At 37.5% G+C, this 70911-nt stretch overlaps 6 protein-coding genes, 1 long non-coding RNA gene and 4 pseudogenes across 20 annotated transcripts; 7 read left to right on the top strand and 4 right to left on the bottom strand.

Moving 5' to 3' along the window:
* The first annotated feature begins 2396 nt into the window (after nt 1–2396).
* Nucleotides 2397–6827, top strand: LOC143861004 (zerumbone synthase-like). The gene is made up of 3 exons (XM_077371888.1): nt 2397–2607; nt 2702–2791; nt 5864–6827. Exons 1-3 carry the CDS (start codon nt 2588–2590, stop codon nt 6666–6668), a joined length of 915 nt encoding a protein of 304 aa, XP_077228003.1. The 5' UTR covers nt 2397–2587; the 3' UTR covers nt 6669–6827.
* Nucleotides 6828–18655: 11828 nt separating this feature from the next.
* On the bottom strand, nt 18656–27050 carry LOC143862534 (protein FAR1-RELATED SEQUENCE 5-like). Of its 10 annotated transcripts, XR_013240346.1 has the most exons (8): nt 26675–27050; nt 25284–25420; nt 24859–25006; nt 24208–24403; nt 22601–22824; nt 19152–21515; nt 18931–19043; nt 18656–18827 (listed from the first exon to the last, which is right to left on the bottom strand). XR_013240346.1 is itself a non-coding variant. In XM_077373608.1 (7 exons), the coding sequence occupies exons 5-6, from the start codon at nt 20142–20144 to the stop codon at nt 18954–18956; spliced, it is 1083 nt and encodes a 360-aa protein (XP_077229723.1). In that variant the 5' UTR covers nt 20145–21515; nt 22601–22824; nt 24208–24403; nt 24859–25006; nt 26675–27050; the 3' UTR covers nt 18656–18827; nt 18931–18953. The 10 variants fall into 8 exon arrangements, 2 of the variants coding, with proteins under 2 accessions (XP_077229723.1, XP_077229724.1); XR_013240344.1 differs by lacking the exon at nt 25284–25420; XR_013240345.1 differs by lacking the exon at nt 25284–25420 and having other exon boundaries at nt 18656–18824.
* A 1574-nt stretch (nt 27051–28624) lies between these two features.
* LOC143861597 (uncharacterized) lies at nt 28625–29320 on the bottom strand. The gene has a single exon (XM_077372495.1). It carries the CDS (start codon nt 29318–29320, stop codon nt 28625–28627), a length of 696 nt encoding a protein of 231 aa, XP_077228610.1.
* Nucleotides 29321–32978: 3658 nt separating this feature from the next.
* On the top strand, nt 32979–33401 carry LOC143861596 (aspartokinase 2, chloroplastic pseudogene; annotated as a pseudogene).
* A 3729-nt stretch (nt 33402–37130) lies between these two features.
* Nucleotides 37131–40104, top strand: LOC143861989 (aspartokinase 2, chloroplastic-like). 3 transcript variants are annotated; one of them, XR_013240111.1, is made up of 5 exons: nt 37131–37211; nt 37408–38008; nt 38107–38185; nt 38272–38312; nt 39876–40104. XR_013240111.1 is itself a non-coding variant. In XM_077372975.1 (3 exons), exons 2-3 carry the CDS (start codon nt 37607–37609, stop codon nt 38158–38160), a joined length of 456 nt encoding a protein of 151 aa, XP_077229090.1. In that variant the 5' UTR covers nt 37131–37211; nt 37408–37606; the 3' UTR covers nt 38161–38243. The 3 variants fall into 3 exon arrangements, 1 of the variants encoding a protein (XP_077229090.1); XR_013240112.1 differs by having other exon boundaries at nt 37352–38008; XM_077372975.1 differs by lacking the exons at nt 38272–38312; nt 39876–40104 and having other exon boundaries at nt 38107–38243.
* A 1288-nt stretch (nt 40105–41392) lies between these two features.
* LOC143861594 (zerumbone synthase pseudogene) lies at nt 41393–44852 on the top strand (annotated as a pseudogene).
* Nucleotides 44853–49137: 4285 nt separating this feature from the next.
* Nucleotides 49138–55126, bottom strand: LOC143861977 (uncharacterized). 2 transcript variants are annotated; one of them, XR_013240107.1, is made up of 5 exons: nt 54751–55126; nt 52935–53082; nt 52284–52479; nt 50679–50902; nt 49138–49593 (listed from the first exon to the last, which is right to left on the bottom strand). It is a non-coding gene; the product is annotated as an uncharacterized LOC143861977 (long non-coding RNA). The 2 variants fall into 2 exon arrangements; XR_013240108.1 differs by lacking the exon at nt 49138–49593 and adding an exon at nt 49602–49652.
* A 1574-nt stretch (nt 55127–56700) lies between these two features.
* Nucleotides 56701–57396, bottom strand: LOC143861593 (uncharacterized). The gene has a single exon (XM_077372494.1). It carries the CDS (start codon nt 57394–57396, stop codon nt 56701–56703), a length of 696 nt encoding a protein of 231 aa, XP_077228609.1.
* Nucleotides 57397–61007: 3611 nt separating this feature from the next.
* On the top strand, nt 61008–61430 carry LOC143861592 (aspartokinase 2, chloroplastic pseudogene; annotated as a pseudogene).
* Nucleotides 61431–65155: 3725 nt separating this feature from the next.
* Nucleotides 65156–68001, top strand: LOC143862092 (aspartokinase 2, chloroplastic-like). Of its 2 annotated transcripts, none has more exons than XM_077373092.1 (5): nt 65156–65236; nt 65433–66033; nt 66132–66210; nt 66297–66337; nt 67891–68001. In XM_077373092.1, exons 2-3 carry the CDS (start codon nt 65632–65634, stop codon nt 66183–66185), a joined length of 456 nt encoding a protein of 151 aa, XP_077229207.1. In that variant the 5' UTR covers nt 65156–65236; nt 65433–65631; the 3' UTR covers nt 66186–66210; nt 66297–66337; nt 67891–68001. The 2 variants fall into 2 exon arrangements, with proteins under 2 accessions (XP_077229207.1, XP_077229208.1); XM_077373093.1 differs by having other exon boundaries at nt 65377–66033.
* A 1428-nt stretch (nt 68002–69429) lies between these two features.
* Nucleotides 69430–70911, top strand: part of LOC143861591 (zerumbone synthase pseudogene) — a 3423-nt pseudogene continuing 1941 nt past the window's right edge.

Below are 70911 nucleotides of genomic sequence, written 5' to 3'. Positions count from 1 at the left end.
TATACCATCACAATTCGTCTATAGGTCTATCTCACATGGAGAAAACCCTAAAACCTTCTTTCTTCAGATTGCGTAGGGGTGACACCTATTGACACCCAAAGTTCAATACCAGGAGTCAATTAACATGTCAATTGGGATTGGATTTCAGATGATTGAGAAGACGAGATGGGAACCGACTGCTTAGGCTCTTGATGCATTTTAGAAGAGAAAAATGAAGTTACCGAAACGCAAAGAACGATGGATGCAAGAAAATTATTTGGATAATGAGAATAAGGATGAAGAACTACCAATATATGGACATTAGCTTAAAGATTAGTTCTTAAATTCTAAAATTTGTGAAAAATTAGTTCTTAAATTCTACACTTGCAGTTACCAACTTTTATTATTTGTTAACTAGTCTAAGAATAAATCCAACCATTCTTGTTTCTAGATATATGCAACATCCTCTAGGTCCTTACTAGAAATCATAGACTAGAATACTGTTTTTGGCATAAGGCTTGCCGATAGTGTAAGGTTAGGGTTCTTCGAAGATGACTCGAATAGGAGAATTGACATGTACAACTCCCTTGTATTGACAAATGAGACACCCTTCTTTAGTTAGGCACTGGCCAACCACTCATTATTGACATATAACTACCTATCAATGTCTTGTCAATCAAAAAAAAAGAAAAAAAAAGAGTGTCATTATCAAAACAAAAGAGTGCAGATAATATTTTCCTAAAAATACTAATTAGCATCGAGGGTTGGGAACTTGGGATACCCCAATTCAATATAAAATGAGTCTTGTCGGGGTTCCCTCTAGTAAGTGGCCAACAATATCAAACGGTCCATATTATCGTTTCTCGTGTTAGTTTAAGTTTAAAATACACTAGAGAGGTGCATTTATCATAATAAGGGGCATACAAATTATGTGGGGCCCACCGATATCCAAGAGGAAAATACACAGCTTTCTACATCCGGACAGCTGCTCGTCAACTTTGTTATTCTTTCGATCTGGAAACCCGGGGTCAGCGACACGTGGCACCCGTTGTTTGATTTAACACACGTAGGCTTTTGTAGGTTTTACTTTTCCAACTTTTTTTTGGGAGATGATAAATTCGCACCCTCTCTAGGATAATCCGCATCACTCTATTATGCGAATAAGAGATGCGGATTATCCTAGAGAGGGTGCGAATTTACCATCTCCCTTTTTCTCTAACATTAAATAGACGGCAGACAGCTGTTCGACGTGCATGAGAAGAAATTCGAAAGTCTTTCACGAAATATAATTATATCCCCTTGTTTTTGCCTAGTACACCCATCTCTATTAAAAATTCCACTCTGACTTTAGCGGAAAAGTTAAAATAACAATTTTAATTTTAAAAAAATCCTAATTAAAATTCCATGATGACACGGAAAAATTAAAATAAGAATTTTAATTTAAAAAATTCTAATTAAAATTCCAATCTTAACCATTCATTTGAGAGAACATTTAACAGATAAGACAATCGCCTCTAGCCCATAAAATGGACGGTCAAAAATTAAATTAAATAAAAAGGAGAAATGAAATATTCACCCCTTTTTACCAGTGGGAGCCCCCTCTAGTGTAAAAGAGTGGTCATAAATACACTATAAGGAGCTGTCTCATGTAAGAAAAAGGGCAAATGTATCACTTCCCATAAAAAAAAATTTCCATTACATATAAAATTGGGTCTAACTTTTATACAGATTTGAATCACTTGTTAACCCTATGAACAGTTTGGATTGTTCTGAACGATTAGGATCGCCTACCTAGTAGGAATTTGCACTCTGCCGTACTTATGTTAAAAAAATAACAGAAATGCTAAACTCAAAGGCGACCTTACAAAAATGGACTGAAAGGGCGCCCCCATTGGCTGCACGTCACCACGGTGCATTTATATGGAAGCAAGCATATATGGTTTCAAGTTTCGGTTTCAGAATGCATTTTGGTCCTCACCGAAACCGAAATTTCGGCCGAATTTCGATACACCAATTAAAAATAATATTATATTTAATACTAAAAATTGAGGGAAAATATTATATAATTAAAAAAACAGGATTTTTGGGTTAAAATTTCGGAATTTCAGAAAAAAAGAAATTTCGGCCGAAATAAAGTACCGTTTCGGGTATTCCCGATTTCTATTTCTGTTTCTGTGCTGACCGAAATCCGAAAGTTTGAACCATGGCTGCAAGTCAAAGAGTTTTAAATGCACTTTGTTGACTTGTAGCGGATGGGTGCGCCCAATGGGGGCGACCTTGACTTTAGCATACCACAAGAAATTAACATGGTGTGGTTTCTTGAAAAGGAGAGGGTGAAACGAGGAAAACAAGAGGGTGGCAAAATTTATATAATTTTTAGTAAACAATAATCTCCTTGGCGCCGACATCTGATCCTCTGCATGGGAAAGAGTGAGAAAAGAAACGGTTAATAACACGCCAACACCCAAAGAAACTATAAAGAACACTTCTTCTCCTTTCTAACGCATTTTCACAACACTCGCCGGAATCCGGAATCCAACCCTTCTCCGGGCCGGTTATTACCGGAATCCAACTCTCCGGCCGGGATCTTTCCAGAGAAAATAGAGAGATGTTGAGATTGGCACTCAGGTAATAATATATTCCAAGAAACTAATATATTTCCTAGTTTTTGTTTTAGTCTTTTCTGTTTTACAATCTGTATAATGTTTGATTGAAACAACAGGCAAGGGTTCTTGAGAGATTTGAGTGGCAGAGCCGGTAATTTCTTGGAAAATCATGTCAGGTTTTATTCAGGAGGACTAGCCGGAGGAAGGTATGTTTTGGCCACACGATCTTATTTTGATAATCGCACTGTCTCCTAATTTTTTGTAGTTTGTAAGCTTCTGTTGCTCTATAGCTTTCACAAGTTGTTTACAGTTGTAGGAGTGCAACGTGGGTCTCGCTCAACCCGGGTTGGGTTGGGTTGGGTTGACATTTCCTTGCCACATTTAATTTCGGATTAGTTTGGTTAAGGCCTTAGGCAACCCCACATAACCCGAACCCGACCCTCCATCCTCTAATTTTATCTCATGATTTTTAAAAACTTTTTCTTGCCTTTTGGATACAAAGATTTTACAAGCTAAAACCTAAATTTTATAAGGTAAAACCTAGATTGTACATCAGATTTTAGCTTATAAAATCCAGGTTCTAGTTTGTAAAATCCTGGATTATAAAATCTTTGTATCCAAACGGCCCTTTTAGGTTTATTTTTATTTATTTTTGTATTTTTTTCTGTTTTTGCTCTAGACTAACCAGAACCCAACCCGACTAGATTTGAAAACCATGAATTTAGGTTGAAAGTTGAGACATTGGGCCATGTTTGAAAACCATGAATTTAGGTTGAAAGTTGAGACAGTAGGCCATGTTTGAAAACCATGAATTTTTTTTTCAATGAAAACATATTAGTTTGTCAAGAGAGGACTTGGGAGGGATGGAAGATGAAGAGATTTGAGATTGTATGAGTGAGGAAAATGGAAGAAGTGCTTAAAAAGTAGGGAAAAAACAAATTGTATTCTGATTATTGGAGTTTATATTTTCCTTATTTTTCAGACTTCCTTTGCCCTCTCTTCACTCCTCCCACCTCCCTAGCCCTCTCTCAAGACTTGATAAATTAAAATTTCTTGGAAAATTTATTCATAGCGGCAGACATGGCCTTAGAGACGGGCAGGTTGGGTTAGGGTTGACCATCCTCTACCTTGAAGCTAGGGAGGGTAGTCGGGTTAGGGTTGAGGGAATGCTATCTGGGTTAAGCTAGCACTATGAGGGCGTGTCCTACAGAAGCATTCTCTAGAATGAAGAGGGTAGGATGCGAACATCATCTTTGCATCCTCTTCGAGGAGCCCTATTTTGATTAGATAGATTTTCAGGAAAAGTTTAAAAAGGAAAAACTTTTCCAAAATTTCATGCTTTTCCATTGTTTGATTACATATGAAGGAAAATAATTAGAACCAGCGCGATTAACCGCCACTTTCTATTTTGTATGGGAGACCGATAGAGGGTGGTATTGTGATTTTGAAAAGCATTTCTATCTAGTGAAATGATATTTACACATCTTTTCAGCATTTCATTCCTTTTGTTTTCCTTGTTTGTCTTTTCCATAAAAAAAAAAATGAAGTGCAAATTTGTTCATTTTTAGGAAAAGACAAACACGGTAGATGAGATAATGTTTCTAAAATTTGAATCGAATCACAAATTGTAATAGGGATCAAATAGTATAAGGATTGTAAATAGTAAGACTGATTCAAGTTTATGTATTGGAAGTATAAAAAAAATTAGAGAATAATAAAATATATAATTTCATTTAAATTCAATAATTTAAATAAAAAATACGATGATTGGTTATTCAATATAATAATAAGAAATGTTTGCAAACAAATTTGTCACACTAGACATCTTTTTCTCCTCTAAATCCATGCATTCTGGATAAAATCCCCCGCTTTAATGTTATTCGTTAAGTTTTAAAGGTAAAGGAAAACGTTAAAGAGGGTGAATTTATCCTCAAGCAGATTTTATCCGTTTCTGGGGGAAAATATCATTTCCCAAATAATAATGACATAAGATTATATTAATTCTTAATGTCCCAAACATCAAATGACAAACATCAATTATAAAAAAGCTAGTAACTCATCAATTTAACTTCGTTATACCTCTCTCTCTCTCTCTCTCTCTCTCTCTCTCTCTCTCTCTCTCACGTCCTTAAGCACATGCTGATGTAGTAGGACGCTTTCTAATTTTCTGTAAATTTCTTTTCAAGTTAGAATTTCTAATTCTAAATAAGTTAGAATCCTTGATGGATTAAGATTATTAAGTATTTTAGTTGAGAGAAATTAGGAAACAAGATGTTCTATAAAGATGGACGTATCTGTATGTAGAAATGAGGTCTTGGATGGATAAAATTTTAGTTTTTTTAATCTTTTCGACTTTTCCTTGTGGGTTTACTCTAGATGGTGAAGATGTTATTGATTGTGAGCCTATATTGGATTATTTACATAGAGGGATGGAAAAAATTGCGGAAAACCGAATAATTACACAATATCTGCCGTATGTAACACGTTGGGAGTAGGAATTGAACCTACAAATTTGCCAATTATGAGTTAGGCGCTTTAACCATTCAGCCATGGACATGAGATTATATATCGAGATAGTAGTATGAAACAAAGATTATTTCCTATTTGATCTTATGTATCGGGGTCCATTTCAGCATCACAAACTTTTTTTTTTGTTAAAAAAGATGGTGTTCTTCAACGGCTTGAGGATGGTGATCTTCGCCTTTTTCCGCACGCTTCCGCCGTGCCATGTGCACTTTGATTGACTAGTTCAAATTGATTCAATTCATTTGAGTTTCTCTTGCACTTTTGTTTTCTTCTCATGAGAGGGCTTTTGAAGGCATCTTCTAATGCAGAAGGGAAATGGAGTCAATTATAAAAACTAAATTAGGATAAATTGTATAAATCGTTCGATTTACTCTCGAATTGTTTGATTCAATTGAAAATCGCAAACTTCGTACACTTTAAAATTCAACCATGAGATTCAAATCGCAAACCATTATATTTGGTTTGAATCATAAGCCGTAAGATTTTTAAAATAATATATTGATGAAAATGCTAGAAAATAGTGTGGAAATATCATTTCCCATATGCAAATGGAGTTGTTGAAAGTGAGTCCTTTTAATCATATATGTTGTCCCAATGCACCTCTGCATGCAATTTTGTTTTCTCAAGACAAAATCTGCTGAAAAGTGAGCCTGTGTGGCTTCTCTCACATGCAACGGCCCATCTGCCAAATGCCTTCTCAGGTGGTCCCTAGCAATCTTGAACATTTTACAAACTTACAATCCTTTGTGCAGGCTTGAAGGCAAGATCGCCCTGATAACAGGCGGAGCGAGTGGACTCGGCAAGGCCACGGCCCGCGAGTTTATCCAACAAGGTGCCAAAGTCATCCTAGCTGACATCGACACCCAGCTAGGCCCAGAAGCCGCATCTGAACTGGGCCCACAGGCCCACTTCGTCCCATGTGATGTATCCATCGAGCGCCAAGTGGCGGATGTTGTGGACCAGACCGTGGCCCGCCATGGCAAACTGGACATCATGTACAACAATGCCGGCATCGCCGGCCCCTCTGTCCCACCAAGCATTGTGGATCTCGATCTCGACGACTTTGATCGAGTAATGAGCATCAACGTCCGTGGGGCAGTTGTGGGGATCAAGCACGCGGGTCGGGTCATGATACCCGCGGGCTCCGGATCCATCTTGTGTACCGCCAGTATTAGCGGGCTATTGGGCGGGCTTGGGCCGCACCCTTATACCATATCCAAGTTTACTATACCAGGGATTGTAAAATCTGCCGCGAGTGAGATGTGTAGGCATGGTGTGAGGGTCAATTGTATCTCGCCCTTTGCGGTCCCCACACGATTTGTCATTGACCAGCTGGAGGGATTCTATCCGAAAGCTGGGCGGGACCGGATAGCGGAGATAGTGGGTGGATTGGGGGAGCTGAGTGGGGCCCAGTGCGAGGAGGGTGATGTGGCGTGGGCTGCTGTCTACCTGGCATCTGACGAGGCAAAATATGTGACAGGTCACAACTTGGTTGTGGATGGGGGGTTCACCTGCTTTAAGCACCTTGGACTCCCAGCACCAGATCAAATAGATTAGTAGACACTCGTAGATTTCGTGTACTACATGTTTTTACTGAATTGAATTCAAACGTGGTAAATGTAACGGTAAGAAAGGTAATGAAAATGGCATTTTGAAAGGAATTGAAGGGTATTTTATCTCTTTCGCTCCCTTCAACATGTAACTCTCTTTCTCTAACATCCCACCTAGCTTTTAATTCATCTCTTTGCAGAAATCATCCGCTTCCACGTGGATTCGGGAGTAGAATCTGAAAATGTCCCTACTGCAATAGCTGTATTCCGTTCACTTGGATCACATGGCACCAATGATTTTTCCGTTCCTTTCTTTTTTTATTGTATAAGAACGTGTGGCTTAGGGAGCTGCCTCACATGTCTAATAGGATTATTTAGAATGTTCAATTATAGTTGTTTTCCAGTTATTTCTTCAGGGTCATGATCTGGACCCTTAATTTGGTGGGGCCCATCATGAAGATGGCACACATTGAAAATTAATCTCCTCCCAGGGCTGGGATCAACCCGATTTCAACTTAGACTGGGTTGGCATTTTCTCGAGTTTGGTTGGGTTAGGGTTAGGAAAAGCCAATCCGATTAAATTTTAGGAACTTGACTCAAACTTGATCCCATCCCCTTACTCTTGTTGTGATTTCAAAATCTTAAGGTTATGCTTTTTTTTTTTGGTACTTTTTAGTTTTTGCCCCAGGCCAACCCAATTCGGGTTGGGTTGGTTTGAAGCCAACCCTAGCCTGTGAAATAATCAACCCTATTGTTTTAGACTGTGACAACCGATTATGAAACCCATAACTATTATTGGGCTCAAAATTAAACGTAAATTTGAGTCCAATAAACAGTTTGTGTCTCACAATCAGCTTTGAAAATCTAAAACAATACTTCACATGTAGCCCAGGTTGGGCTGGATACACGTGGCACATGTTGCTCCTCTCATGTGCATTTGTAATATCAAGGAGTTTGTGGGGTTTTGAAACCGAGACCTGCCAGGAGTCAATTGCTCGATACCATGTGAAACAACCAATTACTCCAAAAGCTTGTGCTGTTAGAGTTTGTGTTATTTAATCATTTTCAACATAGCCCAACACTACCAGAGTTGCATCCCATACCCAAATGGAGGGCCTACATCATCATACTGACTGAAATTTAATTGGGTCCTTTTAAAAGCTTCTGGTAGCCTCATCCTTTGCCAAGATAGTGCTCTCAGAAAGAACAGTCTTCTTTCTCATCTCTCCTTTGATTGTTTTATTCGTTTTTAGTTTGGGTGAATTAGAATTGTCACGAGAAACATCAAATTTATTCTACTCTTGCCGCCTTTCAATCTCTCAATTGTCATCCACTCATCCATCCGTTTCTTTAAAGCTCTTCATCTTTCTCTATATAACAGCACTTTCACCCAAATATGAGGTATACATGGCATGTGCAGATTGACCTAGTATATAGTGGGCCCATTAGGATAGGTCACGATTTAGTATAGATTATCAACCAAATCATTCTATTGGATGGGCCCACAATGCAACTACTTTCTATCAACATGCACGTCCATGTTTAAGGTGGACCAAGAAACCTTGTTACTATTTAGTATTTAACCTCTCTGTATGTCATACATCCTTTCTTCTCACCACTTAGTTTTTAGTCCCTTCTTCGTTACACGAGAATCTTGCAACGATTGCTTTGAAAGAAAATACCCCCAAGTAAAACGACTTAAATGCTTTTGGTTCTTTTACAATGGTACCTTGGAATGATGGCTTTGAAAAACTACCCCCCCACCCCTTAGTTTTTAGCCCCTCTCCTTCGTTGTTTTTTCGTTATAGTATTTTTCTTTTCTTTTGACAATGTCTCTTTTGACTTAAATTGTGCATGAAACAAAATTGAGGAATGATAGAGGCAAGGGAGCCCTTGCATAAACAGATAAAAAAAAGGGCCCTTGATTGGTTCCACGCCATTGAGTGTAACTGTTTAAAATCAATTAAAAACGTAAATTCGGTTACACTCAATGACATGGAACCATTCACGGGCCTTTTTACGGCTCTTTATGCAAGGACTCCCTTGCATCTATCATTGCTCAACAAAATTTATGCCTATTTTTAAGTGAAAAAAATGGACGTATAAAATTGTTTGCAATGATTAACGCGGCTTTGTTGTCACCAAACATGATCATAGGTCAATAATGTGTGATGCCATGATCATTAAGCAAATATTTCAGCCATCTGAGCTCGCAAGTCGAGAGAATTGCTAGGCAAATATGCCAAGATCATTAAGCAAATATACCACGATCATTAAACAAAGATTTCAGCTATGCCTAATTATAATTCTATAATTAGGCACTGAGTGAATTTGGTTAAATTCTAGAATCACTCTCAATAGTGGGCGCCACCTTCTTTGACCTTTTTATTAGGGCACTGGCAAATTCGCCCCGTACTAGTTTCCATTCACCCCTTTTTGACCCTTTTACTGGTAGTGAATTGACTATTGATAGATTTGGGAGTCCCACACATATCGTTGGGAAGCCTCGTAATCCAGGACCTTAATCGATACTCATCCCTCCATAAGCAGATTACCAGCACAATCTATGGACTATTTTCATACGTTTGTAAGATGCGTATTCCATGTGAAACCAGATTCATTACAAACAGAATTCTTGTGATTCAAGCTGAGATCCTAGGTTAAATTTATTTGATCGATCTAGTCCTAAACATGGCGCGGCTGGGATTTCTTGTAGTGGGAAAGAGTGGAATTAAGAGGCAAGAGGAGGTGAGGATGGAGAGAAGTCCCGTGGGTCCATCTGTTGGGTCTTACCATTGTGGGGGGGGAGGAGAGATCAAAATGGGGCGAATGCAGAGCAAATTTATCGGCACCCTCTTTTTATTACAAAACCGACAGAAATAAATCTTCTTGCCATTGAAATGATGGAAACATTATAGTAGGATTTTTGCTCAAAAGTGCACACGACCCAACTCACTGAGATCATAACTTACCCAATGAGAGCATATTTTCTTAGAAAAATGGCAAAGAGGTCACCAATCCATGCAGCTTTTCGATCAGAAAATATAGTACTTTCCATCAACCTTTCCCCTTTTCTATAGATTACAAAAATCTAGGAAAAATAAATGCCCCGCCAGGGGGGAGGGTTGGGAAGGATTCAAAGAGAAATCATATCCAGCACAACTATGTTTTGATAATTGCACAAACCCCGCTTGTCTTTTCTTATTTACTTGGCTCGTGAGATCGTTTTGGATTGTTCATTGTCAATAGCCTTTGACAGCTCTTTATATACTAAAAGACAAGATGAGTTGGTGAAAATATCAAAATATGACTGTGTTTAGGGGTGCAACTTGCGTCGGGTTTGGGTTCGGGTTGGCCTCAACCCCCACCCTACCCAACCCGAGGAGCCATTTCCTCAACCCGAACCCAACCCGACCCGACCCCAACCCGACCCGACCTGAGGAACCATTTCCTCAACCCGAACCCGACCCGGATTTCAAATCGGGCCGGGTTGACCGAAAAATTAAACACAGTGAACCACCTTTAACGTTTCTAACTTTCTATTTACCTTGAAAACTTAACGAGAGAGGGGGGATTTTATGCATCGGAGGGGAACAATATCATTCCTTTTTAGTTTTTTGACTTTTAGCATTGTAGGATTTTAGCATTTTTAGTTCCCAAGATCAGCAAGGTAAGAATTTCTACAGTCTGGTATTTTCTTTGTAATGAATTGGAGCAATTTAAAACTCTTTATCTCTAAGGTGTACTTAATTTTTATTTTTTTTAAAATATTTTTATGCATGTTTTTGGTGTCTAGACTTGGTTATTGTAAATGAGTTTTTGATGCTTCAGCTGAGTTCTTGGAAATTTGAATTCTCTTAACTTTCCAATTTAGAGTATGAAAATACTATAAATAATCACTAGCCTTATTTAGGTGCCTATTGAAATGAGGTTTCTATATTTTTACCTTCTGCCTTCTGTTGATGTTTCGCCGAAGTCTAAAGAGATTGGAGACTTGTAGTCTCCATTTGCTTTTTCCTTTACCCAGAAGTTCTCAACCCTGTTAGGTGAAAAGGATGCTATAACTGAGACAATGTTCAAAATTTTGCTTTCAACTCAGAACTGAGTCAAGTTGACTCGGTTGATCAATCATATTCTAAAATATCTAGCGGTTAATCCGAAAGAATGTGGCCAATTCCGTTGAATTTCGGCGAGTTTCCATTGGCTAGGCATAGCCGAACTCGAAATAAAAAGGCCAATTATCTGGGTTAGTACTTGTTTGGCATGTTTGGGAAGATCATTAGGGTTTTAGAAGTACCTGATACCAAGTGTTTAATGGTCACAATTGGATGGAATTGTTTGCAATGTTTCTTTGTATAAAATTCATGCCTGTCTATATGACATTTATTTGTATGTAGCTGGAAATGAGCACATGTGAAATTGTATGTAAATAACTATATATGTACCTTCAAGCGGTAAGGGATTACTCTGTTCTCTTTAAGCATTATGAGATTTGATGGGGAGTATTTAATTGCAGACTCTATGATGGTACTTTGAAGGTTAAAGTTATAGTCATTTTTTCATTTCTAGTGCAAATAAAATATAGGCTTAATATATAGTTGGAGAAGTTTTCAGTAATAGTGCCACTTCTTTTTTGGAATCTCACAATTCTAAAATTTCTGATTATATGTTTTCTATAGTTTATTTCTTTTCCTGCAACATTCTGTTTTGAAAACTAGGTTTAATAATCTTACATGGTTATCACAGATGGATAGAGCTTCAATCCTTGGTGATGCGATTGATTATTTGAAGGAGCTTTTGCAAAGGATAAGCAACACAATGAACTTGAATTGATTCCTTTAGGTTCTTCACTGCCTGCCACGACAAGCTTTCTCCCTTTGACACCGACGCCTCCTACCCTGCCTTGTCGTGTCACGGAGGAACAATGCCCGAGCTCATTACTGAGCCCGAATGGCCTACAAGCAAGGGTAGATTTCTATCCCCTCTGATCCAACCTAGAAAAATATTGTTATCACTTTTAGCTTTTATGTAATGAAACTCAGGATTGTTAACGAAGAGGTTTCCTAATTTGCACTTCTTTGGTTTTCCTATTAGTTTCAGTCCCAATGTCTTCTTATTCTCGTGTTAGTGTGTTACTAGTTGATGCATGTTGTTATGAAACCAACAAGGTGCGTGCATATTTTCATTGCTTCACACCTTTCTGACTCAAGTTTGCATGATAGGGATTAGAGCTATTTTCTTAAATCCACCATCATTTACTTGGATGATTTGAGTTACTTGGTTCACTTTTTGTTAAAGCTTCTGTTTTTTAGCATTTCAGTTATGAATGCCTATCTCATATTTCATATCTAATTAAAGCCTGAACTAATCAATCAGTAAAACCAATCTTGTGTTTGATTTGTGTAGGTAGAAGTGAGGGTGAGAGAAGGGAGAGCAGTTAACATCCATATGTTTTGCACCCGTAGACCAGGTCTCGTGCTCTCTACAAAGAGGGTACTCGATGGCCTTGGGCTCGATATTCAGCGGGCAGTCATCGGCTGTTTCAATGGATTTTCCCTAGATGTTTTCCGTGCTGAAGTAAGTTAACCCTTTGCATTATTTTATTTTTTGGAAAAGGATTAACCCTTTTCATTATTGTGAGGATAGAGCATATTTTTGTCTCTTGACTAAAGGCCTCAGGCCTCTCTGGATACCTCTAGGAATTATTTGCCTTTAATCTTTCATGCACATGATTTTGTAGTTAAATATGACAATTTGCAAATTATTATTATAATGGTTTTGTACACGATATAGTTAATGGCTTCTTAATGGGGTTTAATTCTCCATTTGCAAATAAAACTCTTTTCTTGTTTGCAAATGGGGGCCAATTTTAGTGATGTCCCAAATAGGCTCAAAATTTACCAACCAACTGGCTGAACTGTCTGTTTGTTTCCATTTCTTCAGCAATGCAAGGATGGCCCTGATGTTCATCCAGAGGAGATCAGAGCAGTACTCTTGCATTCTGCCGGCTTCCATGGGACAATGTAGCTCAACAATCGAAGAGAATTCGCAATGGCACTAACTGTAGATTTTTGCCATGGAGTTTGTAGATCCATTTGCCTCCCAAGTAATGTTACCTAGCCATTTCGGAGAATCAGCACTGCCTATCAAGTTTGTAGGTGAAATTTTGTCTGTGGGCCATTCCCTTGGGCAGGCTTGGAAGCACAAAAACCCCCCAGCATCTGCAATTTTAGGAATAAAATTAGATCTGTCAAATTTGTGATGTTCTCTCACATGGGTTTGATCTTAGCATGCATTTGATTTTGTACATGTGAATTCATGCTTTGATACATCCATCTTATAAGTGTCCAAAACTGGGTCTAGTGCCCAGATGAACTTGTCGACTCAACTCGATCAAAACTTTGGCCAAGTTAAGAGGGTGACTTCACCCAAAAAAACTCAAGAGAGTACTTGTAAAACTCAAAAAAACCTACACAAACGACTCAATCGAAGAGGACTCGAGTCTTGAATTTTTAACCTTTAGTTTGGGTGTGATTTAAGCACAGAGGTCTTCTCGAAATCACAACTCTAATTCCCATATGTTGCATAAGAGCATGATTTTTGTTTTAGCGTGGAGCTGACTCTACTGATTTTTTTTTTTCATACATAAATGTCAAAACCTGTACCCATTTCTAGTATATGTGAGGTTGATTTCACATTAATTTGATTCAAGGTTAGTTAGTGACCTTGATTTTGACCAATTTATTACATGTCTTCTTATTAGGTATTTAATGGATTTGGGCATTCGGTGAACAGTCAACAAGGTAGTTGTTGGGTGTTGCCCGTTTTCCCGCCACTAGTTACCCAAAATAACTAGTTTCGTAATTGTTCTGGGAAAAACCAAGGAGGAAACAACTCTTTTTTAGGTTTATAAAAGACAGCCATTTTTCTCTTGTAGGTAGGGTGAGATGCTCTTTGTGTGTCGGCTGCAAAGAAGAGATGCGAGAGGGAGGGTGAAAGGGAGAGAGTGAGTTTCCCTTCAATTTTCTCGGGTTTTTTTCGAGTTTTTCATGGGATTCTCTTGTGTATGATCTTGGTTGAGAGGGCAAGGAAATGGTTGCGGGTTTATGAGTTTAGGGTTAGTAATTGTAATCTTTGTATATTGTTTTTCTTATAGTGGAATATCATGTTCTCGCCTGTGGATGTAGGCATCTTGGTCGAACCATGTAAAATCTCGATGTTCATCTTGTGGCTTTCGTTTATCGGATCTCGATATTCATTAAATTCATCTGAGGTGGCTGTTGTCACATGCAACAGCCAGCAGTGAAATGCTTTTCTGTGATGGTCCCTAGCAAATCCCTTTAAAGTTTTGACATGTCTCATCTAACTTGAAGTTATAATTTGGACTTTTGTCATTATACTTTAGCATAGCTTATTTATATAAATATATAGGGATTTGCTAGGGACCTTCGCAGAAGGCATTTCGCAGATGGGCAGTTGCATGTGGGAGCAGGTACCTCAGATGAATTAAATGAATTAAGACAAAATCTAAGCATGTGTAGCCGCTCTCACATGAAACGACCAGCCACAAAATGCCTTCTGTGATGGTCCCTTACAAATCCCATATTTTTAGTATTAGGGATTTGCCAGGGACCATCGTAGAAAGGCATGGCTATTGCATGTGCGAGCAGCCACCTAAGATGAATTAAATGAATACGACAATCTGTGAAAAGTGAACATATATATATATATATATATATATATATATATATATATATATATATATATATATATATATATATATATATGAGAGAACATTTCCTACACACTTGTGTAGGTAAGTTACCTACACACTACCTTAAAATACAGTGGGGGGGGGGGGGGGCACATTGTTTGGGTGATCCAAACAATTCATTTGAATGGTCCTCACATAGATAGGGTGTCCACAAAAAATCAGATCCATAGGATCATCCCAACCCTACGATTTGTGGAGGTAAAATGGACGTGTATAAACCTTCACAAATTAGTCTATTTTTTGCCTCCATAGTTTGAATGGTTAGGATGATCCTATGGATCTGATTTTTTGTGGACACCCTATCTATGTGAAGATCATTCAAATGAATGGTTTGGATCACCCAAACAATGTGAGCCCCCACTGTATTTTAAGGTAGTGTGTAGGTAACTTACCTACACAAGTGTGTAGGAAATGTTCTCTCATATATATATATATATATATATATATATATATATATATATATATATATAGAGAGAGAGAGAGGAAACTGTTGGTGAGCTTAAGCTCACCAAACTTATGGTGAGCTAGCTTGCCCAATCACATGGGGGCCCACTTTGTTAGGATGATCCAAACCATTCATTTGAAAGTCCCTTACATAGATGGGGGGTGTACCAAAAATCAGTTCCATAGGATCATCCTAACCCCTCCCTTTGTGGAGGACAAAAATGGACAGACACAAATCTGCCCCATTTTTGTCCTCCACAAATGGAGGGGTTAGGATGATCCTATGGAGCTGATTTTTGGTACACCCCCTATCTATGATAAGGCCTTGCAAATGAATGGTTTGGATCACTCCCCAAAATGTGGGACACATGTGATTGGGCAAGCTAGCTCACCATAAGTTTGGTGAGTTTCCTCATATATATATATATATATAGAGAGAGAGGGAGAGAGAGAGAGAGAGAGAGAAAGTGACACTGTGCGGCCGTGTAGATAGCTTATCTACTCCTCCCTCTTTTATTAACGCAGGGAAGTCACCCACCGTCGGATGGAGCTGTTTTCAGCCGTGTGATGATCAAAACTCATATGAGAAAAGTGTTCTCTATATATAAACCCATCAATATGATGAAATTATGGATTCGAACCAGCAGAAACAACGTTTGAACAATCAAAGAAGAAATTGCTTTGTCTTTTCCTTTGCATCTGATATGTGGGTTTGAAAACCCTAATCGAACCCTAATAATATGATTTTTTCTCTTTTTTCTGGGTGAAAACCGAGCCATCTTATTTCTCTTTCTCTTTTTTTTTTTTGTGTGAAAAGCAATTTATTAGGGGTTCGAAAAATCTGGAAGTTTAGTAGAGTTGAAAAATCTAATAAACCCATTAGGTATGATTCTTCCCCTCATTGCATTCTTTTTCTCTTTTTCTTTTTTTTTGAAAAGCAATTTATTAGGGGTTCGAAAAATCTGGACAAAAACCCTAACCCAGATTTTTCCAACCCTAATTATTTGATTTTACGATTTTTTTGGGGTTGTGAAAAGAAAATTCTGGAAGTAATGGACCGTGTAGATGATTAAAGTCACTAGTGTGAAAAATCTGGAAGTTTATTAGAGTTGAAAAATCTAATAAACCCATTAGGTATGATTCTTCCCCTCATTACATTCTTTTTCTCTCTTTCTTTTTTTTTTGAAAAGCAATTTATTAGGGGTTCGAATGGTTTGGAAGTTTATTAGAGTTGAAAAATCTGCAATGATATCGAATCCATCTATCTTTTTTTATTAAACATAGTTACGAAAAAGAACCCTTTTCAACAGATCAAATTTTTTTTTTTTTTAATTCTTCCTCTTGTAAAAAAACCTTCTTTTCAGTTTTTCCGATTTTACTCAGTTAGGAAAAAAATGCTAATTGTTTAAATTATTTTATCCGATTCCTTTTGTTTCGTTTTTCATTGAGAGGAGATTAAGGCATGGCTTCCTCATCCAACAGTAATAGTAGTACACGTGGGGTTAGAGTCATCCGCAGGAACTGTGAATGTCAGAAGAAAGCTACACTGAAGATAAGCGAGACGGACAATAACAAAAATCGCGTATTTTATACATGTGCTGGATACAATGTAAGTAAACATTCAATAAATTGCCTTTTAGATGTCGGTCGCATACTTTCTCTTTTCTTTTGCAAAATTCTAACGTTTAGCAGAATTTGCAGGATGGCAGCAGGAGGAAATGCAAATATTTTCGTTGGGCCTACTAGTTAGAAGGCACTGAATTTGGTTCTGAGATTGAGCCTGTGGAAGGTGATGAGGTTAGAGTCATACGCAGGAACTGCGAATGTCAAAAGAAAGCTGCACTGAAGATAAGCGAGACGGACAATAACAAATATCGCGTATTTTATACATGTGCTGGATACAGTGTAAGTAAACACTCAGTAAATTTCCTTTTGGATGTTGGTTGCATATTTTTTCTTTTCATTTGCAAAATTCTAACCTTTAATAGAATTTGCAGGGTGGCAGTAGGAGGAAGTGCAAATATTTTCGTTAGGCATACTAGTTAGAAGGCACTGATGGGGAGGCTCTCAGTGAAAATACCCGTCTCCAAAGTTTGGAGAATGAGATAGAGCAAATGAAGGTGGTCTTGGAGAATGAGATAGAGCAAATGAAGGAGGTGTTGCAAGATGTAAGGAGAGGTTTTGAGAGTGTGGGGTGTTTTCTTAAAGTAGTAGTGGTTGTAGGACTTCTGTTATCTTTTTTGAAAAAGTAACTAGTAGTGAGTGACTGAGAATCCGCTCTTGACTATGTACATAATTTTATTTTAGTAGTGACTTTAATCATTTTAGTAGTGACAAAAAATTCACACTAGTTACTGTTATAGTACAAAAGCTTAAGCTGTTAGAGTTGGTCTTATTTAATCATTTATACTTCAACACTGAAAAAAAATTCACAATGAAGAAAGAGAAAAAAAAAAAGTTAAATCAAAGGAGATATTTGAGAGGTATTACAAGAACAGAAGTTACAATAGCAGTTGAAGTTGTTGAATGTTGGAACTTAAAGCGGGATTCACTTATGCCCCTGTTTGGATTGCAGGAATTTTGTGGAAAAAGTTTGGAAGAGAATTTTTTTTTTGAGAATTTCCTACATATCCACTGTTGATTACACATGAGAAAAAGCAACTCTAACCCCTGCAGTTCAAGTTTTATTTAGAGGGACCTTCAAGTTTTATTTAGAGGGACCTTCAATTTATAATGATATCCCTCTAAATAAGTCATAACTATGCAAGAAATGAAATGTTTTTCTTGCAATCTAATGAGGGCCTTGTCTTCCTAGGTGCACCCATGGTTGGCTTTTTTTTTTGAGCAAAATGGATTTTTATTTTGCTAGCAACTCTATGCTTTTATTTCTGATGTTTTAATATGTTAGATTGATTTGAAGTTATTCCACCCCTTTTTTCTTTACTTGGGACAACCCCCTCCAGTGCATTTATGACCACTCTTTTACACTAGATGCGGCTGTTCCAAGTAAAACAAGGGCTGAATTTCTTTATATATTCAGCAATTACTTAATATTAGCTTCACATTTCATGCATAAGCTTAAATAGGGATTTGCTAGGGACGATCACAGAAGGCATTTCGTGGAATGGCTGTTGCATGAAAGAGCAGCCACCTCACATGAATTAAATGAATAAGACAAAATCTGAGCCTATGTGGCTGCTCTCATGCAACAGGCGTTCCGTGAAATGCCTTATGCAATGGTACCTAGCAAATCCTGCATAAATAAAACGAAGTAAGTTGCTAGGGACCATTGCAGAAGGCATTTCTCCGAATGGCTGTTGCGTGAGGGTGCAGCCGCCTAAAATGAATTAAATGAATAAGACAATTTCTGTTGAAAAGTGAGCCTATGTGGCTGCACTCTCATGCAACGGCCTTCTGCGAAATGCCTTGTGCCTGGCCAAAAAGTGGCCATGGATCATGTGGGCCCATCATAAATTAACTAGATCTTAGCCCCACAGATTTCACTCATCGTGTTTTAGCAGTCAGATGATCCCCCATTCCCATCCCAAGTGGTGGCCCAATTCGGCCCAGCCCAGTCAGGAAGAGATTGTAATAGAGACTATTGCTATCCGGGAATGGATATCTATGTCAGCTACTACTGTTGGGTGACCTCCCTCATCGTAACCTTCAAAAGCTAGCCCAACAATATGGGCCCATCATGTACATGCAGTTTGGTTTCGTTCCAACCATGGTGGTCTCGACCCCTAAAGCAGGCATTCAATTTCTCAAGAACATGATTCAAAAGAAAAATGACCCTCTTTATAAATGAGCAGACAGTAATGAATTTTTCTCTATGTCCTCATAGACAAATACTACAAATTAATAGAAGGTAAAAGCAGAAACTCTTCAAAGCAAAAGGTCCTAGCATCTTCAGATTAATACAACAAAAGCACGTCCATCTTCCACCTGCTGCACCGGAGTCAAGTTTCTTGAAATTTCTCAACATAAGATAGCACATACAAGAAATAAATGCAACATATTAAGTGAATACCAAAAAGGCTTATATACTTACAGAAAGCATACTAAAATGACTCTTCAGTATGACATCGGGTCCTCTTCCTCTTCCTCGTCATCCCCTTCTTCTTCCACTCCCTCTTCTTTCTCTTCAACCTCTGCTGCAGTCATCTATCAGAAAAAATAGTAAATGAAAAATATATTAGCTCCCTGTGACATGATAAGAAAAAAATATATTTCCCAAACACATCTAAATGACTAGCAAGCAAGAATCAAAACCTTGGGCTGTTTGCACGTCCTAATATAATGGCCTCTTTGTTCATAATTTCCACACTTTCGTTGCTTGGTTTTGGATTTAGATTTCTCTAGACTGGATTTAAATCGGGTAGCCTTCTTCGGTGGACCCTTCGTTTTCACAGGTAAGGGGTCACGAATACATATCTCCGCGGTGTTAGTCACATAGTTGGATTGTACTTGACTGTAACTATTTGCAACAATTTCATTGTCTCTCTTCTCTAGCTCAGATTCCGCCAAACATGCATCTAAAGTTTCGTCCACCTTCTTCATAAGCCTCTTAATATTCTGAATGACATCCAGTGCTCTGTGGCACTTTGCTAGTAGGAGCCATCTCTCAAGAGGAGTTACGGCTTTATTATTTCCTTCGTCTACAGCCACCCCACCCCGGGATTGATGATATCTTGCCATAACCGTCCACCTATTTAAGATATATCGCTCCGGAATGCTAAGTAAACGTTTCTCCCTCATAATGCGCAGGATGTGTTTGCATAAGTAGCCTTTGGTCTCAAACTTGGCACACTGACAAGTAGCCTTTACACCTTCAGCATCAGATTCTTCATATACAACCTTGCACCATTTCCACTTCTCTTCATTACTCAATCCCACAAGGTATTCAGACACATTACCATTCTTATCCAAGAACTCATCCCAACAGTCGCTACTATCCCCAAATTCTGCTTTGAATAATTTAAACATAATACTCGTATAACATTTTGCAGCTTGTGATTCCAAAGTGCTCCTAGAAATCAATAAAGCACTTGTACTTTTAGACTTAAAATCTGCTTGAGATTCTTTATCGCGCCGATCATGAAGTGCATTATCATATTGTTCAACAAACTCTTGTAAAGTAGTGCCCTGGTTTACAAAACCATCAAAGAAAGCATTCATGCTTTCGCTACGTGAACTTGATGTCATGCCTGCCATGAACGTGTCTCTAAAATAAGCAGGCAGCCAATGACTCCGTAGCTCCCACATTTTTGCTAACAAACTATTTTCAACAAATGGGTATTTCTCCACTAATTTCTGTCATTCTGTCTCACTGTCGGCTATGTTTTTCCTGAAATACCAATGAGTGTAATCCTTAGCGAAATCGCTAGTCGAATCTCGCATAGCTGGAATATGCTCAACTAGGTGCTTACTGATATGCCACGAGCAAAACCGATGACGGGTGTTCGGAAAAACTGTTCTGATTGCATTTCACATAGCCCCGTCCATGTCGGTTATTATACAACTAGGAGCTTTCCCCCACATGCATTTCAGCCACTCCTTAAACAACCAAGTAAATGTCTCCTCCGTCTCGTCTGCTAAGAGGGCACAACAAAAAAGATTAGATTGTCGGTGATGGTTGACACCAGTAAATGGTGCAAATGGCATCTTATACCGATTGGTCTTATACGTGACATCACTGAATCTAAGGTACGCATCCCTCGCCCTTGAGTCTGCCCAAAACATGGATCTCAAGTTTCCTGAAATATCCAACTCCATGCAGAAATGGAAGTTTGGATCTTCTGATCGTTTTTGTTGGAATCTTAGGGCTACTTCGACAGCTTCTCGTCCCATGTTGTTAGCCCTCTCTGATCTCAAATGGGTCACTACCTGATTGGTTGTGACAGCACTACCTGATCCATCACGTGATATATTAATTGTCCTTGCAATTCCACTAGGACCCAATCCACTTTTATTGAGGACGTTTACCAAATTCTTACATGCAGCATTCTTATGGAAATTATTATGCGAGCGATGCAAGCGTCTTTTAAGTGGAGATGTGAGATCGTGACAATGATCCTCCACAAAAGCGCTCACTTCCCACATTCCATCTCTAAATTTAATATCCATCTTCACTTTACATCCTTCTCTTACAGTACGACGCCTTTTCACTTCCCCTTCCCTACCCTCCAGTCTCTTATCTTTAGGATATCTCTCTCCTTCTTTATCACAAACAAACCTCCTAAATATCACTTTCCCTGTTTTCTTCGACTTACTGGTCCTGCATTTCCTTACCCCAAACCCTGTAGACAAACCATATACATTGTAAAAGTCGTAGGCAGCCGCCTCGCTATCAAACTGCTGCTTTTCCACCGGTTTATGAGCTACGTTGCTCCTACCATTATCCTTAGTAGGAGTCTGCAAACTACCACTGCAACCCTCTTCGTTATCAACACAAACCAACGTACCCTCATTAAGATTTTCCTCCTCACCAACCAAAAGAAATCCATTCCCCTCAACTTCATCATTTACTAACCCACCAGCAGCTTGTGATAACGTATCATCAACGATAATTAACCTATTAGCATCAACATCATCAATGGATAACCCACAAACATTTGACATAGTATCATCCATTACCTGCGAAAGGCATTGGCCATTGGGATGTTAGGTGATCATATACAACTCACAAGCACTATCTGCAATTATCATAAATTAAGAAATAAAATGCAAAGAAAAAAATACAAATGGCAAACTGTGGTAACGATAAATAGAAAAAAATCAACAGCAACCAAAGTGAAATAAAAGTGAAGTCAACAACAACAACAATTAAAACAGGGTAAAATAATCGAACCCTGATAAACCACTTGAATGAAACACTAATAAAGCAGTTTGAAAAGGGTTCTTTTTCATAGAAATCACAGTAAATATACCCCAAAAAAATCTCTCTATATTGGTTCGATTTTTGTGAAAAATCAAAGAAGATGGTTTTCGTCCAGATTTTTCTTTTCACAACCCAAAAAAATCGTAAAATCAAATAATTAGGGTTGGAAAAATCTGGGTTAGGGTTTTCGTCCAGATTTTTCGAACCCCTAATAAATTGCTTTTCAAAAAAAAAGAAAAAGAGAAAAAGAATGCAATGAGGGGAAGAATCATACCTAATGGGTTTATTAGATTTTTCAACTCTAATAAACTTCCAGATTTTTCGAACCCCTAATAAATTGCTTTCCACACAAAAAAAAAGAGAAAGAGAAATAAGATGGCTCGGTTAGGTTGGGGTTCTCACAACCCAAAAAAAAAATCAAAATAAGATGGCTCGGTTTTCACCCAGAAAAAAAGAGAAAAAATCAGATTATTAGGGTTCGATTAGGGTTTTCAAACCCACAAATCAGATGCAAAGGAAAAGACAAAGCAATTTCTTCTTTGATTGTTCAAACGTTGTTTTTGCAGGTTCGAACCCATAATTTCATCATATTGATTGTTCAAACGTTGTTTCTGCTGGTTCGAACCCATAAATCAGATGGCTGGAAAAAAATCAATTGACTGGAAAAAATCAGATTATTAGGGTTCGATTAGGGTTTTCAAACCCACAAATCAGATGCAAAGGAAAAGACAAAGCAATTTCTTCTTTGATCATTAGGGTTCGATTCTGCTGGTTCGAACCCTAACCACTGGTTTTCACAAAAAAAACAAGAAAAAAATGAAAGGAGAGGAAGTAATGGTACCTGGTACGCTAGCGAGAGGAAGAAGATGAAGGTGGGTGAGCGCCCTTCGTGAGAGAGAAAGCTTCGTGGGAGAGAAAGTCTCGGGAGAAAGCTTCATTTTTTGGAAAACTTTTCACTGTGTTTTTCTTTCTCACAATGGGTTTATATATAGAGAACACTTTTCTCATATGAGTTTTGACCATCACATGGCTGAAAACAGCTCCATCCGACGGTGGGTGACTTCCCTGCGTTAATAAAAGAGGGAGGAGTAGATAAGCTATCTATACGGCCGCACAGTGTCACTTTTCTCATATATATATATATATATATATATAAAGTGATTGTGAGCGGCCCCTCATATAAGCTTATATGAGGTGACCGCTAAAAACATGGTGGGCCCACATTTTTGGGGTGATCCGAGCCGGTCATTTGATAGGCCCTGACGTAGATAAGGGGTGCCCAAAAAATCAGCTCCATAGAATCATCCCAACCCTTCATACTGTGGAGGTGAAAGAGGGGGAAAATGGACGGGTAAGTGGACAAATTTATACCCGCCCATTTTCCCCTCTTTCACCTCCACAGTTTGAAGGGTTGGGATGATCCTCTGTAGCTGATTTTTTTGGGCACCCTCTATCTAAGTCAGGGCCTATAATGACCGGTTCGGATCACCCCAAAAATGTGGGCCCACCATGTTTTTAGCGGTCACCTCATATAAGCTTATATGAGGGGCCGCTCACAATCACTTTCGCCTATATATATATATATATATATATATATATATATATATATATATAACTAGTAAAAAAACCTGTGCGATGCACGGGCCGACAAAGAACTGTACGGACCACATCATAGGTTGATCCAAACCGTAGATGTGATGGAACACAACATCAACAGGTTGTGCCCGTAAAATCATTTTCATAGGCTGATCCTAGCCCTCCAATCTATAGAGGTTTCCATAATTAAAAAAGCATAAAGGACAGGGGTAGGATTGAAATTATGTAGCTTTAATTGGTGCCTTTGTTAAAAAGCATAAAAGAGGGCGTGGGATTGAAAATATGTGGGTTGAATGGGTGCCTTTGTTAAAAAAGTCAAAAAAAGTGATGCGTAATTCTCATAGAATTTTGGGAGAAATTCAAATAATTCTCTCCTTTTCTCTTCTGCTGTATAGTATACTAGTAAGAAGCCCCGTGCAATGCACGGGCGAAAAAAACATAAATGATTAATGAAAAGATATTTTAAAACTATATACAAATAAATTTTGTCGATATGACAGTAAAGCTAATCATTAAGAAATAAAATAAAAAATGAGAAGCTCCCTTTTATTAATTTAAAGAGAGCATTACATAAAAGTCCTAAATACAATTGGCCATGAGTATAATCTCAAATACAATAACAACATCACCAAAAAACGGATATTTAAACATGTGCAACATACAATCCAAAACCATCTGAAATAACAGAGATAAAGACACTGTTTTTAACAAAGGCTATGCCAAATTGAGAGACACTGATTTCCAGCAAGCACATGAGAAAGTTATAAGATTTAACTTAAGCATGTACTGCAAATAAAGGACAAAGTGGGTAACTAAATTGTGAAAGAGCTTTAATTCCAAAGCTGAACTTACACTGAATCCAGAAAAAGGAATGGTCAGCCTTCAGAAACACGGTCTAACAAAGTTCAATTTCCAAATTGACATAGGAACATCAGTGGGGTGGATGCTCAAAACCTGGAACTGTTCGTTTAATCAAAGGTACACCTCAACAATATAAGAATCCTTCCCAAGTTTGCGTCCCAAACCACACCCCAAAGTGTATAGAGACCTGCATTAGAACCGATAATTGACAACAATATAAGAAGATATGGAGCAATCTAGATGGTCATTATGTAATCAAGGGCTACAATAATGTAATGATCCAAGTCAAATACAAATTTTGTTATTCAATGATAATTAATGATCATTGGGCCCTCCCCAGACCACGCAATGGCGGGAGCCTCGTGCACTGGGCTGCCCGTTAATGATAATTAATGATTAGCAGGTTTGAGATGAAAATTTAGTTCTTCAATGCCTTCCATATTCCTTCTATCCTGTTGGTAGTTCCTATTATAAGGAGTATTTTAAAACAACCCATAAATGTTTCTTCACTATCATGTTCCAAAGAGAAGGAATTTTAATTTCTGCCACTTTTTTAGAAGATATTCGATAAGCATGTAATTTTTTTTTCCAAAACCATTCGAGATTCAAACCAAACAAATAAATTGAGAATAAAAAACATACCACAAATAGTTTTTTATTGTTTGATGTGGTAATGCATTTCAACATAAGCATCGGATTTTAGATTTCATTGACATAGGAACAGATGATGAAATCCAACATTTGTTGCTCTCAAGAGCAGTCCACTGCCACCTGCTGGCCAAGATTCATCCTGGCACACAAAAACAGATATTTATTATTAAAACCTAATGCCACGAATGTTTTACTTAATATTGATAAAAAACACCATAAGAATCCAATGAATATCTAAAAGGTGCAGCCATGGAAACTCAATTTCACAATTGTCTTGGGATTAAAAAAAAACGAACTTTAACTACTCTGATACACGTCAATATTATTCCTCTATTTTCGGTTTGAAGACTCAACATATTTAATGCATCAAGGTAGTAAATGAAGGAAAGAAAAATATGAAATATAATTTCAAATACCTTTTTATGGTAGAAGTCATCATAAGAAGTCAAGTACCGGTGCAGATCTCTTGGACATTGAACATATTGTTTAATTTCTCAAAAAGCCTCATAGTTGCTCACAGAGCTCAGAATCAGATAAACCCCCTATTTTAAACCTAGGATATAACAAAATCCAAGCCCCGTAAGAAAGAAACAAAACTACCGATAAAACTTTTTACAAATCAGAGTTTAAGTGAGTGCAAAAGATCTATACCTATCTATTTTTGTCACTAAAGGAGTGAGCGATGCACGACAGTAAAAAGAAAAATCCTATGTTAAATGAGCATAAGCTATTGAAATATCAAATCCAACTACAAATGAAACCCTAAACTAAACATGGGCAACAAACCAAAAATAAAAAATAAAAATGCATGCACTACTTTTCCCGCCAAAAATAAATTAATAAATAACAAAGGAACTCCATTAAAAAAATAACAGAAGATCTACAATCCCCAAGCCTGAATACTTATTAACGATTTTGGGAGAATAGGGAACAAAAAAATATCAATTCTCTAGAGTATGTAGTAGCCAGTGAGATGAAGCATATGAAAACGAGGAAGCAATAATGGATCGTCTACATGGTCCAGTTCTTCATATGTGAAGGCAGAGAAATCCATCTTAGTTTGGTGAACCCAAATATCATCTTCATAGGATGAGCATAACCCTCCACTCTCAAGAAGTTTCTGCAACAAAATCAGCACATGTTTGATTATTCTATAATGACTAATCCGAATTCTCAGGTCACCCTGTTTGTTTTGGATTGTAGACCAATGGAGGTCAAAAGTAAGGCCTATCAAATGGACTATTTGGATCAATTAAAGGCAAAAGTCAGTAAATAAATCAAAGCCATGGCAGAGCACTCAAGAGAAAAATCCAATTCCAGTGATGCAGCTCATTGAGAGCTTAATGAGAGCACTTGAAAGTTAAAAAAAACAATTTTGTTGAATGCATTTCATCGAACACTTTATGTGCACATGACAAATGTATGGAAAACCAAAGGATTAGCACAGCCATCAAATTTTGTTTTAATATAGCCTTTCGCGAAAGACGCGACCATCAAAGACATGGCTATCAGTGAATTGGAATCTGTAAACAATTAACGAATATTGCTAATAACATAAATTGTCTAAGTAAAGGGGGGAAATTTCGGAGTTCAAATATATTTTAATTTTCCTTGTATTAGATCAAATTTATAATTACACAACTGATTCACTATGCTAAAGTAAATCCTATTGTATTAGGACTAAGTTAACAATATTGAGACCAGTAAAAATCCAATAAATTCTACCAGTCCAAAGGAAAAACCAAATAGAAGATCAGAAGTATCATTCAAAGATTGAGAAAAATAGAATTATTCATGTCCTTCATACCTTAATATGCTGATTTCAGGCACTTGGTGAGGATCTTGGATGAAAAAAACTTGTCAAACTGTAATAACACCTCATTCTCAGAAAACTTCAGAAGCACGTTAGGTGAACCGAAAAATATGAACGGCTCCGGCATTAATGCTACAACGGGAAAGAAATGGCGAGAAATCAGAACGTGCTATGAGGCCGTGGAAAGGGATTAGGGCGGTGGTGTGCCACAGACGTTTTTTTCTTTATGAAGAGAAATGAGAGTGGGTATTAGGGTTTGGAGAAAAAGATCTTGAAAGGAAGGAACTGGTGGGGATTAGGGTTCTTGGGGACAAATGAAAGAAAGAGGAGGAGACGTGTTTGGTGAGGGATTGTCTAAAAATATCTCTGACCTTCGAGAGAGAGAGAGAGAGAGAGAGAGAGAGGGAAAAGGAAGACAAGTATTAGAAAGATTGATAATGTGACGATTTTACCCTTGCATATAGACCAACATAGTTATAGCAGGTGAGGGCTAAATGGTCCAACAGAGATGCGTGGACCAGCATAGTTTTACTGATCTTATCACCTGATAAAGGTTTAGTAAGGGGGTCTGCCAACAATTGATCAGTAGGTAAGTATTGAAGTGACACCTTACCCTTTTTCACAACTCTTCGTATGTGATTATATCTCATAGCAATATGCTTGCTATTATTTGATATTCTTTTATTTATGGTGTTGTAAATTGCTGCTTGATTATCACAATATAAAGTGATTGGTCCTTTAGTATAATCTATAAATGGAATACATCTTAAAAATCTTTTAATCCAAAGTATCTCTTTGCTTGCAAGAGACATAGCAATAAATTCGGATTCCTTTAAAGGTAATGCTATACATGTTTGTTTCTTACAGGACCAAACAATTATGCAACCACCCATAGTAAAAAGCCAGCCACTAGTTGACTTAGAAGTAAGTCTATCAGAAGCCCAATTAGCATCACTATAACATTCTAAAACAGAAGTGTACAGTTATAATGCAAGCCATAATTCATGGTATGTTTTAGATATCTCAAAACTCTACTAATTTCATTCCAATGTTCAACACTTGGACTATTGGTAAATCTACTTAACATACCAACTGAACATGCAATGTCTGGTCTAGTATAATTCATGGTATACATTAAGCTACCAATTATTTTAGCATATTCCTTTTGATTTACAGGTAACCTAGTGTTGGGTACTAATTTACAGTGAGGATCAAAAGGAGTCTTACTAGGTTCAATCAGAATGATTAAACTTTCTTAATAATTTTTCAATATAATGAGACTGAGTTAAAATATATTTACCATCTCTTTTAATAATTTTAACTCCTAAAATAACATCAGCAGGACCTAAGTCTTTAATGTCAAATATTTGAGTCAAGTATCTCTTAGTCTCATTAATGCAATCTATGTTGGAACCAAAAATTAATAAATCATCAACATAAAGAGTAATTAACACTTTAAAATCTTTTGTGCTCTTAGAAAAAACACAACTTTCTACTTTACTTCTTTTAAAACCAAATTTTTTTATCTCTTTTCTAAATTTCTTATATCACTGTCTAGGTGCTTGTTTAAGACCATAAAGAGATTTGTTTAGTTTGCATACTTGTTTTCTAGACCTTTGAGAACATGCCCTTCAGGCTGATGAATGTAAATTTCCTCATTAAGATCTCCATTGAGAAACACGGTCTTGACATCCATTTGATGTACTTCAAGATTGTAGAAGGAAGCTATAGCAAACATAGTTCTAATAGAAGTAGATTTAGTAACAGGAGAAAATATTTCAAAATAATCTAATCCTTCATTTTGACTATAACCCTTGGCGACTAACCTTGCTTTATATTTTTCAATACTATCATCAAGTTTGAGTTTCTTTTTCAAAACCCACTTACAACCAATGGGTTTAGTATTAAGAGGAAGATCCACAAGAGTCCATGTATTATTATCATTTATGGATTAAGAAATATCTGTTGGTGATTTATCTGTTGATCAACATTAAGAACTTTATCTTTCTTTCCTTGATCAACAAATATTTCTCTATTGCGAGCCTTATTCTCAATTTGAATGTGTTGAACCAATTTATCCAAATTTAGATATTTTCTCTCGTGTTTTAAACGTTTTTGGTAATCCTTCCAAGAAGAAGGCAATTTACCAATAAGAGTTGAGACTTGAAAAGTTTCTGAAATTGATTCACCGGCATCAGCACATTCAGTTGCAATATCATTGAGTTCATTAACTTGATCAATAATAGGTTTGGAATCAACCATTTTGAACTCAACATATTTGTTAACAAGGAAAGATTTATTTCCAGCATCTTCATTAACATACCTTCGCTGAATTGCCGCCCACAATTCATAAGCAGTAGAGTGCTTGTGAAACACGTTGAAGAGCGAATTTGTCATAGCCTGCAGAATGGTGAATTGACAGATATAATCATCTTCCAGCCATTTCTTTTGCCCATTATTAAGTTCGCTGATACTTTCTCCTGACTGATTGTGCGGATATGCCGTGCTCAGTACATAGGCAACCTTTGCAATCGTGAGTTGATAGAAGATCTTCAAACTCCAGTGTTTGTAATTCAGACCATTGAATTGCTCAAGCCTTTCCACATTCTGAACTTGCGTTTTGACAATTGCTGAATCCATCTCGGAATAAGTTATATCTTAAAATTGTTGTTGAAAATAAGACAGAACAGAATGCAGAAAATAGAACAGAAGAATTAATTGGGCAAGGCACTTCCAAGAAGTTATCTTTAAGATAGTAATTTCCCACGTATAGATGCAGATGGACTCTTGAAATTCTATCTCCAGGATACAATGCCCAACACCGAGAATTTTAACAGGACTGCACTTCATGTATTCTCACAAATCAGAACCCACTCAGAAAACTTTAAACTTATATGACAGTGAGAAGAGAATGACAGAAGAAGATATATATATATATATATATATATATATATATATATATATATATATATATATATATATATATATATATATATATAACAAACTCTGATTGAGTCCCTTTTTAAAGACTTCGAATAGGCGCAAAGACACCCTTCCGAAGAGACTCAGAGTCGGTGCAAAGACACCCTCTCACGAAGAAACCTGCACCCTTCTGAAGAAGAGGCGCAACTCTTCATATATAGCCGTTTAACAAAAAACTGTTTCGGCATTTAAAATTTAAACTATTTTGTTTAAATGACAGTTATAACCATTAGGCCTTAACCGTCTTTTTATTCCTTCCTTCTTCTTCTTCTTATATATATATATATATATATATATATATATATATATATATATAGAGAGAGAGAGAGAGAGGAAAGTGTTTCTACTCGGTCCCCTAGATAAGCTTATCTACTCCTCCCTTTAAAAAAATACAGTGGGCCCACGCTGTTTGGATGATCCAAAGCATTCATTTGATAGGTCTTAACATAGATAGGGTGTGCCCAAAAAATCAGCACCAAAGGGTCATCCTAGCCCTTCGTTTTGTAGTGCCTTGTGGTGCCCAGAATGGACACATATAAACGTCCACGTTTATATGCGTCCATTTTGGACACGGTGTGCCCAACAAAACGAAGGGCTAGGATGACCCTTTGGTGCTGATTTTTTGGGCACACCCTATCTATGTTAAGACCTATCAAATGAATGCTTTGGATCATCCAAACAGCGTGGGCCCACTGTATTTTTTTAAAGGGAGGAGTAGATAAGCTTATCGAGGGGACCGAGTAGAAACACTTTCCTCATATATATATATATATATATATATATATATATATATATATATATATATATATATTATTATTATTATTACTTGAAGTTCTTTCTTGGTGCTCTCTCAAAGAGAAAGAGCTCTAAAGAACTTGAATGAGATGAGTGAAACTATCTCCTATTTATAGATGAAGGAGTGAAGGAGTTTGAATCCTAAATCTCCATGTGGGATTCACCAAATTTCAAATAATTCTCACCATAGCATTTGAAAAGATCCCAAATGAAAAAGATGGAGGGAACTTTGCACAACTTTTAAGACTTTGATTTTTCCCTTCAAATTAATGGAGGGAACTTGCACAAGTCTCAAAAACTATGACTTTTTTCCTTCAAAACATATTATTGTAATATAATAAAATTTATAATATCAAATACATTATTAGTAATATAATATAATTTATAATATATAACAGCTTTTGCATGTGGAACACAGCAACTTGTGGCGTACTCTTTATTGTTGGTTTGCATGTCTGTCAATTCATGTTGCTCCTCCTCTTTGGAATTTTCATTGCATAGCCAGTAAATTATAATTACAAAATAGATCCATCTAAGATAAAAAGGGAGAAACACAAAGGCTGTAGATTTTGATTCAATTCAATTCTTTAGAAAATTTTTGAAGTTTTGTTGGGTTGCAGGGAGCATTTGTTTTTGCATGAGAGCGAGCAGAATAACCGGCCTTCCTTTCATCTTCCTTGATTGTTTGAACGGGCCTTTCATCTTCCTTTTTTCTTTCTAAACCCTATCATCTTCTAAAATGATGAGTCATTTATGGTTTAAACTGGCTGACAAAACCTTGAGGCCCTGTTCGTTTTAGACTGCTACAAGTGATTGTGGGGCCAAACGAATTATTAGAGTCTGAATTATACGTAATTTTGAGTCCAATAATCTGTTTTGGACCCACAATCAGTTGTCACAATATGAAACAAACAGGGCCTAACTATGGCCATGTCTCGCCACCAGGACTATGTTTTCATGATAAATTGGTAGTCTCCATGTGGAGATGCGGGTGAAGCTACTAAAAGTCATGCGGCTAAAAATGGTGAAAATTAAGGTTGACCGGATTTTGAGTAGAGTTTCCCGTTTCCTGATTTTTAGCCCCATCTCATCGCCGGAGACAACCATTCCTGGATTTCCATTCTTGCAACTTCACCCTCATCTCCCCTTTAGCCTACCGATTTGTCATAAAAACAGATTCCTGGTAGCCGAACGTGCCCTATATGTTTAATTTTTTCTTTCCGTTCTTCAAGCTATGGAATCATTTCATTTTTGCATGGCATTTCTTTTCTTAAACTTTTGCTCCGGCTTGGAGATTGAGGCAGCTAAGATAACACTAAAATTTTGGTCACGGAGAATTCGATCATCTCAGAGGGGCAGAAGGATGCCCTTTCAAAAACCTAGGGTGCCACTTTAGATCCACCTCGCTCCACCGCATTTATCATTCTTTTAATTTTGTATTTCGGATGCATTTCTTATTGCGGTCGAACGATGTGGATCCAATGAGGCACTCTAGGGTTTTTGTAAGTGCGCCCCTCCAGTTTATGAGATTTTATACGGTGTAAGGCCTTACGACAATACGGTAGGGGCACCGCCCTTGATATTTGATCCAACAGCAGGTCACTTTTTGAGGAGCTGCTGTTGGATCAAATGTCAAGGGGGGTACTTTAATTCCACCACAATAAGGCCTTACACCATATAATTTCTCTCAGTTTAATATTTCTGTTTCTTTCAATTTGCTAGGCCATTTCACGTAAAGCCATCTAAACGGCTCACAAAAACTTTTATACTAGAGAACAGGCGAACAGCCACCTCATAAAAAGGATAGTCTTCGATCAAATTTCTGGCAAATTTCTGGAATTTAGAAGGCTCGTAGAAAATTCCACTCAAACTCAAAAACCAAAACCAAAACCAAAACCCTAGCTTTCGTCCTTTTCCTTTCTTTTCAAGCTTTTGGTACTTTACTTTCCACAGCTCTTTTTGTAAATCTTTTTATATTATTTCTCATTTTCAGACGCATTGTAATCTGTCTGTTTTGTGTTTTTTCCCTTCTTTTTTTTTTTGGAGTTGGCATGTGCATTGCTTGAATTAATGGCTGAATTTGCAGTAAGTGTATTAGATCAAGCTAATTTGAGTAAATCTACTTATATTTAGGTTTTAGCTTGAAGAAGTTAAACAAAAGAACCTGTTTTGAGCCTAGAACATTGAAGATTTGGATTAGAGTTATAGAAGAGGGTAGATTAAGCTCAGTTTACTGTTTTTTGGCTGCGAAGAAATCCTACACTCCTAAATCTGCTTATATTTAGGTTTTAGCTTGAAGAAGTTAAACAAAAGAACCTGTTTTGAGCCTAGAACATTGAAGATTTGGATTAGAGTTATAGAAGAGGGTAGATTAAGCTCAGTTTACCGGTTTTTGGCTGCGAAGAAATCCTACACTCCTAAATCTGCTTATATTTAGGTTTTAGCTTGAAGAAATCCTATTTGTCGAAATAGCTCTCCCCCACACCAGATCTGCAGAAATAGTCACTTCGGCTTTTGTATCATGGCGGCGTCTACCTTGCGTTTCAGTGGTGTTGAAACCCCTTATATTGGACTAAGAAAGTGTTCTTCATCCTTGGTTTCTTCAAGGCAACTTGAATTCACAGTATCCGTAGCTCCAGACACTGAATTTTTATGTAGGAGGAGACGTGTTGCTTGTGGAAGGAGAGTTTTGAAAATTAGCAGTGAGAAAAGAGCGGTTGCTTTAGTTGAGACTGGGAAGGAAAGGGCTGATGGAAATGTAGGCCAGTTGACATGTGTAATGAAATTTGGTGGTTCGTCAGTTGCATCGGCAGAAAGAGTGAGAGAGGTTGCTGATCTTATTCTTAGCTTTCCTGAAGAAAGGCCTGTAATTGTTCTCTCTGCTATGGGGAAGACGACAAACAAGATTCTAAAGGTGGGTGTCGTTTTTTTTCCCCTTGATTAAGGATTCTTTTTGGTGTTTAAAAATTCATGGTGGTGTCTTAGGGAGGGGAAAAGGCTATCAGTTGTGGTGCTTCTAGGGTATCGGACATGGATGAGTTGAGCTTCATAAAAGACCTGCATCTTAAGTAAGATCTCACTTCTAGTTTTGTAGTGATTTAAATGCATTTCAACACTATTCTTATCCATGGGTTTTGTTCCTTGATATGTTCAGGACTAGGGCTGCAACTCGACCCGGGTTTTCCCCGACCCGCATCGACCCGACCCGAAAATAGCCTAGGTTGGGTTCAGGTTTCATGGGTTTCGGGTCGAGCCGGGTTGAGCATTCAAAAGCCTGCATGAATCTCGGGTCAAGCCGGGTTTGAAGGGGCCCGACCCGACCCGACCCAAGTTACATAAGTTATAGTATGTATATTTTTTTCTATTGTTAGTTAAAAGTTAAAAGTGAAAACCCACGCACCCACTGTTACTGTATGTGAGTGTAATTTCTGCTTCTATGAGTTGAGTTGATTCAAGTGTTTGATTCAGCATTGTTTGATTGTAATTACAACATTGTTTAATTACAGCATTGTTTGATTCAAGTGTGATGTGAGTGTAATTACATCATTGTTTGATTCAAGTGTAATGTGAGTGTAATTTCTGCTTCTATGAGTTGAGTTGCCTTGCCAAACAAGAATTTTCCTTAAAAAATTGCGTCAACGTGAAAAAACCCAACCCGACCCGAACCGACCCGAGATTTATCATGGGTAGGGCCGGGTTTGGGATTCGTGGGTTTTCCGAAAAAAAACCCGACCCGACCCGAGATATTTCTCGGGTAGGGTTGGGTTCTCCAAAACCCGACCCGCCCGACCTGAGTTGCAGCCCTATTCAGGACCATTGATGAGCTTGGAGTAGATAGGTCCACTATTTCTGGTGAGGATCTGTAGTTTTCCTGGGTCCTATTTCCTTTTTTGTTAGTCAAATCAAACTGGAGATGTGTAAATATCCCTTAATATTGTTAACTTTTAGTACTTCCTACTATTGTTTACCCTCAATTGTTCTCTGATCGTGAGCTAAATGTTTAACACAGCAATACGGCAAGATATGTCAACAGATTTGACTGTGTCTTGTGCAGAATTTGCCTTATGCTTGGCATGCTATTGTATGTCATTTTTAATGACTGATAGTTATGTAATACGTCATTTCAAATCAAGGGTGTCATGCTCTAATAAACATTTTTTAACCCGAAATTTATCTAGGAACCTAGGCCGGCACCTTAAATTTTACTAATAATTAGAATAAAAAATACAAGAGGAGGACATGCCACCTAGCTTCAAAGTCAAACCCAAAAACAGAAGAAAAGATCAACTAAAAAGAATACTAGGATACCCAATAAATCACATCTCAAAGCTCCCCATTGCAGATCTAGGGAGGTCCATCATGCTCTAGTAAACTCATAATAATAAATGAAAATAAAATAGTTCTTACTAAATTTTTAATTCTTTAATTCCACAGAAGCCGCCACATGCATTTTTGGACATCGTTTCATACTTTCGTAATAATAAATGAAAATAAAATAGTTCTTAATGAATTTAAATATTATATCTAAATGAATCTTATGATCTACGAAACGATTTACGATCCGATACGATTCGACCCCTATTACGATTTACGATTTGATTCCAATTTTTAAAACATTGCATTTACCAGAGATGATATGAAGTAAATCAGGTCTCTAAAACCCGACCGTCATCAAACCGACTGAAAAAGCACTGGGTCAGGTTTAGAAATGGTTGGTCTTGGGTCGGGTCAGTTTTCACATTTAAGAACTCAATGTCATCTCAGGTTGGGTTTAAAGAGAAAAAAAAACAACCCGAGTGTGTTTTATCGTACTTTAGACTTTATAGAATTAACCTTGTGTATACTTTATGGACTTAACCTAAGCCTTTTGCCGACTAACAAGTAAAAGGCGTACTTTCTAATCTCCAAAAGCACGCACAAGAGAGAGGGTATGAAACCCCTAAAACCCCTACTTTCCCATTTTTGAAACTGGGTACAAGAGAGAGAGAGAGAGAGAGAGAGAGAGAGAGAGAGAGAGAGAGAGAGCCATTTCTTCTTGCGAAAAACTAGAGAATACATCCGACTCTCGGAACATCTCTACCCTTTCCTCTTGAGATAAGCAGTTTTTTCCCTAAATTTTATCTGCCTCTCTTTTATTTCATAGGGGTATTTGGATTTCTAGGTTTTACAAATGGTTTGTCAGTGGGTATTTGAATTTCTGGTTTTGGTTATGGTTTGAGAAGGCATGCTTGAAAGATAGACTACATTTGAGAAGGCATGTTTGAAAGTGATATTAACAAATCCTTATATACATATATATATATATATATATATATATATATATATATATATATATATATATATATATATATATATATAGAGAGAGAGAGAGAGAGAGAGAGAGAGAGAGAGAACGGTTCCTACACATATGTGTAGAGTGGGGGCCCACATTGTTTGGGTGATCCAAGCCATCCATTTTAAAGGCCCTCACATAGATAGGGTGTCTACAAAAAATCAGATCCATAGGATCATCCCAACCCTACGATTTGTGGAGGTAAAATGGATGTCTTTAAACCTTCACAAATTAGTCCATTTTTTGCCTCCATAGTTCGAATGGTTAGGATGATCCTATGGATCTGATTTTTTGTGGACACCCTATCTATGTGAGGGCCTTAAAAATGAATGGTTTGAATCACCCAAATAATGTAGCCCCCACTGTATTTAAGCTAGTGTGTAGATAACTTATCTACACATGTGTGTAGGAACCGTTTTCTCTCATATATATATATATATATATATATATATATATATATATATATATATATATATATATATATATATATATATATATATAAAGAGTGATTCAAGGGTTAAATTTTTTTCTCACTTTTTTGTTATTTCCATTCATGTCTCCCAGCCTAGCACAATACCTTTTTTATTGACATTTCTGATTTTCCTTAGGGGTATTTTTGGCATTCATGTTGGGCAATAAATACGAATTTTGCATAAAGTCAAGTCAGGACGAATTTTATATAGTTCCTAATATTTCAGAATAAAAATAGGGAAATGATCGATACTTAGTCCCATTCATGAAGTCAACTCAAAACGAATTTTATATAGTTCCTTATATTTTCACAATAAAAATATGGAAATGATTTCGACACAACCATATTCTGATATTGCGGTTGAAGATGTGGATCCAATGAGGCACTCTTGGGATCTGGGTTATTGTAAGTGCGTCTTTCAGTTTAGCATTTCTCTTTCTTTCAATTTGCTAGGCCATTTCACCGAAAGCTATTTAGACGGCTCACAAAAACTTTTGTATTAGAGACAAAATTTGCTGAAAAGTGAGCTTGTGTGGCTGTTCTGTCCTGCAAAACTGACTCTAAATTGGCTTCCCACTAAATTTCCTACCAAATCCCTAAAAATAAGGTTAGTCTTCGTTCAAATTTCCTACCAAATCCCACGAATATTTTAAAAAGGTTAGTCTTCGTTCAAATTTCTGGAATTTAGAAGGCTCGTAGAAAATTCTACTCAAACTCAAAAATTCTCCAAAGTCGATGAACGGTCCAATTACCGTAATTGAAAAGGTCAAAAGCTAGGGCATTCTGCTATAATACGCCTCTGTGCACTTTCTCCGCTCGTTTACTATAAATACTCAAACCCTTGTCTGCTTAAAATCTCTCTGTGTGTGTGTGCCTTTACAATACTCAAACCCTCGCATTCCTTCAAGAGCTCCCACGGTTATTCAAAAGGAAGGAAACACGAGAGGAAAGTAAGGAAAAAGAAAACCAAAACCCTAGCTTTCGTCCTTTTCCTTTCTTTTCAAGCTTTTAGTACTTTACTTTTCAGATTTCTAGGGTTTTTTTGAAGTTTAGGTTCTGTTCCTTGTTGTAATCTGTCTGTTTTGTGCAGAATTTACAGTAAGTGTCTTAGATCAAGCTAATTTTAGCAAATCTGCTTATATTTAGGTTTTAGCTTGAAGAAGTTAAACAAAAGAACCTGTTTTGAGCCTAGAACATTGAAGATTTGGACTAGAGTTGTAGAGGAGGCTAGATTAAGCTCATTTTACCGTTTTCTAGCAGCGAAGAAATCCTACATTCCATTATTTGTCGAAATAGCTCTCCCCCACACCAGATCTTTAGAAATAGTCACTTCGGCTTTTGTATCATGGCGGCGTCTACCTTGCGTTTCAGTGGTGTTGAAACCCCTTATATTGGATTAAGAAAGTGTTCTTCATCCTTGGTTTCTTCAAGGCGACTTGAATTCACAGTATCCATAGCTCCAGACCCTGGATTTTTATGTAGGAGGAGACGTGTTGCTTGTGAAAGGAGAGTTTTGAAAATTAGGTGTGAGAAAAGAGCGGTTGCTTTAGTTGAGAAGGCTGAGACTGGGAAAGAAAGGGCTGATGGAAATGTAGACCAGTTTACATGTGTAATGAAATTCGGTGGTTCTTCAGTTGCATCGGCTGAAAGAATGAGAGAGGTTGCTGATCTTATTCTTAGCTTTCCTGAAGAAAGGCCTGTAATTGTTCCCTCTGCTATGGGGAAGACGACAAACAAGATTCTACAGGTGGGTGTTGATTTTTCTGTACAGTTTGTGTTGTTTTTTTTTTTCTTAATTAAGGATTCTTTTTGGTGTTCAAAATTTCATGGTGGTGTCTTAAGCAGGGGAAAAGGCTGTCAGTTGTGGTGCTTCTAGGGTATCAGACATGGATGAGTTGAGCTTCATAAAAGACCTGCATCTTAAGTAAGATCTCACTTCTAGTTTTGTAGTCATTTACATGCATTTCAACACTATTCTTATCCAAGGGTTTTGTTCCTTGATATGTTCAGGACCATTGATGAGCTTAGAGTAGATAGGTCCACTATTTCTGGTAAGGATCTGTAGTTTTCCTGTGTCCTATTTCCTTTTTTCTTAGTCAAATCAACCTAGAGATGTGTAAATATCCCATTTTGGTGTCTAATTCAATGTATTATTTTAACAGATTTGACCGTGTCTTGTGCAAAATTTGCTTTATATATGCTTGGCATGCTATTGTATGTTATTTTTAGTGACTGATAGTTATGTAATACGTCTAGTGTCATTCTCTAATAAACATTTTTTAACTCGAAATTTATCTAGGAACCTAGGCCGGCACCTTAAATTTTATTAATAATTAGAAGAAAAAAAATACAAGAGGAGGACATGCCACCTACCTTTAAACCCAAAAACAGAAGAAAAGGTCAACTAAAAAGAATACTAGGATACCCAATAAATCACATCTCAAAGCTCCCCATTGCAGATCTAGGGAGGTCCATCATGCTCTAGTAAACACATAATAATAAATGAAAATAAAATAGTTCTTACTAAATTTTTAATTCTTAAATTCCGCAGAAGCCGCCACATGCATTTTTGGACATCGTTTCGTAATAATAAATGAAAATAAAATAGTTCTTAATGAATTTATATATTATATCCAAATGAATCTTATGATCTACGAAACGATTTACGATCCGATACGATTCGACCCCTATTACGATTTACTATTTGATTCCAATTTTTAAAACATTGCATTTACCAGAGATGATATGCAGTAAATCAGGTCTCTAAAACCCGACCATCATCAAACCGACCGAAAAAGCTTGGGTCAGATTTAGAAATGGTGTGTCTTGGGTCGGGTCGGTTTTCACATTTAAAAACTCAATGCCATCTCAGGTTGGGTTTAAAGAGAAAAAAAAACAACCCGAGCGTGTTTTATCGTACTTTATACTTTATAGAATTAACCTTGTGTATACTTTATAGACTTAACCTAAGCCTTTTGCCGACTAACAAGTAAAAGGCGTACTTTCCAATCTCCAAAACCACGAACAAGAGAGAGGGTATAAAACCCCTAAAAACCCTACTTTCCCATTTTTGAAACTGGGTATAAGAGAGAGAGAGAGAGAGAGAGAGAGAGAGAGAGAGAGAGAGAGAGAGAGAGAGAGAGAGAGATTTCTTTTTGCGAAAAGCTAGAGAATACATCCGACTCTCGGAACATCTCTACCCTTTCCTCTTGAGATAAGCAGTTTTTTCCCTAAATTTTATCTGCCTCTCTTTTATTTCATAGGGGTATTTGGATTTCTAGGTTTTACAAATGGTTTGTCAGTGGGTATTTGAATTTCTGGTTTTGGTTATGGTTTGAGAAGGCATGCTTGAAAGATAGACTACATTTGAGAAGGCATGTTTGAAAGTGATATTAACAATTCAATAACAAATGTGACAAGCATGTTTGAAAGTGATATTAACAAATTCAATAAAAAATGTGACAAGCATGTTTGAAAGGTCAGGTCAATCTCTGTTTTTAAGGAGATGATGCCCAAACACCCTTTGTTTTGATATTGGCAATTCTTTATTTTATACTTCTCTTTTGGCTGCTGACATGTTTTTTTTTTTTGGCTGCTGACATGTTGCTTGCTAGAAAAGGGAACTGGCAAATGCAACGAGAAAACTGAGAAATAAGGAGTGGAGTGCCAATATCAATACATGCCTTTCTTCAGGAAAGCTAAGAATAAGATCAGCAACCTCTCTCATTCTTTGAGCCGAATCAACTGAAGAACCACCGAATTTCATTACACATGTAAACTGGCCTACATTTCCATCAGCCCTTTCCTTTCCAGTCTTGGCCTTCTCAACTAAAGCAACCGCTCCTTTCTTTTCTTTTTTTGAAGAGGGCAACATAATATATATATATATATATATATATATATATATATATATATAAAGAACCGAGATGGTCCTGAAGGAACAAAGAGAATAGAAAGATAGCAATACAATAAGTCAAGGAGGAAGATAGTCAAAGCACTCAAACTCGGCCCGAAAAACGCCTTTCTTGGCCAGGGAGTCGGCATCCGCATTGGCTGATCTCCTGACATGGCGAAAAACTATGGAGGAGCCCTTAGATCTATCCTCTATCTCCTCTAAGAGAGGCAAAAATCGCCATGGGGGAGAAGCGGCGCCCGAAAGCCAGCGAATAACATTTAAGGATTCCCCTTCGACTATAATTCTGTCGCACTCCAGGCGAGGCATGGAGTGAAGCCCGCTGTGCACGGCTCTAACCTCTACCTCATTCGAGTCTGCCAATCCAATAGGCCCCGAGTAGGCCCAGAGGACTTCCCCTTTGTGGTTTCTACATAACCCTCCTACTCCTGCCGCTCCTGGGTTGCCAATAGAGGAGCCGTCAAAGTTAAGCTTCAGGGACCCCGGCGGAGGAGGAGACCAGGAGGGGCGGGTTTTCACTTTGGTAGCCGATTCCATACAGATGATTGACCATCCTTCCCAGAGGTCAAAAGCTGAAACAAAACGAAAAAGAGGAAGTATACGGGCCCAGGAGATGACTGCAGCTATCACCTGAATATAAATCCAATATGGAAAACCAGCCTTCCCTTCAAAGACACGCGCATTCCTCTCTTTCCACAAAAACCACAATGAGGCTAAGAGACACATCTTCCACAGAATTCTGTCTTTCCTTTTCCAAGGAGCCCATTCCCAACTCTGAATAAATTCAGCCATAGAATTGGAAGGGACCCAACTGATCCCAAACCGAGAAAAGAGAAGACCCCAAATAGATCGAGCAACCGCTCCTTTCTCACACCTAATTTTCAAAACTCTCCTTCCACAAGCAACACGTCTCCTCCTACATAAAAATCAGGGCCTGGAGCTATAGATACTGTGAATTCAAGTCTCCTTGAAGAAACCAAGGATGAAGAACACTTTCTTAATCCAATATAAGGGGTTTCAACACCACTGAAACACAAGGAACCTGCTGCCATGCTCGAAAATCCGAAGTGATTATTTCCGTAGATCTGGTGTCCGAGCACGCTATTTCGACAAATAAGGGAATGTATAATTTCTTCACAGCTGGAAAGCGGTAAAATGAACTTATTCTACCCTCCTCTACAACTCTAGTCCAAATCTTCAATGTTCTAGGCGCAAAAAATGGTTCTTTTGTTTAACTTCTTCAAGCTAAAACCTATATGTAAGCAGATTTACTCAGATTAGCTTGATCTAATAAACTTCCTGCAAATTTCTCCATTAATTCAAGCAATGCACATGCCAACACCAAAAATAACAAAGGAAAAACACAAAACAGACAGATTATAGCCAGGAACAGCACCTAAACTTGAAATAACATTAAATAAACGGGAGATAGCTGTTCGACGTGCATGAGAAGAAATTCGAAGTCTTTCACGAAATATATTTATATATCCCCTTGTTTTTGCCATGTACACCCATCTCTTTTAGTTTTTATTTTTACATGACATCTCATAGAGTCATAGCTCTATTCCTATTCGGATTCTCCATTAGACGGGATGAGAAGTTTAATTTAAAAAATTCTAATAAAAATTCCACTCCGACTTTAGCGGAAAAGTTAAAATAATAATTTTAATTTACGCTCGAGCGCAGATAAGCTTATCTACGCTCGAGCACAGAAACAGGAGGGCATTTGGGGGGTGATCCTAAGCATTCATTTGGAAGGCTCCATCATGGATGGGGTGCCTACCAAAAATCAGCTCCATTGGATCACCATAGGGTGTCCATTTGTGAGCCAAAAAAATGAGCGGATAGTGGACATCTGCCCATTTTTTGGGCCCACAAATGGACACCCTATGGTGATCCAATGGAGCTGATTTTTTGTGGACACCCTATCTATGAAAGGGCTCATCAAATGAATGATTTGGATCCCACCAAAAAATATGCCCCCTGTTTCTGTGCTTGAGCGCAGAAACCCTTTTCTCTTAAAAAAATTCCTAATTAAATTCCATTATGACTATAGAGGAAAAATTAAAATAAGAATTTTAATCTAAAAAATTCTAATGAAAATTCCAATCTGACTTTAGAAGAATTAGCATACCACCTTTTAGGATGGAAACACGTTCCAACATTTCCCCCCTCTAATTCCTCCGCTCTGGGTGGGGTGGAATTAGAATCGAATCCCGATTCCAGGTCTGATTCAAGCATCCTAGGGTTTGATAGGCCCATTGAAAATTATAGTGCTCCACTCATGATCCAAACCATGGAAGCGATTTCATGATCCAAATTAACCATTCATTTAAGAGAACAATAACAGATAAGACAATCACCTCTGGCCCATAAAATGGACGGTCAAAAATTAAATTAAATTAAATTAAATATAAAGGAGAAATGAAATATTTGCCCCTTTTTGCCAGTGGGAGCCCCCTCTAGTGTAAAAGACTGGTCATAAATACACTATAGGGAGCTGTCTCATGTAAGACAAATGTATCACTTCCCATAAAAAAAATTCCGTTAGTGGGGCATATAAAATTGGGTCATACTTTTATACAGATTTGAATCACTTGTTAACCCTATGAACAGTTTGGATTGTTCTGAACGATTAGGATCGCCTACCTAGTAGGAATTTGCACTCTGCCGTACTTATGTTAAAAAAATAACAGAAATACTAAACTCAAGGGCAACCTTACAAAAATGGACTGAAAGGGCGGCCCCCATTGGCTGCACGTCACCACGGTGCATTTATATGGAAGCAAGCATATATGGTTTCAAGTTTCGGTTTCAAAATGCATTTTGGTCCTCACCGAAACCGAAATTTAGGCCGAATTTTGATACACCAATTAAAAATAATATTATATTTAATACTAAACATTTAGGGGAAATATTATATTATTAAAAAAACAAGATGTTATTGACTGTGAGCCTATATTGGACTATTTACATAGAGGGATGGAAAAAATTGCGGAAAACTGAATAATTATACAATATCTGTCGTATGTAACATGTTGGGAGCAGGAATTGAACCTACAAATTTGCCAATTATGAGTTAGGCGCTTTAACCATTCAGCCATGGACATGAGATTATATATCGAGATAGTAGTATGAAACAAAGATTATTTCCGATTTGATCTTATGTATCGGAGTCCATTTCAGCGTCACAAACTTTTTTTTTTGTTAAAAAAGACGGTGTTCTTCAACGGCTGGTGATCATCGCCTTTTTCCGCACGCTTCCGCCGTGTCATGTGCACTTTGCTTGACTAGTTCAAATTGATTCAATTCATTGGAGTTTCTCTTGCACTTTTGTTTTCTTCTCATGAGAGGGCTTTCGAAGGCAACTCTAATGCAGAAGGGAAATGGAGTCTTTTGAATGAAAATCATGTTTTCAATTATAAAAACTAAATTAGGATAAATTGTATAAATCGTTCGATTTACTATCGAATTGTTAGATTCAATTGAAAATCGCAAACTTCGTACACTTTAAGATTCAACCAGGAGATTCAAATCGCAAACCATTATATTTGGTTTGAATCATAAGCCGTAAGATTTTTAAAATAATATATTGATGAAAATGCTAGAAAATAGGGTGGAAATATGATTTCCCATATGCAAATGGAGTTGTTGAAAGTGAGTCCTTTTAATCATATATGTTGTCCCAATCCACCTCTGCATGCAATTTTGTTTTCTCAAGACAAAATCTGCTGAAAAGTGAGCCTGTGTGGCTTCTCTCACATGCAACGGCCCATCTGCCAAATGCCTTCTCAGATGGTCCCTAGGAATCTTGAACATTTTACAAACTTACAATCCTTTGTGCGGGCTTGAAGGCAAGATCGCCCTGATAACTGGCGGAGCGAGTGGACTCGGCAAGGCCACGGCCCGCGAGTTTATCCGACAAGGTGCCAAAGTCATCCTAGCTGACATCGACACCCAGCTAGGCCCAGAAGCCGCATCTGAACTGGGCCCACAGGCCCACTTTGTCCCATGTGATGTATCCATCGAGCGCCAAGTGGCGGATGTTGTGGACCAGACCGTGGCCCGCCATGGCAAACTGGACATCATGTACAACAATGCCGGCATCGCCGGCCCCTCTGTCCCACCGAGCATTGAGGATCTCGATCTCGACGACTTTGATCGAGTAATGAGCATCAACGTCCGTGGGGCAGTTGCGGGGATCAAGCACGCAGGTCGGGTCATGATACCCGCGGGCTCCGGATCCATCTTGTGTACCGCCAGTATTAGCGGGCTATTGGGCGGGCTTGGGCCGCACCCTTATACCATATCCAAGTTTACTATACCAGGGATTGTAAAATCCGCCGCAAGTGAGATGTGTAGGCCTGGTGTGAGGATTCATTGTATCTCGCCCTTTGCGGTACCCATGAGGTTCGTCATTGACCAGCTGGAGGCATTCTACCCAAAAGCCGGGCGAGACCAGATAGTGGGTGGATTGAGGGAGCTGAGTGGGGCCGGTGAGAGGAGGCTGATGTGGCGTGGGCAGCTGTCTACCTTGCATCTGAGGAGGCAAAATATGTGACGGGTCACAACTTTGTTGTGAATAGGGGGTTCACCTGCTTTAAGCGCCTTGGACTCCCGGCACCAGATCAAATAGATTAGTAGACACTTGTAGATTTCGTGTACTACATGTTTTTACTGATTTTTTTTTTATGCCATAGGGTATCCCCACCCCACTTTTGTAGGACGGGACTATTTCCTAGGGATGCGCGCGGGCACCCGGAGACCACGTGCATCGGCTAAACAAGGGGGGATGCATCGGCTAAACAAGGGGGGATTCGAACGCCTGTCACTGGGGAGCAAACCCATGACTTTACACCAAAGAGCCACACCCTATCGGGTTTTGTTTTTACTGAGTTAAATTCAAATGTGGTAAATGTTGTTGTAACCTAAAATGGTTTAATGGCTCATGTCCATTATTTCCTTTGTAACTTAAAATGAATTGTTGTAACTTAAAATGGTTTAATGGCTCATGTCCATTATTTCCTGAAAGTTACAAATTCTCCATTCATTTCATGACAGTTATAAATTCTCCATTTATTTCATGACAGTTACAAATTCTCCATTTAATTTTTTTGGTGAAAAGACATGTCCATTCGTTTTCTATAAATAGCAAACAAATTTCTCGTCCAAGACACAATTTTTCTTCTGCAGAAAGAGTTGTTCTCTAAAAGAAAATTATCTATTGATCATCCTTTTGATATCAAATCAAATTTTCCAAGTGTTTTCTCTGAGTGTGTTGATCCAAGTAAATTTCGATCGCGCCCAAGTTTGATAGTGTTAATCAAGCCTGGTTGGAAGTGTTGTATCTTGGGAAGCATTGTTCATTACCTGCAAAGCACCATAGGCAGGAACAAATCGCTTTAAGGAGATTTGGTAAACCGTACCTCACTTCATTATTTAATTTCTTTCTAGTTTGTTACTTTGTTTATAAACGCAGTCCTCTTACTGTTTTGTTCGGTGGTGGAACAAGTTTCGGCTTTATTAATCATGCTTATATCTCACTAACAATTCTTCTATACATTCCAATTCTATTATTGGTTTACAACAAATAGTGTTTAGCTAACAATCTTAAAGAGATTTCGATCTAACTATTTGTTGGGTTTATAGGAGAATTGAAATGGCGGGAATCTTTGATGACTTGCCCGATATCCAGAACTTGCCCGATATCCAGAACTTGAATGTCGGAGAGGACATTGCAAATGATGGAAGTGTTCCAGTGGTCAATCCGACCAACAACAATGGAGCGCCTGGTAACAATGTAACTAATGCTGCGGGTCTTCGTACTGAGACCACAAATGGTGGCGCGGGTTCAAGCCGCACGACTTTTGGACCCGGAATTGGTTTTACCAATACAGGTTTTATGCCTTTTGGTTCTGTAGTTGGAGGTATGGTTCCACAAACCATTCCTCGTGTGGTGATGCCAAATCCACCAAATGAGAAGCCAGAAAAATTTACTGGCGTTGGGTTCAAACAGTGGCAACAGAAAATGTACTTCTATCTGACCACTCTGAACCTTGTGAAGTTTTTGTCGGAGGTGTGCCCGATATTGTCTCCTAATGAGCATGATGTCACAACGCTTGCGGCGTTGGAGGCTTGGAAACATGGTGATTTCCTTTGCCGTAACTACATTCTCAATTGTTTAGCTAACAATTTATATGCTGTTTATAGCAGTTTTGAAACAGCCAAGCAATTGTGGGAGTCCTTGGAGAAGAAATACAAAACCGAGGATGCTGGCACAAAGAAGCATATCGTTGCCAAATTTCTGGACTTCAAGATGGTTGATTCAAAATCAATCATTAGTCAAGTTCAAGATTTGCAAATCATTTTGCATGACATCCATGCTGAGAAAATGACTTTGAGTGAGTCATTTCAAGTGGCGGTTGTGATTGAGAAGTTGCCACCTGCTTGGTTAGACTTCAAGAATTACTTGAAGCACAAGCGCAAGGAGATGAATCTAGAAGATCGCATTCTTCGGTTGAGAATCGAAGAAGACAACAGAAGGGCAACAAACCCTTATAAAGAACCAAAGGCAAACATTGTTGAATCTTCCAAACCCAAAAATGATGGGAAGAGAAAGAGGCTTGACCAAGAGAAAGGCAAACAAAAGGAACAAAAGAAGAAGTTCCAAGGCAATTGTTACGTCTGCAACAAACCTGGCCACTGGGCTAAAGATTGCAGAAAGCGTCCGAAACAAGGCAAGGACAAAGAAGCCAAACAAGCAAATCTGACTGAGCAAGAAGATGATGAGAAGTTTGTTGCTGTGGTGATGTCAGAAGTATGCTTGGTGTCTAACACCAAGGACTGGTTTGTCGATACCGGTGCCACAAATCACATTTGTGTCGATAAACACTTGTTCTCATCCTATGAAGAGGCTGAAGAAGGAGAGAAGCTTTACATGGCGAACTCTACTTCAGCAAACATTGTTGGAAAGGGAAGCATGGTCCTGAAGTTTACTTCTGGAAAGGAGCTCACCTTGAAGAATGTGTTGCATGTTCCAGAAATAAGGAAGAATCTAATTTATGGCCCCATACTTGTTAAGAAGGGGTTCAAAATTGCATTTGAATCTGACAAATTTGTACTCTCTAAGGGGGGATGTACGTGGGGAAGGGGTACTTATGTGGTGATTTGTTCAAAGCCAATGTGGCTGTTATTGATGTAAAGAACAAGTTTATGTACCCAAATTCTATCATCAATAAAGATAAAAATTCAGTTTACATGGTTGTATCTCCTTTTCTATGGCATGGTAGATTAGGACAGGTAAATTATGGAACTATGAAAAAGATAGCCAACTTAGGGCTAATTCCAAGATTTGATTTGAATGCCGGATACAAGTGTGAGACTTGTGTTGAAGCTAAGTTTGCTAAGAAACATTTCAACTCAAGTGAGAGGAAATCTGAACATCTACAACTAATTCATAGTGATCTATGTGATTTAAAGTTTGTGGAAAGTAGAGGTGGAAAGAAGTACTTAATCACGTTTGTAGATGATTGTACTCGATTTTGCTACGTTTATTTGTTAACTAGCAAAGATGAGGCTTTAAGCACGTTTATCAAGTATAAAAATGAGGTTGAGACTCAACTTGATAAAAAGATCAAGGTGCTTAGGTCTGATAGAGGAGGAGAATATGAGTCTTCCGAATTTGAGAATGTATGTGCAAATTTTGGAATAATTCACCAAACTACTGCACCATACACTCCGCAACAAAATGGTGTTGCTGAACGGAAGAACCGAACATTAAAAGAAATGGTCAATGCCATGCTTATAAGTTCAGGTTTACCTCAGAACTTGTGGGGGGGAAGCAGTACTAACTGCAAACTGTATTCTTAATAGAGTACCCCACAGGAAGACAGGTAAAATTCCATATGAGTTATGGAAAGGTAGGGCTCCATCCTTTAATTTTTAAAAGTGTGGGGGTGTCTTGCAAAAGTAGCAGTCCCTCTTCCAAAACAGATTTGTCTGGGTCCTAAGACTGTTGATTGTATTTTCATCGGCTATGCTCAAAATAGCAGTGCTTACAGATTTTTTGTTCACAAATCTGAAATAAGCAATATCCATATTAATACAATCATGGAAACAAGAAATGTTGAATTCTTTGAGGATATATATCCTGCAAAGAGAGATCAAGGTGAACCTTCTTAGAAAAGATCAAGAGAATCTAGTTCTGAGAATGAGGAAATGAGCCCGAACTTCGAAGGAGCAAGAGATCAAGAACTGAAAAATCATTTGGTCCTGAATTTCTAACATACATGTTGGAAAGTGAACCTCAAACATTTAAAGAGGCTATGTCAACTCCAGGTGCTCCTTTCTGGAAAGAAGCTGTAGACAGCGAAATAGATTCTATCCTAAGTAATCATACTTGGGAATTGGTTGATCTTCCCCCAGGAAATAAACCAAATGGTTGTAAATGGATCTTCAGGAGAAAGCGTAAAGCTGATGGTTCCATTGATAAGTACAAAGCAAGGCTAGTAGCCAAAGGGTTTAGACAAAAAGAAGGTCTAGACTACTTTGATACTTATTCACCGGTAACAAGAATAACATCAGTGAGGATGTTAATTGCTATAGCTTTGCTATACAATTTGCAGATACATCAAATGGATGTAAAAACTGCATTCTTGAATGGTGATCTTGACGAGGAGATTTATATGGAACAACCAGAAGATTTCAAGGTCAAAGGACAAGAACACAAAGTGTGTAGACTTGTCAAATCATTGTATGGACTTAAACAAGCTCCTAAACAATGGCATGAGAAATTTGACCGAGTCATGATACAAAATGACTATAGAATTAATGAGTGTGACAAATGTGTATTCATTAAATCCAATTCGGATGGTTGTGTACTCATTTGTCTATATGTCGATGACATGTTGATTCTTGGTAATAACTTGAAGGTTATTGAACAAACTAAGAAGATCCCCTTCCCTACCCTCCAGTCTCTTATCTTTAGGATATCTCTCTCCTTCTTTATCACAAACAAACCTCCTAAATATCACTTTCCCTGTTTTCTTCGACTTACTGGTCCTGCATTTCCTTACCCCAAACCCTGTAGACAAACCATATACATTGTAAAAGTCGTAGGCAGCCGCCTCGCTATCAAACTGCTGCTTTTCCACCGGTTTATGAGCTACGTTGCTCCTACCATTATCCTTAGTAGGAGTCTGCAAACTACCACTGCAACCCTCTTCGTTATCAACACAAACCAACGTACCCTCATTAAGATTTTCCTCCTCACCAACCAAAAGAAATCCATTCCCCTCAACTTCATCATTTACTAACCCACCAGCAGCTTGTGATAACGTATCATCAACGATAATTAACCTATTAGCATCAACATCATCAATGGATAACCCACAAACATTTGACATAGTATCATCCATTACCTGCGAAAGGCATTGGCCATTGGGATGTTAGGTGATCATATACAACTCACAAGCACTATCTGCAATTATCATAAATTAAGAAATAAAATGCAAAGAAAAAAATACAAATGGCAAACTGTGGTAACGATAAATAGAAAAAAATCAACAGCAACCAAAGTGAAATAAAAGTGAAGTCAACAACAACAACAATTAAAACAGGGTAAAATAATCGAACCCTGATAAACCACTTGAATGAAACACTAATAAAGCAGTTTGAAAAGGGTTCTTTTTCATAGAAATCACAGTAAATATACCCCAAAAAAATCTCTCTATATTGGTTCGATTTTTGTGAAAAATCAAAGAAGATGGTTTTCGTCCAGATTTTTCTTTTCACAACCCAAAAAAATCGTAAAATCAAATAATTAGGGTTGGAAAAATCTGGGTTAGGGTTTTCGTCCAGATTTTTCGAACCCCTAATAAATTGCTTTTCAAAAAAAAAGAAAAAGAGAAAAAGAATGCAATGAGGGGAAGAATCATACCTAATGGGTTTATTAGATTTTTCAACTCTAATAAACTTCCAGATTTTTCGAACCCCTAATAAATTGCTTTCCACACAAAAAAAAAGAGAAAGAGAAATAAGATGGCTCGGTTAGGTTGGGGTTCTCACAACCCAAAAAAAAAATCAAAATAAGATGGCTCGGTTTTCACCCAGAAAAAAAGAGAAAAAATCAGATTATTAGGGTTCGATTAGGGTTTTCAAACCCACAAATCAGATGCAAAGGAAAAGACAAAGCAATTTCTTCTTTGATTGTTCAAACGTTGTTTTTGCAGGTTCGAACCCATAATTTCATCATATTGATTGTTCAAACGTTGTTTCTGCTGGTTCGAACCCATAAATCAGATGGCTGGAAAAAAATCAATTGACTGGAAAAAATCAGATTATTAGGGTTCGATTAGGGTTTTCAAACCCACAAATCAGATGCAAAGGAAAAGACAAAGCAATTTCTTCTTTGATCATTAGGGTTCGATTCTGCTGGTTCGAACCCTAACCACTGGTTTTCACAAAAAAAACAAGAAAAAAATGAAAGGAGAGGAAGTAATGGTACCTGGTACGCTAGCGAGAGGAAGAAGATGAAGGTGGGTGAGCGCCCTTCGTGAGAGAGAAAGCTTCGTGGGAGAGAAAGTCTCGGGAGAAAGCTTCATTTTTTGGAAAACTTTTCACTGTGTTTTTCTTTCTCACGATGGGTTTATATATAGAGAACACTTTTCTCATATGAGTTTTGACCATCACATGGCTGAAAACAGCTCCATCCGACGGTGGGTGACTTCCCTGCGTTAATAAAAGAGGGAGGAGTAGATAAGCTATCTATACGGCCGCACAGTGTCACTTTTCTCATATATATATATATATATATAAAGTGATTGTGAGCGGCCCCTCATATAAGCTTATATGAGGTGACCGCTAAAAACATGGTGGGCCCACATTTTTGGGGTGATCCGAGCCGGTCATTTGATAGGCCCTGACGTAGATAAGGGGTGCCCAAAAAATCAGCTCCATAGAATCATCCCAACCCTTCATACTGTGGAGGTGAAAGAGGGGGAAAATGGACGGGTAAGTGGACAAATTTATACCCGCCCATTTTCCCCTCTTTCACCTCCACAGTTTGAAGGGTTGGGATGATCCTCTGTAGCTGATTTTTTTGGGCACCCTCTATCTAAGTCAGGGCCTATAATGACCGGTTCGGATCACCCCAAAAATGTGGGCCCACCATGTTTTTAGCGGTCACCTCATATAAGCTTATATGAGGGGCCGCTCACAATCACTTTCGCCTATATATATATATATATATATATATATATATATATATATATATATAACTAGTAAAAAAACCTGTGCGATGCACGGGCCGACAAAGAACTGTACGGACCACATCATAGGTTGATCCAAACCGTAGATGTGATGGAACACAACATCAACAGGTTGTGCCCGTAAAATCATTTTCATAGGCTGATCCTAGCCCTCCAATCTATAGAGGTTTCCATAATTAAAAAAGCATAAAGGACAGGGGTAGGATTGAAATTATGTAGCTTTAATTGGTGCCTTTGTTAAAAAGCATAAAAGAGGGCGTGGGATTGAAAATATGTGGGTTGAATGGGTGCCTTTGTTAAAAAAGTCAAAAAAAGTGATGCGTAATTCTCATAGAATTTTGGGAGAAATTCAAATAATTCTCTCCTTTTCTCTTCTGCTGTATAGTATACTAGTAAGAAGCCCCGTGCAATGCACGGGCGAAAAAAACATAAATGATTAATGAAAAGATATTTTAAAACTATATACAAATAAATTTTGTCGATATGACAGTAAAGCTAATCATTAAGAAATAAAATAAAAAATGAGAAGCTCCCTTTTATTAATTTAAAGAGAGCATTACATAAAAGTCCTAAATACAATTGGCCATGAGTATAATCTCAAATACAATAACAACATCACCAAAAAACGGATATTTAAACATGTGCAACATACAATCCAAAACCATCTGAAATAACAGAGATAAAGACACTGTTTTTAACAAAGGCTATGCCAAATTGAGAGACACTGATTGCCAGCAAGCACATGAGAAAGTTATAAGATTTAACTTAAGCATGTACTGCAAATAAAGGACAAAGTGGGTAACTAAATTGTGAAAGAGCTTTAATTCCAAAGCTGAACTTACACTGAATCCAGAAAAAGGAATGGTCAGCCTTCAGAAACACGGTCTAACAAAGTTCAATTTCCAAATTGACATAGGAACATCAGTGGGGTGGATGCTCAAAACCTGGAACTGTTCGTTTAATCAAAGGTACACCTCAACAATATAAGAATCCTTCCCAAGTTTGCGTCCCAAACCACACCCCAAAGTGTATAGAGACCTGCATTAGAACCGATAATTGACAACAATATAAGAAGATATGGAGCAATCTAGATGGTCATTATGTAATCAAGGGCTACAATAATGTAATGATCCAAGTCAAATACAAATTTTGTTATTCAATGATAATTAATGATCATTGGGCCCTCCCCAGACCACGCAATGGCGGGAGCCTCGTGCACTGGGCTGCCCGTTAATGATAATTAATGATTAGCAGGTTTGAGATGAAAATTTAGTTCTTCAATGCCTTCCATATTCCTTCTATCCTGTTGGTAGTTCCTATTATAAGGAGTATTTTAAAACAACCCATAAATGTTTCTTCACTATCATGTTCCAAAGAGAAGGAATTTTAATTTCTGCCACTTTTTTAGAAGATATTCGATAAGCATGTAATTTTTTTTTCCAAAACCATTCGAGATTCAAACCAAACAAATAAATTGAGAATAAAAAACATACCACAAATAGTTTTTTATTGTTTGATGTGGTAATGCATTTCAACATAAGCATCGGATTTTAGATTTCATTGACATAGGAACAGATGATGAAATCCAACATTTGTTGCTCTCAAGAGCAGTCCACTGCCACCTGCTGGCCAAGATTCATCCTGGCACACAAAAACAGATATTTATTATTAAAACCTAATGCCACGAATGTTTTACTTAATATTGATAAAAAACACCATAAGAATCCAATGAATATCTAAAAGGTGCAGCCATGGAAACTCAATTTCACAATTGTCTTGGGATTAAAAAAAAACGAACTTTAACTACTCTGATACACGTCAATATTATTCCTCTATTTTCGGTTTGAAGACTCAACATATTTAATGCATCAAGGTAGTAAATGAAGGAAAGAAAAATATGAAATATAATTTCAAATACCTTTTTATGGTAGAAGTCATCATAAGAAGTCAAGTACCGGTGCAGATCTCTTGGACATTGAACATATTGTTTAATTTCTCAAAAAGCCTCATAGTTGCTCACAGAGCTCAGAATCAGATAAACCCCCTATTTTAAACCTAGGATATAACAAAATCCAAGCCCCGTAAGAAAGAAACAAAACTACCGATAAAACTTTTTACAAATCAGAGTTTAAGTGAGTGCAAAAGATCTATACCTATCTATTTTTGTCACTAAAGGAGTGAGCGATGCACGACAGTAAAAAGAAAAATCCTATGTTAAATGAGCATAAGCTATTGAAATATCAAATCCAACTACAAATGAAACCCTAAACTAAACATGGGCAACAAACCAAAAATAAAAAATAAAAATGCATGCACTACTTTTCCCGCCAAAAATAAATTAATAAATAACAAAGGAACTCCATTAAAAAAATAACAGAAGATCTACAATCCCCAAGCCTGAATACTTATTAACGATTTTGGGAGAATAGGGAACAAAAAAATATCAATTCTCTAGAGTATGTAGTAGCCAGTGAGATGAAGCATATGAAAACGAGGAAGCAATAATGGATCGTCTACATGGTCCAGTTCTTCATATGTGAAGGCAGAGAAATCCATCTTAGTTTGGTGAACCCAAATATCATCTTCATAGGATGAGCATAACCCTCCACTCTCAAGAAGTTTCTGCAACAAAATCAGCACATGTTTGATTATTCTATAATGACTAATCCGAATTCTCAGGTCACCCTGTTTGTTTTGGATTGTAGACCAATGGAGGTCAAAAGTAAGGCCTATCAAATGGACTATTTGGATCAATTAAAGGCAAAAGTCAGTAAATAAATCAAAGCCATGGCAGAGCACTCAAGAGAAAAATCCAATTCCAGTGATGCAGCTCATTGAGAGCTTAATGAGAGCACTTGAAAGTTAAAAAAAACAATTTTGTTGAATGCATTTCATCGAACACTTTATGTGCACATGACAAATGTATGGAAAACCAAAGGATTAGCACAGCCATCAAATTTTGTTTTAATATAGCCTTTCGCGAAAGACGCGACCATCAAAGACATGGCTATCAGTGAATTGGAATCTGTAAACAATTAACGAATATTGCTAATAACATAAATTGTCTAAGTAAAGGGGGGAAATTTCGGAGTTCAAATATATTTTAATTTTCCTTGTATTAGATCAAATTTATAATTACACAACTGATTCACTATGCTAAAGTAAATCCTATTGTATTAGGACTAAGTTAACAATATTGAGACCAGTAAAAATCCAATAAATTCTACCAGTCCAAAGGAAAAACCAAATAGAAGATCAGAAGTATCATTCAAAGATTGAGAAAAATAGAATTATTCATGTCCTTCATACCTTAATATGCTGATTTCAGGCACTTGGTGAGGATCTTGGATGAAAAAAACTTGTCAAACTGTAATAACACCTCATTCTCAGAAAACTTCAGAAGCACGTTAGGTGAACCGAAAAATATGAACGGCTCCGGCATTAATGCTACAACGGGAAAGAAATGGCGAGAAATCAGAACGTGCTATGAGGCCGTGGAAAGGGATTAGGGCGGTGGTGTGCCACAGACGTTTTTTTCTTTATGAAGAGAAATGAGAGTGGGTATTAGGGTTTGGAGAAAAAGATCTTGAAAGGAAGGAACTGGTGGGGATTAGGGTTCTTGGGGACAAATGAAAGAAAGAGGAGGAGACGTGTTTGGTGAGGGATTGTCTAAAAATATCTCTGACCTTCGAGAGAGAGAGAGAGAGAGAGAGAGAGAGGGAAAAGGAAGACAAGTATTAGAAAGATTGATAATGTGACGATTTTACCCTTGCATATAGACCAACATAGTTATAGCAGGTGAGGGCTAAATGGTCCAACAGAGATGCGTGGACCAGCATAGTTTTACTGATCTTATCACCTGATAAAGGTTTAGTAAGGGGGTCTGCCAACAATTGATCAGTAGGTAAGTATTGAAGTGACACCTTACCCTTTTTCACAACTCTTCGTATGTGATTATATCTCATAGCAATATGCTTGCTATTATTTGATATTCTTTTATTTATGGTGTTGTAAATTGCTGCTTGATTATCACAATATAAAGTGATTGGTCCTTTAGTATAATCTATAAATGGAATACATCTTAAAAATCTTTTAATCCAAAGTATCTCTTTGCTTGCAAGAGACATAGCAATAAATTCGGATTCCTTTAAAGGTAATGCTATACATGTTTGTTTCTTACAGGACCAAACAATTATGCAACCACCCATAGTAAAAAGCCAGCCACTAGTTGACTTAGAAGTAAGTCTATCAGAAGCCCAATTAGCATCACTATAACATTCTAAAACAGAAGTGTACAGTTATAATGCAAGCCATAATTCATGGTATGTTTTAGATATCTCAAAACTCTACTAATTTCATTCCAATGTTCAACACTTGGACTATTGGTAAATCTACTTAACATACCAACTGAACATGCAATGTCTGGTCTAGTATAATTCATGGTATACATTAAGCTACCAATTATTTTAGCATATTCCTTTTGATTTACAGGTAACCTAGTGTTGGGTACTAATTTACAGTGAGGTTCAAAAGGAGTCTTACTAGGTTCAATCAGAATGATTAAACTTTCTTAATAATTTTTCAATATAATGAGACTGAGTTAAAATATATTTACCATCTCTTTTAATAATTTTAACTCCTAAAATAACATCAGCAGGACCTAAGTCTTTAATGTCAAATATTTGAGTCAAGTATCTCTTAGTCTCATTAATGCAATCTATGTTGGAACCAAAAATTAATAAATCATCAACATAAAGAGTAATTAACACTTTAAAATCTTTTGTGCTCTTAGAAAAAACACAACTTTCTACTTTACTTCTTTTAAAACCAAATTTTTTTATCTCTTTTCTAAATTTCTTATATCACTGTCTAGGTGCTTGTTTAAGACCATAAAGAGATTTGTTTAGTTTGCATACTTGTTTTCTAGACCTTTGAGAACATGCCCTTCAGGCTGATGAATGTAAATTTCCTCATTAAGATCTCCATTGAGAAACACGGTCTTGACATCCATTTGATGTACTTCAAGATTGTAGAAGGAAGCTATAGCAAACATAGTTCTAATAGAAGTAGATTTAGTAACAGGAGAAAATATTTCAAAATAATCTAATCCTTCATTTTGACTATAACCCTTGGCGACTAACCTTGCTTTATATTTTTCAATACTATCATCAAGTTTGAGTTTCTTTTTCAAAACCCACTTACAACCAATGGGTTTAGTATTAAGAGGAAGATCCACAAGAGTCCATGTATTATTATCATTTATGGATTAAGAAATATCTGTTGGTGATTTATCTGTTGATCAACATTAAGAACTTTATCTTTCTTTCCTTGATCAACAGATATTTCTCTATTGCGAGCCTTATTCTCAATTTGAATGTGTTGAACCAATTTATCCAAATTTAGATATTTTCTCTCGTGTTTTAAACGTTTTTGGTAATCCTTCCAAGAAGAAGGCAATTTACCAATAAGAGTTGAGACTTGAAAAGTTTCTGAAATTGATTCACCGGCATCAGCACATTCAGTTGCAATATCATTGAGTTCATTAACTTGATCAATAATAGGTTTGGAATCAACCATTTTGAACTCAACATATTTGTTAACAAGGAAAGATTTATTTCCAGCATCTTCATTAACATACCTTCGCTGAATTGCCGCCCACAATTCATAAGCAGTAGAGTGCTTGTGAAACACGTTGAAGAGCGAATTTGTCATAGCCTGCAGAATGGTGAATTGACAGATATAATCATCTTCCAGCCATTTCTTTTGCCCATTATTAAGTTCGCTGATACTTTCTCCTGACTGATTGTGCGGATATGCCGTGCTCAGTACATAGGCAACCTTTGCAATCGTGAGTTGATAGAAGATCTTCAAACTCCAGTGTTTGTAATTCAGACCATTGAATTGCTCAAGCCTTTCCACATTCTGAACTTGCGTTTTGACAATTGCTGAATCCATCTCGGAATAAGTTATATCTTAAAATTGTTGTTGAAAATAAGACAGAACAGAATGCAGAAAATAGAACAGAAGAATTAATTGGGCAAGGCACTTCCAAGAAGTTATCTTTAAGATAGTAATTTCCCACGTATAGATGCAGATGGACTCTTGAAATTCTATCTCCAGGATACAATGCCCAACACCGAGAATTTTAACAGGACTGCACTTCATGTATTCTCACAAATCAGAACCCACTCAGAAAACTTTAAACTTATATGACAGTGAGAAGAGAATGACAGAAGAAGATATATATATATATATATATATATATATATATATATATATATATATAACAAACTCTGATTGAGTCCCTTTTTAAAGACTTCGAATAGGCGCAAAGACACCCTTCCGAAGAGACTCAGAGTCGGTGCAAAGACACCCTCTCACGAAGAAACCTGCACCCTTCTGAAGAAGAGGCGCAACTCTTCATATATAGCCGTTTAACAAAAAACTGTTTCGGCATTTAAAATTTAAACTATTTTGTTTAAATGACAGTTATAACCATTAGGCCTTAACCGTCTTTTTATTCCTTCCTTCTTCTTCTTCTTATATATATATATATATATATATATATATATATATAGAGAGAGAGAGAGAGAGGAAAGTGTTTCTACTCGGTCCCCTAGATAAGCTTATCTACTCCTCCCTTTAAAAAAATACAGTGGGCCCACGCTGTTTGGATGATCCAAAGCATTCATTTGATAGGTCTTAACATAGATAGGGTGTGCCCAAAAAATCAGCACCAAAGGGTCATCCTAGCCCTTCGTTTTGTAGTGCCTTGTGGTGCCCAGAATGGACACATATAAACGTCCACGTTTATATGCGTCCATTTTGGACACGGTGTGCCCAACAAAACGAAGGGCTAGGATGACCCTTTGGTGCTGATTTTTTGGGCACACCCTATCTATGTTAAGACCTATCAAATGAATGCTTTGGATCATCCAAACAGCGTGGGCCCACTGTATTTTTTTAAAGGGAGGAGTAGATAAGCTTATCGAGGGGACCGAGTAGAAACACTTTCCTCATATATATATATATATATATATATATATATATATATATATATATATTATTATTATTACTTGAAGTTCTTTCTTGGTGCTCTCTCAAAGAGAAAGAGCTCTAAAGAACTTGAATGAGATGAGTGAAACTATCTCCTATTTATAGATGAAGGAGTGAAGGAGTTTGAATCCTAAATCTCCATGTGGGATTCACCAAATTTCAAATAATTCTCACCATAGCATTTGAAAAGATCCCAAATGAAAAAGATGGAGGGAACTTTGCACAACTTTTAAGACTTTGATTTTTCCCTTCAAATTAATGGAGGGAACTTGCACAAGTCTCAAAAACTATGACTTTTTTCCTTCAAAACATATTATTGTAATATAATAAAATTTATAATATCAAATACATTATTAGTAATATAATATAATTTATAATATATAACAGCTTTTGCATGTGGAACACAGCAACTTGTGGCGTACTCTTTATTGTTGGTTTGCATGTCTGTCAATTCATGTTGCTCCTCCTCTTTGGAATTTTCATTGCATAGCCAGTAAATTATAATTACAAAATAGATCCATCTAAGATAAAAAGGGAGAAACACAAAGGCTGTAGATTTTGATTCAATTCAATTCTTTAGAAAATTTTTGAAGTTTTGTTGGGTTGCAGGGAGCATTTGTTTTTGCATGAGAGCGAGCAGAATAACCGGCCTTCCTTTCATCTTCCTTGATTGTTTGAACGGGCCTTTCATCTTCCTTTTTTCTTTCTAAACCCTATCATCTTCTAAAATGATGAGTCATTTATGGTTTAAACTGGCTGACAAAACCTTGAGGCCCTGTTCGTTTTAGACTGCTACAAGTGATTGTGGGGCCAAACGAATTATTAGAGTCTGAATTATACGTAATTTTGAGTCCAATAATCTGTTTTGGACCCACAATCAGTTGTCACAATATGAAACAAACAGGGCCTAACTATGGCCATGTCTCGCCACCAGGACTATGTTTTCATGATAAATTGGTAGTCTCCATGTGGAGATGCGGGTGAAGCTACTAAAAGTCATGCGGCTAAAAATGGTGAAAATTAAGGTTGACCGGATTTTGAGTAGAGTTTCCCGTTTCCTGATTTTTAGCCCCATCTCATCGCCGGAGACAACCATTCCTGGATTTCCATTCTTGCAACTTCACCCTCATCTCCCCTTTAGCCTACCGATTTGTCATAAAAACAGATTCCTGGTAGCCGAACGTGCCCTATATGTTTAATTTTTTCTTTCCGTTCTTCAAGCTATGGAATCATTTCATTTTTGCATGGCATTTCTTTTCTTAAACTTTTGCTCCGGCTTGGAGATTGAGGCAGCTAAGATAACACTAAAATTTTGGTCACGGAGAATTCGATCATCTCAGAGGGGCAGAAGGATGCCCTTTCAAAAACCTAGGGTGCCACTTTAGATCCACCTCGCTCCACCGCATTTATCATTCTTTTAATTTTGTATTTCGGATGCATTTCTTATTGCGGTCGAACGATGTGGATCCAATGAGGCACTCTAGGGTTTTTGTAAGTGCGCCCCTCCAGTTTATGAGATTTTATACGGTGTAAGGCCTTACGACAATACGGTAGGGGCACCGCCCTTGATATTTGATCCAACAGCAGGTCACTTTTTGAGGAGCTGCTGTTGGATCAAATGTCAAGGGGGGTACTTTAATTCCACCACAATAAGGCCTTACACCATATAATTTCTCTCAGTTTAATATTTCTGTTTCTTTCAATTTGCTAGGCCATTTCACGTAAAGCCATCTAAACGGCTCACAAAAACTTTTATACTAGAGAACAGGCGAACAGCCACCTCATAAAAAGGATAGTCTTCGATCAAATTTCTGGCAAATTTCTGGAATTTAGAAGGCTCGTAGAAAATTCCACTCAAACTCAAAAACCAAAACCAAAACCAAAACCCTAGCTTTCGTCCTTTTCCTTTCTTTTCAAGCTTTTGGTACTTTACTTTCCACAGCTCTTTTTGTAAATCTTTTTATATTATTTCTCATTTTCAGACGCATTGTAATCTGTCTGTTTTGTGTTTTTTCCCTTCTTTTTTTTTTTGGAGTTGGCATGTGCATTGCTTGAATTAATGGCTGAATTTGCAGTAAGTGTATTAGATCAAGCTAATTTGAGTAAATCTACTTATATTTAGGTTTTAGCTTGAAGAAGTTAAACAAAAGAACCTGTTTTGAGCCTAGAACATTGAAGATTTGGATTAGAGTTATAGAAGAGGGTAGATTAAGCTCAGTTTACTGTTTTTTGGCTGCGAAGAAATCCTACACTCCTAAATCTGCTTATATTTAGGTTTTAGCTTGAAGAAGTTAAACAAAAGAACCTGTTTTGAGCCTAGAACATTGAAGATTTGGATTAGAGTTATAGAAGAGGGTAGATTAAGCTCAGTTTACCGGTTTTTGGCTGCGAAGAAATCCTACACTCCTAAATCTGCTTATATTTAGGTTTTAGCTTGAAGAAATCCTATTTGTCGAAATAGCTCTCCCCCACACCAGATCTGCAGAAATAGTCACTTCGGCTTTTGTATCATGGCGGCGTCTACCTTGCGTTTCAGTGGTGTTGAAACCCCTTATATTGGACTAAGAAAGTGTTCTTCATCCTTGGTTTCTTCAAGGCAACTTGAATTCACAGTATCCGTAGCTCCAGACACTGAATTTTTATGTAGGAGGAGACGTGTTGCTTGTGGAAGGAGAGTTTTGAAAATTAGCAGTGAGAAAAGAGCGGTTGCTTTAGTTGAGACTGGGAAGGAAAGGGCTGATGGAAATGTAGGCCAGTTGACATGTGTAATGAAATTTGGTGGTTCGTCAGTTGCATCGGCAGAAAGAGTGAGAGAGGTTGCTGATCTTATTCTTAGCTTTCCTGAAGAAAGGCCTGTAATTGTTCTCTCTGCTATGGGGAAGACGACAAACAAGATTCTAAAGGTGGGTGTCGTTTTTTTTCCCCTTGATTAAGGATTCTTTTTGGTGTTTAAAAATTCATGGTGGTGTCTTAGGGAGGGGAAAAGGCTATCAGTTGTGGTGCTTCTAGGGTATCGGACATGGATGAGTTGAGCTTCATAAAAGACCTGCATCTTAAGTAAGATCTCACTTCTAGTTTTGTAGTGATTTAAATGCATTTCAACACTATTCTTATCCATGGGTTTTGTTCCTTGATATGTTCAGGACTAGGGCTGCAACTCGACCCGGGTTTTCCCCGACCCGCATCGACCCGACCCGAAAATAGCCTAGGTTGGGTTCAGGTTTCATGGGTTTCGGGTCGAGCCGGGTTGAGCATTCAAAAGCCTGCATGAATCTCGGGTCAAGCCGGGTTTGAAGGGGCCCGACCCGACCCGACCCAAGTTACATAAGTTATAGTATGTATATTTTTTTCTATTGTTAGTTAAAAGTTAAAAGTGAAAACCCACGCACCCACTGTTACTGTATGTGAGTGTAATTTCTGCTTCTATGAGTTGAGTTGATTCAAGTGTTTGATTCAGCATTGTTTGATTGTAATTACAACATTGTTTAATTACAGCATTGTTTGATTCAAGTGTGATGTGAGTGTAATTACATCATTGTTTGATTCAAGTGTAATGTGAGTGTAATTTCTGCTTCTATGAGTTGAGTTGCCTTGCCAAACAAGAATTTTCCTTAAAAAATTGCGTCAACGTGAAAAAACCCAACCCGACCCGAACCGACCCGAGATTTATCATGGGTAGGGCCGGGTTTGGGATTCGTGGGTTTTCCGAAAAAAAACCCGACCCGACCCGAGATATTTCTCGGGTAGGGTTGGGTTCTCCAAAACCCGACCCGCCCGACCTGAGTTGCAGCCCTATTCAGGACCATTGATGAGCTTGGAGTAGATAGGTCCACTATTTCTGGTGAGGATCTGTAGTTTTCCTGGGTCCTATTTCCTTTTTTGTTAGTCAAATCAAACTGGAGATGTGTAAATATCCCTTAATATTGTTAACTTTTAGTACTTCCTACTATTGTTTACCCTCAATTGTTCTCTGATCGTGAGCTAAATGTTTAACACAGCAATACGGCAAGATATGTCAACAGATTTGACTGTGTCTTGTGCAGAATTTGCCTTATGCTTGGCATGCTATTGTATGTCATTTTTAATGACTGATAGTTATGTAATACGTCATTTCAAATCAAGGGTGTCATGCTCTAATAAACATTTTTTAACCCGAAATTTATCTAGGAACCTAGGCCGGCACCTTAAATTTTACTAATAATTAGAATAAAAAATACAAGAGGAGGACATGCCACCTAGCTTCAAAGTCAAACCCAAAAACAGAAGAAAAGATCAACTAAAAAGAATACTAGGATACCCAATAAATCACATCTCAAAGCTCCCCATTGCAGATCTAGGGAGGTCCATCATGCTCTAGTAAACTCATAATAATAAATGAAAATAAAATAGTTCTTACTAAATTTTTAATTCTTTAATTCCACAGAAGCCGCCACATGCATTTTTGGACATCGTTTCATACTTTCGTAATAATAAATGAAAATAAAATAGTTCTTAATGAATTTAAATATTATATCTAAATGAATCTTATGATCTACGAAACGATTTACGATCCGATACGATTCGACCCCTATTACGATTTACGATTTGATTCCAATTTTTAAAACATTGCATTTACCAGAGATGATATGAAGTAAATCAGGTCTCTAAAACCCGACCGTCATCAAACCGACTGAAAAAGCACTGGGTCAGGTTTAGAAATGGTTGGTCTTGGGTCGGGTCAGTTTTCACATTTAAGAACTCAATGTCATCTCAGGTTGGGTTTAAAGAGAAAAAAAAACAACCCGAGTGTGTTTTATCGTACTTTAGACTTTATAGAATTAACCTTGTGTATACTTTATGGACTTAACCTAAGCCTTTTGCCGACTAACAAGTAAAAGGCGTACTTTCTAATCTCCAAAAGCACGCACAAGAGAGAGGGTATGAAACCCCTAAAACCCCTACTTTCCCATTTTTGAAACTGGGTACAAGAGAGAGAGAGAGAGAGAGAGAGAGAGAGAGAGAGAGAGAGAGAGAGAGAGAGAGAGCCATTTCTTCTTGCGAAAAACTAGAGAATACATCCGACTCTCGGAACATCTCTACCCTTTCCTCTTGAGATAAGCAGTTTTTTCCCTAAATTTTATCTGCCTCTCTTTTATTTCATAGGGGTATTTGGATTTCTAGGTTTTACAAATGGTTTGTCAGTGGGTATTTGAATTTCTGGTTTTGGTTATGGTTTGAGAAGGCATGCTTGAAAGATAGACTACATTTGAGAAGGCATGTTTGAAAGTGATATTAACAAATCCTTATATACATATATATATATATATATATATATATATATAGAGAGAGAGAGAGAGAGAGAGAGAGAGAGAGAGAACGGTTCCTACACATATGTGTAGAGTGGGGGCCCACATTGTTTGGGTGATCCAAGCCATCCATTTTAAAGGCCCTCACATAGATAGGGTGTCTACAAAAAATCAGATCCATAGGATCATCCCAACCCTACGATTTGTGGAGGTAAAATGGATGTCTTTAAACCTTCACAAATTAGTCCATTTTTTGCCTCCATAGTTCGAATGGTTAGGATGATCCTATGGATCTGATTTTTTGTGGACACCCTATCTATGTGAGGGCCTTAAAAATGAATGGTTTGAATCACCCAAATAATGTAGCCCCCACTGTATTTAAGCTAGTGTGTAGATAACTTATCTACACATGTGTGTAGGAACCGTTTTCTCTCATATATATATATATATATATATATATATATATATATATATATATATATATATATATATATATATATATATATATATATATATATATATATATATATATATAGAGTGATTCAAGGGTTAAATTTTTTTCTCACTTTTTTGTTATTTCCATTCATGTCTCCCAGCCTAGCACAATACCTTTTTTATTGACATTTCTGATTTTCCTTAGGGGTATTTTTGGCATTCATGTTGGGCAATAAATACGAATTTTGCATAAAGTCAAGTCAGGACGAATTTTATATAGTTCCTAATATTTCAGAATAAAAATAGGGAAATGATCGATACTTAGTCCCATTCATGAAGTCAACTCAAAACGAATTTTATATAGTTCCTTATATTTTCACAATAAAAATATGGAAATGATTTCGACACAACCATATTCTGATATTGCGGTTGAAGATGTGGATCCAATGAGGCACTCTTGGGATCTGGGTTATTGTAAGTGCGTCTTTCAGTTTAGCATTTCTCTTTCTTTCAATTTGCTAGGCCATTTCACCGAAAGCTATTTAGACGGCTCACAAAAACTTTTGTATTAGAGACAAAATTTGCTGAAAAGTGAGCTTGTGTGGCTGTTCTGTCCTGCAAAACTGACTCTAAATTGGCTTCCCACTAAATTTCCTACCAAATCCCTAAAAATAAGGTTAGTCTTCGTTCAAATTTCCTACCAAATCCCACGAATATTTTAAAAAGGTTAGTCTTCGTTCAAATTTCTGGAATTTAGAAGGCTCGTAGAAAATTCTACTCAAACTCAAAAATTCTCCAAAGTCGATGAACGGTCCAATTACCGTAATTGAAAAGGTCAAAAGCTAGGGCATTCTGCTATAATACGCCTCTGTGCACTTTCTCCGCTCGTTTACTATAAATACTCAAACCCTTGTCTGCTTAAAATCTCTCTGTGTGTGTGTGCCTTTACAATACTCAAACCCTCGCATTCCTTCAAGAGCTCCCACGGTTATTCAAAAGGAAGGAAACACGAGAGGAAAGTAAGGAAAAAGAAAACCAAAACCCTAGCTTTCGTCCTTTTCCTTTCTTTTCAAGCTTTTAGTACTTTACTTTTCAGATTTCTAGGGTTTTTTTGAAGTTTAGGTTCTGTTCCTTGTTGTAATCTGTCTGTTTTGTGCAGAATTTACAGTAAGTGTCTTAGATCAAGCTAATTTTAGCAAATCTGCTTATATTTAGGTTTTAGCTTGAAGAAGTTAAACAAAAGAACCTGTTTTGAGCCTAGAACATTGAAGATTTGGACTAGAGTTGTAGAGGAGGCTAGATTAAGCTCATTTTACCGTTTTCTAGCAGCGAAGAAATCCTACATTCCATTATTTGTCGAAATAGCTCTCCCCCACACCAGATCTTTAGAAATAGTCACTTCGGCTTTTGTATCATGGCGGCGTCTACCTTGCGTTTCAGTGGTGTTGAAACCCCTTATATTGGATTAAGAAAGTGTTCTTCATCCTTGGTTTCTTCAAGGCGACTTGAATTCACAGTATCCATAGCTCCAGACCCTGGATTTTTATGTAGGAGGAGACGTGTTGCTTGTGAAAGGAGAGTTTTGAAAATTAGGTGTGAGAAAAGAGCGGTTGCTTTAGTTGAGAAGGCTGAGACTGGGAAAGAAAGGGCTGATGGAAATGTAGACCAGTTTACATGTGTAATGAAATTCGGTGGTTCTTCAGTTGCATCGGCTGAAAGAATGAGAGAGGTTGCTGATCTTATTCTTAGCTTTCCTGAAGAAAGGCCTGTAATTGTTCCCTCTGCTATGGGGAAGACGACAAACAAGATTCTACAGGTGGGTGTTGATTTTTCTGTACAGTTTGTGTTGTTTTTTTTTTTCTTAATTAAGGATTCTTTTTGGTGTTCAAAATTTCATGGTGGTGTCTTAAGCAGGGGAAAAGGCTGTCAGTTGTGGTGCTTCTAGGGTATCAGACATGGATGAGTTGAGCTTCATAAAAGACCTGCATCTTAAGTAAGATCTCACTTCTAGTTTTGTAGTCATTTACATGCATTTCAACACTATTCTTATCCAAGGGTTTTGTTCCTTGATATGTTCAGGACCATTGATGAGCTTAGAGTAGATAGGTCCACTATTTCTGGTAAGGATCTGTAGTTTTCCTGTGTCCTATTTCCTTTTTTCTTAGTCAAATCAACCTAGAGATGTGTAAATATCCCATTTTGGTGTCTAATTCAATGTATTATTTTAACAGATTTGACCGTGTCTTGTGCAAAATTTGCTTTATATATGCTTGGCATGCTATTGTATGTTATTTTTAGTGACTGATAGTTATGTAATACGTCTAGTGTCATTCTCTAATAAACATTTTTTAACTCGAAATTTATCTAGGAACCTAGGCCGGCACCTTAAATTTTATTAATAATTAGAAGAAAAAAAATACAAGAGGAGGACATGCCACCTACCTTTAAACCCAAAAACAGAAGAAAAGGTCAACTAAAAAGAATACTAGGATACCCAATAAATCACATCTCAAAGCTCCCCATTGCAGATCTAGGGAGGTCCATCATGCTCTAGTAAACACATAATAATAAATGAAAATAAAATAGTTCTTACTAAATTTTTAATTCTTAAATTCCGCAGAAGCCGCCACATGCATTTTTGGACATCGTTTCGTAATAATAAATGAAAATAAAATAGTTCTTAATGAATTTATATATTATATCCAAATGAATCTTATGATCTACGAAACGATTTACGATCCGATACGATTCGACCCCTATTACGATTTACTATTTGATTCCAATTTTTAAAACATTGCATTTACCAGAGATGATATGCAGTAAATCAGGTCTCTAAAACCCGACCATCATCAAACCGACCGAAAAAGCTTGGGTCAGATTTAGAAATGGTGTGTCTTGGGTCGGGTCGGTTTTCACATTTAAAAACTCAATGCCATCTCAGGTTGGGTTTAAAGAGAAAAAAAAACAACCCGAGCGTGTTTTATCGTACTTTATACTTTATAGAATTAACCTTGTGTATACTTTATAGACTTAACCTAAGCCTTTTGCCGACTAACAAGTAAAAGGCGTACTTTCCAATCTCCAAAACCACGAACAAGAGAGAGGGTATAAAACCCCTAAAAACCCTACTTTCCCATTTTTGAAACTGGGTATAAGAGAGAGAGAGAGAGAGAGAGAGAGAGAGAGAGAGAGAGAGAGAGAGAGAGATTTCTTTTTGCGAAAAGCTAGAGAATACATCCGACTCTCGGAACATCTCTACCCTTTCCTCTTGAGATAAGCAGTTTTTTCCCTAAATTTTATCTGCCTCTCTTTTATTTCATAGGGGTATTTGGATTTCTAGGTTTTACAAATGGTTTGTCAGTGGGTATTTGAATTTCTGGTTTTGGTTATGGTTTGAGAAGGCATGCTTGAAAGATAGACTACATTTGAGAAGGCATGTTTGAAAGTGATATTAACAATTCAATAACAAATGTGACAAGCATGTTTGAAAGTGATATTAACAAATTCAATAAAAAATGTGACAAGCATGTTTGAAAGGTCAGGTCAATCTCTGTTTTTAAGGAGATGATGCCCAAACACCCTTTGTTTTGATATTGGCAATTCTTTATTTTATACTTCTCTTTTGGCTGCTGACATGTTTTTTTTTTTTGGCTGCTGACATGTTGCTTGCTAGAAAAGGGAACTGGCAAATGCAACGAGAAAACTGAGAAATAAGGAGTGGAGTGCCAATATCAATACATGCCTTTCTTCAGGAAAGCTAAGAATAAGATCAGCAACCTCTCTCATTCTTTTAGCCGAATCAACTGAAGAACCACCGAATTTCATTACACATGTAAACTGGCCTACATTTCCATCAGCCCTTTCCTTTCCAGTCTTGGCCTTCTCAACTAAAGCAACCGCTCCTTTCTTTTCTTTTTTTGAAGAGGGCAACATAATATATATATATATATATATATATATATATATATATATATATATATATATATATATATATATAAAGAACCGAGATGGTCCTGAAGGAACAAAGAGAATAGAAAGATAGCAATACAATAAGTCAAGGAGGAAGATAGTCAAAGCACTCAAACTCGGCCCGAAAAACGCCTTTCTTGGCCAGGGAGTCGGCATCCGCATTGGCTGATCTCCTGACATGGCGAAAAACTATGGAGGAGCCCTTAGATCTATCCTCTATTTCCTCTAAGAGAGGCAAAAATCGCCATGGGGGAGAAGCGGCGCCCGAAAGCCAGCGAATAACATTTAAGGATTCCCCTTCGACTATAATTCTGTCGCACTCCAGGCGAGGCATGGAGTGAAGCCCGCTGTGCACGGCTCTAACCTCTACCTCATTCGAGTCTGCCAATCCAATAGGCCCCGAGTAGGCCCAGAGGACTTCCCCTTTGTGGTTTCTACATAACCCTCCTACTCCTGCCGCTCCTGGGTTGCCAATAGAGGAGCCGTCAAAGTTAAGCTTCAGGGACCCCGGCGGAGGAGGAGACCAGGAGGGGCGGGTTTTCACTTTGGTAGCCGATTCCATACAGATGATTGACCATCCTTCCCAGAGGTCAAAAGCTGAAACAAAACGAAAAAGAGGAAGTATACGGGCCCAGGAGATGACTGCAGCTATCACCTGAATATAAATCCAATATGGAAAACCAGCCTTCCCTTCAAAGACACGCGCATTCCTCTCTTTCCACAAAAACCACAATGAGGCTAAGAGACACATCTTCCACAGAATTCTGTCTTTCCTTTTCCAAGGAGCCCATTCCCAACTCTGAATAAATTCAGCCATAGAATTGGAAGGGACCCAACTGATCCCAAACCGAGAAAAGAGAAGACCCCAAATAGATCGAGCAACCGCTCCTTTCTCACACCTAATTTTCAAAACTCTCCTTCCACAAGCAACACGTCTCCTCCTACATAAAAATCAGGGCCTGGAGCTATAGATACTGTGAATTCAAGTCTCCTTGAAGAAACCAAGGATGAAGAACACTTTCTTAATCCAATATAAGGGGTTTCAACACCACTGAAACACAAGGAACCTGCTGCCATGCTCGAAAATCCGAAGTGATTATTTCCGTAGATCTGGTGTCCGAGCACGCTATTTCGACAAATAAGGGAATGTATAATTTCTTCACAGCTGGAAAGCGGTAAAATGAACTTATTCTACCCTCCTCTACAACTCTAGTCCAAATCTTCAATGTTCTAGGCGCAAAAAATGGTTCTTTTGTTTAACTTCTTCAAGCTAAAACCTATATGTAAGCAGATTTACTCAGATTAGCTTGATCTAATAAACTTCCTGCAAATTTCTCCATTAATTCAAGCAATGCACATGCCAACACCAAAAATAACAAAGGAAAAACACAAAACAGACAGATTATAGCCAGGAACAGCACCTAAACTTGAAATAACATTAAATAAACGGGAGATAGCTGTTCGACGTGCATGAGAAGAAATTCGAAGTCTTTCACGAAATATATTTATATATCCCCTTGTTTTTGCCATGTACACCCATCTCTTTTAGTTTTTATTTTTACATGACATCTCATAGAGTCATAGCTCTATTCCTATTCGGATTCTCCATTAGACGGGATGAGAAGTTTAATTTAAAAAATTCTAATAAAAATTCCACTCCGACTTTAGCGGAAAAGTTAAAATAATAATTTTAATTTACGCTCGAGCGCAGATAAGCTTATCTACGCTCGAGCACAGAAACAGGAGGGCATTTGGGGGGTGATCCTAAGCATTCATTTGGAAGGCTCCATCATGGATGGGGTGCCTACCAAAAATCAGCTCCATTGGATCACCATAGGGTGTCCATTTGTGAGCCAAAAAAATGAGCGGATAGTGGACATCTGCCCATTTTTTGGGCCCACAAATGGACACCCTATGGTGATCCAATGGAGCTGATTTTTTGTGGACACCCTATCTATGAAAGGGCTCATCAAATGAATGATTTGGATCCCACCAAAAAATATGCCCCCTGTTTCTGTGCTTGAGCGCAGAAACCCTTTTCTCTTAAAAAAATTCCTAATTAAATTCCATTATGACTATAGAGGAAAAATTAAAATAAGAATTTTAATCTAAAAAATTCTAATGAAAATTCCAATCTGACTTTAGAAGAATTAGCATACCACCTTTTAGGATGGAAACACGTTCCAACATTTCCCCCCTCTAATTCCTCCGCTCTGGGTGGGGTGGAATTAGAATCGAATCCCGATTCCAGGTCTGATTCAAGCATCCTAGGGTTTGATAGGCCCATTGAAAATTATAGTGCTCCACTCATGATCCAAACCATGGAAGCGATTTCATGATCCAAATTAACCATTCATTTAAGAGAACAATAACAGATAAGACAATCACCTCTGGCCCATAAAATGGACGGTCAAAAATTAAATTAAATTAAATTAAATATAAAGGAGAAATGAAATATTTGCCCCTTTTTGCCAGTGGGAGCCCCCTCTAGTGTAAAAGACTGGTCATAAATACACTATAGGGAGCTGTCTCATGTAAGACAAATGTATCACTTCCCATAAAAAAAATTCCGTTAGTGGGGCATATAAAATTGGGTCATACTTTTATACAGATTTGAATCACTTGTTAACCCTATGAACAGTTTGGATTGTTCTGAACGATTAGGATCGCCTACCTAGTAGGAATTTGCACTCTGCCGTACTTATGTTAAAAAAATAACAGAAAT

Source organism: Tasmannia lanceolata, unplaced genomic scaffold (assembly GCF_043159265.1).
Source record: "Tasmannia lanceolata isolate RefF3 unplaced genomic scaffold, GAP_Taslan_0.1 ptg000037l, whole genome shotgun sequence".
NCBI classification, from domain to species: domain Eukaryota; kingdom Viridiplantae; phylum Streptophyta; class Magnoliopsida; order Canellales; family Winteraceae; genus Tasmannia; species Tasmannia lanceolata.
The sequence above is the reverse complement of the archived record's forward strand: the minus strand, read 5'-3'. Positions and strand labels throughout refer to the sequence as shown.

Coding starts and splice junctions, on each gene's coding strand:
- LOC143861004 (XM_077371888.1), top strand. CDS start 2,588: ATGTTGAGATTGGCACTCAG. Junction 2,608..2,701: donor ATGTTGAGATTGGCACTCAG/GTAATAATATAT, acceptor TTGAAACAACAG/GCAAGGGTTCTTGAGAGATT. Junction 2,792..5,863: donor GGAGGACTAGCCGGAGGAAG/GTATGTTTTGGC, acceptor TCCTTTGTGCAG/GCTTGAAGGCAAGATCGCCC.
- LOC143862534 (XM_077373608.1), bottom strand. CDS start 20,144: ATGTGGGAGCTACGGAGTCATTGGCTGCCTGCTTATTTTAGAGACACG. Junction 19,044..19,151: donor GGACGTGCAAACAGCCCAAG/GTTTTGATTCTT, acceptor TTTTTCTGATAG/ATGACTGCAGCAGAGGTTGA.
- LOC143861597 (XM_077372495.1), bottom strand. CDS start 29,320: ATGGATTCAGCAATTGTCAAAACGCAAGTTCAGAATGTGGAAAGGCTT.
- LOC143861989 (XM_077372975.1), top strand. CDS start 37,607: ATGGCGGCGTCTACCTTGCGTTTCAGTGGTGTTGAAACCCCTTATATT. Junction 38,009..38,106: donor CGACAAACAAGATTCTACAG/GTGGGTGTTGAT, acceptor TGTCTTAAGCAG/GGGAAAAGGCTGTCAGTTGT.
- LOC143861593 (XM_077372494.1), bottom strand. CDS start 57,396: ATGGATTCAGCAATTGTCAAAACGCAAGTTCAGAATGTGGAAAGGCTT.
- LOC143862092 (XM_077373092.1), top strand. CDS start 65,632: ATGGCGGCGTCTACCTTGCGTTTCAGTGGTGTTGAAACCCCTTATATT. Junction 66,034..66,131: donor CGACAAACAAGATTCTACAG/GTGGGTGTTGAT, acceptor TGTCTTAAGCAG/GGGAAAAGGCTGTCAGTTGT.